Source organism: Myodes glareolus, chromosome 16, assembly GCF_982192425.1.
Source record: "Myodes glareolus chromosome 16, mMyoGla1.1, whole genome shotgun sequence".
NCBI classification, from domain to species: Eukaryota; Metazoa; Chordata; class Mammalia; order Rodentia; family Cricetidae; genus Myodes; species Myodes glareolus.
This window is the reverse complement of record NC_142041.1, coordinates 38,376,403-38,448,491: the sequence shown is the minus strand read 5'-3', so window position 1 is coordinate 38,448,491 and position 72,089 is coordinate 38,376,403. Positions and strand designations below refer to the sequence as shown.

General features: G+C 42.3%; 1 pseudogene; it reads right to left on the bottom strand.

Moving 5' to 3' along the window:
• Positions 1-27,263: 27,263 nt before the first annotated feature.
• LOC148119567 (cell division cycle-associated protein 3 pseudogene) lies at positions 27,264-65,412 on the bottom strand (annotated as a pseudogene).
• Between the last annotated feature and the right edge of the window lie 6,677 nt (positions 65,413-72,089).

The window sequence follows — 72,089 nt, the reverse complement described above, 5'->3', positions numbered from 1 at the left end:
CAGGTGCGAGCTCAAGACTGAGTACTGGTAAGGCATTTTCAGTTGCAAGCTTGCTTTTCTACTAGAGATTTTCTAATTTGCACAAAATATACCATAAAATAAGAACTCTTGGGGCTGGCATGGGGTAACTCAATGAGTAAAGTGCTTGCCCTTTAATTCCAAGGATCTGAGTTTGATCCCTAGAGCCCATATAAATAAATTTGAGCGGGGTGTCACCCTTGTAATCTCAGTGCTGGGGATGCAGACAGGTAGATTCCTGGCTCCAGGTCAGAAAAACACCTTGTTTTTCTTTGTTTGTTGTTTAAAAAGATGGATGGCACCCGAGGAACACCGCTTGAGGCTGAAGTTGTCCTGTTGCTTCTGCACACATGCATATCCGTGTGTGCACCTATACATGTGTGCACCTCCCCCCCCAACAAACAACCCTCCCCATTCATTCATGTTCCCTTCAAACACAACGGCAGAACCAGAAAGACTTGATTTTCAGTTCCAGGATGCACATGGCGGTGTCCTGAGGCTCCATCTCCTGCCATGTCTGGGTGAAGGTTTAGGATCTGCGGAAACAGAGGCGAGGAAAGCAGTTAAAGCACATGTCCTCCAACTGTGACTCAGTGGGACTTAGAGGTCCACAGCCTCTGAGCCCACTTCAGACCCATAGGATCAGCAACACAGAAGTTTCATTTAGCCATTTTGAAGCTGGCGATGAGGAACACTGAGACAGATGGAGCTATTCTTGGCAAATGTTGGTCCAGCAAAATTGTAACTCCTTCATTCACTGTTTTGGGTGAGATTCTTTTCATAGCTTCTCGACAACACCTGGACATTTTGAAGACTAGAGGTCTTCCTAGTGATGTGTGGGGACCCACAGAAGTAGGTCCACTCCACCTTGACCGGAGGTCAGAGACCTTAAGCCTGCTCTTGCTCTTTCAATGTTATTGACAAGAAGTGACTTAAGGAGAGGCTACAAACAAGAGATCCTGACCGAGGGTTTGGTTATTTGGTATTTGGGATATTACAACGACCCATAGAGGTAGATTCACTTCACTTTGACCATAGGTCAGAAAATTCAAGCCTGTTCATGCTCATTCGAGAATATGATAGGAGGTTTGACCCAGGGAGTGGCTGCCTACGGAATGCTTGGTCTAAGATGTGGTTGTTAGATGTCCTGCCTAAACAACAGAATACTTAATTAAAGGATATATTTGCTTGATATTTCAAGTATTAAATCAAGTAATTGTTTTGCTTGTTCTTGGTGCAGGAGAATTGTCTGGAGTCTGCCAATCATGTTTTAAATAAACACTGATTGGCCAGGCAGGAAGTATAGGCAGGAAAATCAGACAGGAAGTGGAAGTGATGAAATGAGAACAGGAGAATTCTGGGAAGGAGGAAGTTGATTCCTTCCACTCCTGCTCAGATCACCGAAGCAGCAGGATGTGATCTGCCCCACTAAAAAAGGTACTGAGCCACATGGCTAACATGGATCAGAATAATGGGTTAATATAAGCTAAAAGAATTAATAAGTATCCTGACCTAATGGGCTAATCAGCTTTATAACTTTTAGAGATCTCTGTGTGATTTTTCTTTGGGGCTTGCCAGCTGTGGGGAACTGGGCGGGACAGAAAACACAAACAACAAGCCACCCCTTCATGTTCCAGTTCTTTGTGTCATGTTAAAGCAGTCTTTTGCTTTCTTACACCCTTTTTCAATTGGGGTATATGAGCATATGGAAAATAAACGTGGGCATATTAAGTATTCATTATTCACTGGATAGCTCCCCTACCGGTTCTATCCAATGTCTCTGTATTTTTTTTCATATATCTGTTCTTCCTACCTAGTTTTTCTGATCCACACGCTCCTATCCTGGGACATGTAAGCCCCGTCAAGGCTGGACTTCAGCAGCAATTAAAGAATGCATTCATGCTTTGTTCTCTTATCAGCATAGACTGTATGCTGCTTAATTTCAGAACAGGTATGTAGGGACACTGCCTAGGTAACAGGGCCAGAGATGAGGTCAAGGTAAACACTTGCTTCCCATCTCTTATCTCTCAGGCACTGGCTGCAGTTCACTAGCTGAAGGAGGTGGAGATAAGTGGCTAGGACCCCTAAAACACCTAAAGGTAGATTCAGAGAACATTCCCACAAACGGTGTCCTTGTAATTAGTATTTTAAGCATGGAACTTCTTTTTTTTAAAACTTGTTTTTATTGAGCTATATATTTTTCTCCACCTTCCCTCCCTTTTTCTACTGTCCCCTTCTACTCTCTCCCAAGGTCCCCACACTTCCAATTTACTCAGGAGATATTGTCTTTTTCTACTTCCCATATAGATTAGATCCATGTATGTCTCTTTTAGGGTCCTCTTTGTTGTCTAGGTTATCTGGGATTGTGAATTGCTGACTGGTTTTTCTTTGTTTTATGCCTAAAAGCCACTTATGAGTGAGTATTTGTGATATTTGTCTTTATGGGTCTGGGTTACATCACCCAATAAGATGTTTTCTAGATCTGTCCATTTGTGAGCAAATTTCAAGATGGCATTATTTTTTTTCCACTGAACATCCTTTGAGTATATACCCAAAAGTGGTATTGCTGGGTCTTGAGGAAGGTTGTTTCCTAATTTTCCGAGAAATTGCCATGCTGATATCCAAAGTGGCTGTACCAGTTTTCACTCCCACCAGCAATGGAGGAGAATTCCCTTTACCCCATATCCTCTCCAGCATAAGTTGTCATGAGTGTTTTGATCTTGGCCATTCTTACAGGTGTAAGGTGAAATCTCAGAGTTGTTTTGCTTTGCATTTCTCAGAGAAATCGCTAAGGATGTTGACCATCAAAAACCTCAATATAAAACCAACCACACTGAACTTATAGAAACAAGGAAGTACACTTGAACACATTGGCATAGGAGACTGCTTCCTCAATATAACCCCAGTGGCACAGGCACTAAGAGAAACAATAAATGGGACCATCTGATTGAAAAGCTTCTGTAAAGTAAAGGACATGGTCAACAAGACAAAACGACAGCCTACAGAATGGGAAAAGATCTTCATGAACCCCACATGGAGTTCAAAATATACAAAGAATGCAAAAAATTTGTCATTAAAAGAACAAATAATCCAATTAAAAAAATGGGGTACAGACCTAAACAGAGAACTCTCAACAGAGGAATCTAAAATGACTGAAAGACACTTAAGGAACTTTTAAAAGTAGATGTAATGTAGTCTTTGTCTTTCTGAGCTAACACCCTATCTTGCACATTAACAGTGATATAAAAATGAAGATTACATGGGACTGGAGAGATGGCTCAGAGGGGAAGACTGATACTGCAGAGGACCAGAGTTCAATGTCCAACTCCCATGTTCAGTGGCTTGAAACCATCTGTAACTCCAGTTCCAAGGGATCCGATGCCTTCTTCTGGTCCCATTTGGCACCTGCACTCGTGGGCACATAACTGCAACAGGCAGACTTACAGATACACACACACACACATACACACACATACACACACACACACACACACACACAGAAATAAAATATTTGAAAATTTAGGATTACAAATACTTTCAAGTTCTGAAGATAGACACTTAAAAGAAATCCCACACTAGGTCAGAACTGAGAATAATAGATGGTTATTATTAGGGGTAGACTCACAAATCAACATCCTCTGCTGAAATGGAGAACAACAACTGAATCCCACAGCAGGGAAAGAGAGGCCAGATGCTGTAGTGATGAGGCGAGCAGGCCTACTTTTCGTCCCACCTGGCTCCTGCAAGGCTCCCGCACGGCTCCCACACGGCTAGCTTTACACCCAAAATAACAACACACAAATTATATTCATTTAAACACTGGCTGGCCCATTAGCTCTAGCCTCTTACTGGCTAACTCTCACATCTTGATTAACCCATTTCTATTAATGTGTGTAGCACCATGAGGCTTACTGGGAAGATTCTAACCTACGTCCATCTTGGGCTGGAGCTTCATGGTGACTGCCTGCCTCTGTTTTCTTTCTCCCACAATTCTGTCTGTTTTCCCCACCTACCTATGTTCTGACCTATCAGGCCAAGCAGTTTTCTTTATTAATTAACCAATGAAAGCAACAGATAGATAGAAGACCCTCCCACATCAGGATGCATGCTTTACACTAGCATAAATAGTATAATAGGCCACACCCCAGTAGACGGTTAATTTAAAGCCAATTGGCTGTAGGATTTCCTGCAGAACAGTTCACTTATATTTTTGTATTTTCCCCTAAAATCAAGAATTATATGCATATATATACATATGTTTTTTTCACTAGAAAATATCCATATGAAGGCTATGAATAGCCATGGGGTAGATCTCTTGAGTGCTTTATTTTAGGGTCTGCATGCTTTGAATATCTTTAATTTAAGCCAAATATCAATAAGATGATATAGTCACATGTATGTGCTGGAAGAAGGACTCAGAGATAAAACAAAATACTACATTTTTTTCCTATTTCAACAAATTTGAGCTGTTCTGGTGTTTTTATTAGGCTACCTAGAAGTAACTTTCAGTTAGGTGCACCCAAAAATCAGTTTATGGTCTTTTTAACAATTCAGAATCTGATCACATGTCCACACTATCAATTCAGTGATCTTGAGTGAATCAAGAATGAAAAAGACATATTTTCAAACACCATCCAGCCGCATGTACAGGTGGGCAAAGAGCCATACACTGAGAAAAATAGAGGGGTCATCCACTGGGAGTAACCTACCAGTGATCACACTCTTCAAAAAATTGTCACTACTTACTGTGTATAAAAAATAGCACTTCCTTCCTTCTGATAAATATTACCCATTGCCTGTATAAACTATAATTTTTACTGTATTCTGTTACTGATTCCTAGATTTTCTCCAGTTTGGGGTCCTTCTGAATAATAATAGGTGGCTGTAAGTGCTCAGCCACCTATGGGACATCTCCATCATTTCCTCCTCTCCAAGACTCAGGGAGTATCTAGAAAGAGGAAGCAAAAAAAATGTAAGATCCAGAGGATGAGGAGGAGTGAAACGCTACTCTTTAGACAAGGTTGTGAGGAAATCTTGTTGAGGGTCCTGGTGAAGACTGAAGGGGAAAGTGAGGAGTGAATGTGAGTAAGATATGTTGCATGGATGTATGAAAATTTCAAAGGCTAAACATTTTTTAAATGAATTAAAAGCTGTGGAGTTTTTTTTATATATATACAATTTGTTGTGTGGGCATCTGCTCTCATTTTTTCTTGGGTAAATCACATAGAAGAATGGAATTACAGGGTAAATATTTTTGTTTAAAATTTCTCTTATGTGTCCGTTTTGTTTATTTTGCTTACTCTGGGTTTAATTAATTATCCTCTTATTTGCAATAGCACCACTTGATTAAAGTTTTTCTGCAGAGAAGAGCTGCGGTCTAATTTTCTTTTTTATCTTATTTGGTGTTTAACTTGTTAGACTCTGGCAGTAGTTCAGATCCATCGCGACTGCTTTTGCAATATTGTCTCTATTTCTGGGCTCGGGAACTTGTCCTAGCTTATCTGAAATGGAAGAAAATTATGCTCTGTTCAGAAGCAGGGGACTAGAAGCAGGAAGAGTCAAGATCATCTGCCTATGAACTGGGCAGAAAGCAGAGTTAGCATAGGGAGATACACACAGAGGAGGTGGAAAAGCTTTTGAGTAATTGCCAAAGTGTGACTGTTGAGGCCAGAACTCACTTCAAAGTTATCAAGGACTTCCCATGTTTTGGATTACAAACAAGTTCTATTACTGTGGTTTCTTTTGAAACTCTAACAGATAAGATCTCTAGGGCTTTCAGTATTTCTCATGAGAAGAGAACAGACATAGGATTTTCCTCTTTGTATCCAGTAGCTTGCTATGCTTGAGTGTTTATATTGGAGTTCTTCCAGGTCAGGATGTTCAGAAACTGTTTCCTCTTCTGAAACCAAGCAAGCAAGCAGTCAGCCAGCCATCTATGTTACTTTCTTTCCTAAGTTTTCATGCAAAGTAGTTGGTCTACTTCATCTTGAAAGCATCCTTTGTGTTCGAATGAGGACTCACGTGCTTAAAACCATCAGAATTTCATATTGATTCAAGTAAAAAGAGGTACATAGAGAATATATAAGCCCATGTTATTAAGCTCATGGGAACTGAATTAAGCAATGGAAAGCCCCTCTAGTTTCTCATACTAGGGTGACCTTCAATCATAGAATTATTTTCACTGCTATCTCATAATTGTAATTTTGCTACTGCTACGAATTGCAAGGTAAATATCTGTTATCCAGATGGTCTTATGTGGCCCCTGTGAAAGGGTTGTTTGACGCCCCCCCCCCCCCACCAAAGAGGTTGTGACCCATAGGTTGAGAACCACTGCCCTAGGGGCTCAGACTTCTGTTATTGACTATAGTCCACTCTGATTCTCTCCATGGGATTTTCTGTCTCACTGTCTTTAATTCCCCTTAATTTTGTCTCTATTGTACAGTACAGTATTTTTTTCAACTGTACTGCCATTCTCCCAGTTTGTCCTTCAGTGTCCTCTTAAGAGGTCAGCCTGGTGACATATAGTTTGTCTTGACAGTCGTGGTGGTCTCAGCTCTGCATGGCCTTTCAGCTTTTTCTGTCACCATCTATGCATAAAAAAGCTCTAGTCTTCAAGAAAGAGAGAATCCACTCAATGACAGATTATTGTATTTAAAGACCCAGGGGAAGCTGTCTGTTTTTTCCTCCAATACTACAGCCTGCATGGGAACGGTCATATAGCTTTAATATGGCCACCCTCACCTTCCCTTTCAAGGAGGGAACATATGGGCAAGTTAAAGAGAAGTTAGACGTGGGAGGCAATTGAGTGACGGACCACTATAAATGGATTTCTGCTTACTAGATCAGGCAGATAGACTGGAAGTAGCGAAGGAAGAGCGGAACTTCAGTCATTTGGAAAAGATAGCTTTCCTTCAAGTCTAATGAAAATAGTCAAGATTGCCAACGGCCTGCTAGCTTATTTGATTTAAAGCAGCTACATTTAATAATTTTGGGACTCGATGTGAGAATCAACAGAGAGGAGCCATTTTAGAGGATAGTAAGTCAAGACCCGTTGTAACATTTAAAAATGTGCCTGAATCTGGCTAGCTGAAGAGTCACTCCTGTCTTTCAGCCCGATGTTTTAAAACCTAACTGAAGTCATGGACTTGAGGCCTATATTTTGACTGGCTTAATATGCCATAATATTCGGATTTAATGAAAATCAGCCAACAACTTTGACTTACGTTGTCTTTAACTCATCAGGGTATAAATGGGCTTCTAGGTAATTTTTAATCTATATGTAAATTAGCTGTGTCTATAGCAGCTGTAGTACGAATTTGAGGATGTGGAGGAAAGATTGGATGCAAGCAATATTTGAAAATCATGTCAACAAGGAAGAGCCTGTGCATGTGATACATGACTTTCAATGAATTTGGATGTAGTATATATTGAGATACCTTTGATGAAATTATTGTCATTGAAAATCATCTGGGGCCAATAATTCATGAAGCAAAATGTGGAATAGAGAAGGAAAGATAAGATTTTACTGCAGATTGTTTTTTTTTTTGTAATTTTATTAAATTATAAAAAGTTTCCATTTACGCCCCTCCTCCCAACGCCCTCCCACTCCCCCCCTCCCTCTCCTCCTCCCTCTTTGTCCCCTAGGGAAGTCAGGGTCTCCTGCCCTGTGGGAAGTCCAAGTTCCTCCCCCCTCACTCCAGGTCCAGGAAGGTGAGCATCCAAACAGACTGGATCCCAAAAATCCAGTATATGCAGAGGAAACCAGTCCCAGTGTCATTGTCAATGGCTTCTCGGAAAGACTGCAGGCCAGCCACATTCAGAAAATCCGGCCACATTCAGAGAATCTGGTTGGATCACATGCTCGTTCAGTCACGGTCCATCTGGCCTTGGTAAACTCTCATTAGATCCGACCCCTTGTATCAGTGGGTGATAGTATCCCTCGCAGTCCTTCGTCATTTTCTTCCTCCTTTTGCTCCTCGTTTGGATCTTGGGGGGCTCAGTTCGGTGCTCCAACGCGGGCCTCCATCTGTATCGTCATCCAACGCCAGATGAGGGATCTATGGTGATAAGCAAAATATTCATCAGTATGGTCACGGGCCAAGGCCGGTTCAGGCACCCCCTCCTCTGTCCAGAGAACAATCTGGGGATCTCTCCTTGGACCTGGGATCCCATATATAATCAAGTTTCCTGTAAACTCTAATATGACTCCCTTAGTTGAAATATATTCTTCCCTGATCCCACATTCATCCTTCCTCCCTTCCCCCCATCCCGGTCAACCGAGCTTTCTCCATTCCTCCCCTACTCCCTTCTCTCTAACCCTCTCCCCTTCCATCAACCCTCCCACCACCCCCCATGCACCCAAGGTTACCTGGGACTCTTGACTATTTCCTACCTCCTGGCGGATAGGTAAATAATCTTCATCAGGTTCGTCTTCTTATTTAGCTTCTCTAGGATCACGAATAATAGGCTCAAAGACCTTTAATTATGGTTAGAATCCACTTATGAGTGAATACATACCGTGTTCCTCTTTTTGGGTCTGGCTTACCTCACTCAGTAAAGCGTTTTCTATGTCCATCCATTTGCATGCAAAATTCAAGATGTCATTATTTTTTACCGCTGAGTAAAACTCTAATGTGTATATGCTCCACACCTTTTTTAACCATTCTTCTATTGAGGGGCACCTAGGCTGTTTCTAGGTTCTGGCTATTACAAATAGTGCTGCTATGAACATAGTTGAACAAACGCTTTTGTAGTATGTTTGGGCATCTCTAGGGTATATTCCCAAGAGAGGAATTGCTGGGTCCTGAGGGAGGTTGACTCCCAGTTTCCTGAGAAACCTCCACACTGATTTCCAAAGTGGCTGCACAAGTTTGCATTCCCACCAACAATGGATGAGTGTTCCCCTCATTCCACATCCCCTCCAGCATAGGTTATCATTGGTGTTTTTAACTTTAGCTATTCTGACAGGTGTACCAAAACAATCTTATACAATAAAGGAACTTCTGGAGGCATTACTATCCCTGACTTCAAACTCTATTACAGAGCTACAGTATTGAAAACAGCTTGGTATTGGCATAAGAACAGAGAAGTCGACCTATGGAATCGAATAGAAGACCCAGATACTAACCCTCAAACCTACGAACACCTAATTTTTGACAAGGGAGCTAAAGGTATACAATGGAAGAAGGAAAGCGTCTTTAACAAATGGTGCTGGCATAACTGGATGTCAACCTGTAGAAGAATGAAAATAGATCCATATCTATCACCATGCACAAAACTCAAGTCCAAATGGATTAAAGACATCAACATCAATCTGTCCACTTTGAACCTGATAGAAGAGAAAGTGGGAAGTAGTCTACAAGATATAGGCACAGGAGGCCACTTCCTAAGTAGGACCCCAGCAGCACAGACAATAAGAGAAACAATGAATAAATGGGACCTGCTGAAACTGAGAAGCTTCTGTAAAGCAAAGGACACTGTCAGTAAGACAAAAAGGCTGCCTTCTGACTGGGAGAAGATCTTCACCAACCCCTCATCAGACAAAGGTCTGATCTCCAGAATATACAAAGAACTCAAGAAACTAGACACTAAAACTCTAATTAACCCAATTAAAAAATGGGGTACTGATCTGAACAGAGAATTCACAACAGATGAACTTCGAATGGCCAGAAGACACTTAAGGTCATGCTCAACCTCCTTAGCGATCAGGGAAATGCAAATTTACTGCAGATTGTTAAGCTGTATTAAAGATCACACAGTTTTCCACTGGCGAGCTTCCGTTTGGCATGTTTTATGTCAAAGTTGATCATTTTTTTTTTTTACTGGATTCATTTTCTACCCAGGTAGTAAAGCAATTTAACATGATTAAAACTCTTGTTTGTTATACAAAAAAAATGGTGTGCTTTATGTACTATTTAAATCTAATCTCATAAGTAAATAACTTGTGTTGTATTTCATTTATGGTTATAGTTCAACTACTAAAGTGTCAAGAAAATCCTACTTTTAAATTTTTAATTATAAAGACAGCCGTGTGTGTGTGTGTGTGTGTGTGTGTGTGTGTGTGAGCTTTTACTTCTTCCAGTCACTTGTAGCAGGAGGAAATGCTCTGGAGGATAATAATAGAAACCACAGGCTTCAGATTTCATGATGAAGTTCCATGTTAGTCTTCCATTGTAGCGTTCTGTCCTTTGGGACAGGAGGGGAAGCATGGAGAGGTGGAACATGAGTTAGATTTGTATTTTCCTTTATCTGGTAGTCCAAAAAGTGGCTGCTCACAACTGAAGTAGATTCTAAGTAGAGCCTGGGACATACCACCCTGATAATTACAAGTTGATTTAACTCAGTATGCTGCGAGTTTATTTCCAGAGGGAACCCAGTCTGTTTGTCAATGATTTGGACTGTTGCTGTTAGAACTGATTGAAAAAACAAGTCACCATTCTTAAGATCAGTCTTAGGTGCCTATGGGAATAAAGGAGTTCTATGCTTAACCACCTTACCACTTGAACTGTCTAGAGAAATATCTCGACAGATATATCTAGCAGCCTGGTCCTTTAAATAGCAACTCAAAAAATTTAAATATTTTGACTTTATTTCTGCTTGTATGCTTCCCATGGGATTTAACTGCAGAGCTGGATGGTTCTCACTAGGAAGAAACTCTCATGCAATTGCATTCATGCTGGGAAATCATTTTATTGCATAAGAAAATAAATGTGCCAGAACCAATGAGCTGTGTCTGTGCATGGGTTGTAATTTGCCGACACTGATGTCAAAGGAGGGCCGAGATCTGTGACAACAGTTGGCAATTGCTCTATTGGACAATTCTGTGGCAGCAGAACAATATGTCATGCACATTCTTCTATCACGTTACACAAATGTAAATTCCGTTTTTACACATCCACACACATAATATTAGTCATGTTAAAGACTACATAATACCCCTCACGGCAAAATAAGAAAATAAGAGTTAATTTTAGCAGTGAATCTGCCTTCATTGTTTTCTGATATTTTCTTAACAATAAGACACACGTATTTTCTGTTAACTTGTGCATTATTTTAAAGTACTCAGTCTTTCACAGTGAGAACATTTTTGTGTGCACCGAGCTGATTTTCTGTCTTCTGAACAGGCAGGCCCTTTGGCAGTTTTTCCTCACAATAGTAACTCTTTGGACATTTTGGACAGTCATGTTCTCTTACAGATTATTTATGCACCGGGCCTCTCAAGAAACCATGGTGCTGGCGCTGGGAAGGACTTGGCCCTCATGAGCTTTGTCTACAGTGGTTTGTTCCTTGTTATATTTCACTTGGCAAAGGAGACTTTGCAGATGTAGTCAAGGACAGGGCCTTAGGAGAAGAGAGTGACCGGATTATCTCCATGGGTAGAGTCCAATCGCAAGAGCACTGAGAATCACAGAGGTTTCTAAGTAACTGGGACGAGGCAGAAATGAGAAAATCAGATGAGAATCTGTCATGAGAGAGGCTCCTTGGTTACTAGGGAGGACCACAGGGAAAGCAGGAGAAAGAATGCATGCAGCTGGGAGCAAATACCTACCTATCCCCTTTATAGTAGCAAAGGATCAGGGATCTCATCTCTATAATTCCATGAAACTAAATTCCCCCAACAACCCAGATGAACTTACAAGCTGGTTTTTCTGTAAGAACATTGGAAAACAGCGCACCTGCTCAGAACGTGGCCTGACACGGGAGCGCCTAAGTAGAGTGTGTATTCCAGCACACCTGGGCTGGAGACATTAGGTAGGAACTGTGGATGGCTTTATGGCACTAAATTTGATAAAGCAGTAACAGGAAACTAATGCAGCATCCACCTTCGAGAGGTCCCTCCGTAGAAATCTGGAATCTCCACTGGTCAGATTGTTTGCCTCCCTGAACTTGTACCTCACTTTTAAATCTTGCTGATTCTTAGCCCGTCTTAGGACATCTTATCCCACCACATAACTGTAATTATATTATTGTATAATTATTCCCATTAATAGCTTATAACTCCGATACCTATACAATTTCAATTGCATCCCATAGCACTCTTTAATTTCTATGATGTGTCCAACATAAATCTAACAAGGCTGTAAGGATAGTTGGAGAACTCATTTATCTGACCCAAGTATCATATCTTTGGAAAAAGACTGAATAATATCACAATCTATTTTTAAAAATATGCTAACCATCTCCTTCCCACTCTCATACTTTTTGCTGGCAGTTTCTTTCCCCCTAAGTAATTGATTTTGGGGGGAGTCTCAAATTTAGACTTGGAAAGCTTGAATTTGTCATAAGAACCCATAATGCTGAGCTACTTCAGGGCTGTTATTAGCAAACTCGAGCACTACTTGCTCAGTAGAGAATCGCCTCTCCTTGGTCCACTTTAGCTCAGAGAGCAAATTGACTCATTTGTTTACTCAGAAATTTGCTCATGGAGTTAGATGGGGAGAATATGAATTCACAGCAGAGTTAACTATGGCTTTGCAAGCCCTCTGCATTAACTCCAAGTTATTGCAAGAAGTGTGCTACGTCTGTTATTTTTGTCTTGTTTGCCAATTTGCAAAAATACCCAGCGGTTTAATAATGGTGACTTTGCATTCAGAAATAAACAAGCAGGACAGTCAATTATGTTTACGTACCCATAAATCAAAATTATTTTCCACATTTGTGCTTGTGAAAAGGAAAAATGATCCAGGCAATATTTGTGAAAGTTTTCCCATACTGTTAGTGTTGGTTGGTTCGCTGGCAGGAATTGCTACCCATGTAGTCCATCTACCTTGGAGCCACAGAACTGGGTTTGAACAAATCCATCTCTTAAAGGCTGTGTTGAGTGAGTTATTTAAATTATTCATATCTGTGAAGTACCATGTGTACGTAATTCAAATGACCATCAAAAAGGATGTTCTCATCAAGGTGATTTAGTTTTGAATTTTTTTTCTTGAGATGGGATCTCCCTATGTAGTCCTAGCCGTCTCTGTGACCCAGACTCACAGAGATATACCTGTCTCTGCCTCCTGAGTGCAGGGATCAAAGGCTGATTATGCATTTCTAAATTTATGACAGACCCCAATTGCGGTAAAGACATATGAACATTACTTTTACTTAGTTTTTTTTGTGGGAAATCAGGACAAAGACAAAATGAAGAAGAAAATTGAAATCACGTGTTGACTGGAGTAATCCAGTTTTAGAAATATTGAGATAGGTGTGTGTGTGTCTGTCTGTCTGTCTCTGTTGGAACTCGGGAGTCACAGTACTGTCCTTTGCTAATAACGTCAGCATATGATATTAGTAAACATACTCAGGAGAGCTTTTGTTTGTTTGTTTGTTTATTTGTTTATGTATTTATTTAATATTTATTGAATTGAGAGCAAGATCTCGTGTAGTCTAGGTTAGCCATGCACTTGCTCTGTAGCCAAGAATGACCCTGCCTTCTGAATCTTCCCGCCTCTACCTTCCAAGTACTGGAGACATATGCCCCTACTCCCAATTTATTCAATGCACTGAGGATCAAGTCCAGGTAATCATGCATGCTAAGGAGGCATGCTATTAAACGAGCTACAACTGCAACGTTTAACTCCTTTAAAAGTAGTTTGCCGGGACTGGAGGGAAGCTCAGTGGTTAGGAGTAACCATTGCTCTTGTAGAAGGCTTGGGTTCTGATCCCAGCACTTACAGGGCAGCTCAGGACCATCTGCCACTCCAGGCCCAGCGGCTTTAATGCCTTCTTCTGGCCTCCAAAGGCACAAGGCGCACACAGTGTGTACAGGTATTCAGGCAAATGCTCATATACACAGATAAAATGTTTGAATAAAAGATAGTTCTGTGTATATAGTGCATTCTGCGTAAAAGGCTAAACTGTCCAACACCTTAGGCTATTTCTTCCACTAGCATGGTTAGGTTTTTTTTTTTTTTCTTCCTTTCAAAAGCATAAGGACAATAAAATGAATTAGGCAAGAAAAGAGACACATGGGAGAGACTGACGTGGCCGGAGGACTCACAGGGAGCCCTCCTAGACGCACCCTCGGAATAATTAGCGGATCAATGTCACACACGCATTTGCCCTTGGAGCCAAATTATTTCGAAAGATGCTTGCATGGAATTTAAAGCTGTTTTGTTTCTGAGGCGCTGTGATGTGTTATTGTCCAAACCGTTCTCAGCCTTGCCTCCCGAGTCACTTTTCAGCATCTGAGACGAGACTTGGAAGTTGCGTGTGTTGTGTTTACTGTGGTGAAAGGGCACAGCAGGACAGGTCTGTCCAGAAAGAGAATTATGATTTCACAGGTTTGGAGGATCCCTGAGAGGGAGCTGTCTTCCTGAATAGAGTACTAATACTTTTCTTTTAAACTTAAATTATAGAAAAAAAATCAGTTTGTTATAACTCACCGTCTCTGTTTTCGGCTTATACCAGTCCTGCCAGAAGCCAAATGGAAATCTGTTCTTCCTCTGAGTGGAGGCCATCATGTTTATCATTTATGGTTTTTTTTTAAAGAGTTCCATTGTTTCTTGAATAGTAGTTTGTCAGAAAAAGCATATCACAGTGTGCTTAAAAATAATTTAAAACCAGAATCATCTTAAGTGAATTTATCTTATCTCATGGGGGAGGCATGTCAAGTAATCTGCAGCAAATAAATAATAGGAACTTTCCAATAAGTTAAGACAAGATCTGACCAGAAGTGTTAAACTGGGACTCAGTCAAAATCATAAAACTCAGAATTTGCCCTCAGTCCTTAAAATCACCTGAGAGCTCCGAGTTCTCTACCTTCTCAACACGGAACAAAGCAACACAACAAACCAACCAACCCAAGAGAATCCAACCAAACAAGCCAAACCCCAAACCCAAATGAAACAAATAAAATACATTAAAAATAAATTCCTTCCTTCTTTGTCATCTGCGCCTTCCTTTCCCTCCTCTGCAGCCCCTGCCCAGCCTCCTACCTCGGGCTCCTCATCCTCCCGGGTGAGACCTCACACACCCCTGCACCCCTGCCGGCTTCCCTGTTTCTGTCATTGTCCCTGCTAATTGTGATACAATTCTGTCTAAACAATGGGTCTGAAGCACATCAGCCATGTTGTTGCTCTGACTGAAAGCTGTGTTGGCTTCCATGGATTAGAATGAAGTTCAAGTTTAGGTTTACACACCAAGGCTCATTGATTGGCCTTTAACCATTTCCATTTTTATAAACTTACCTTCATGACCCCACAGCCTTCATGACCTACTAGAAACATCCTGCTTAACCAGGATTCACCAGGCTGTTTTATTCTCCCGTTGTCTACTCTGCTTTGACTATCTCTTACCAATGCTGGTTAGTTATTTTCAACCTGGCACAAGCTAGAGTCATTCAGGAGGAAAAATCTCAACTGAGAAAATGCTTCCATCAGATTGCCTTGTAGGTAAGTCTATGGGGGCATTTTCTTGATTAATGATTGATGGGGGGGCATCCATATTGGTTGGCACCATTCCTGGGCAAGTGACACTGGCTTAAATAAGAAAAGTAGCGAGCTGGTGGTGGCTTGCACCTTTAATGCAGCTCTCCGGGGGCAAGCCAAGGGGAGCAAGCCAGTGGGAAGTATTCTTCCAGTTCCTCTATGGGCTCTGCTTCAATGCGTGCCCCCATGTTCCTACTTGAAGATCCTACACTGACTTCTCTTTGTGATGGACTATATAAGAGTAAAGATGAAACAAACCTTTTTCTCTCTGAGTTGCTTTTGATACGGTGTTTATCACAGCAATAGAAAGCAAACAGGGACACTCAGTTTCCTTATAGATTGCGCTGAAGGCTGAATATCTGCCTCAGAATTGACTCCCCCATGTGGGGTTTTTCTTATATTCTGTAGAAATTTTGGCGATGTTTGACATATTTTGTTTATCCACATGATCAGTTTTCAACAACAGACAGAATCCGAGATTAAGAGTCTATGTTATCTTGCTTGGAGCAATATTGCCTGGAGCATACATTGCGCCTAAGCCTTATCTGTGGATAGGCGGAGGGAGTGGAAAGCTTGGCGAGCTGGCAGAATGTTGGCAAGCCACATGGCCTCTTAGAGTCAAGCTCATTAAGTTGTAAATGGTGATAACGTTTGTAATTCTTTCCACTGCAGAGAACAAAAACCTGTATACCGAACCACTAGTGGCAGCCTTAGGTACCGTTCTTCTGTGGCTGTCTTTCCTGTTGTCATTCCTCACCTTCTCAGCCCTCCTTCTGATAGTTTCCAAACATGTTCCCCAACATTTTCAGCCCCCCCCACCACACACCTGCACACATGGTCTTTGTGCTTGCTGATTCCTCTGAGGGAGGCAAGCCCCAGACTGTGCACTGTGTGTGGTTGCCTGCTTCTTCTCATCCAAGGCCACCTTCTCGGAGGCCCAGGCTGACTCCTGTTGTGCCTGCTGTGTTCATATGTGCATATATATTAGAAGTCAAACAGATGTGCATATATATTTCCCTTTTGCATTCCAGGCGTGCCTCTAGCTAAGTTTCTGTGTCTCCTCTCTCATGAGTGCAGGTATGTGCTGCTATGTTCAGCCTATGTAGTGACCCCAGGGCCTCGGTGCACATTAGGCAAGTGCTCTCCCAAGATTCCTAGGTCCCAATTGCCTTTTTATATGGTAGAGTCCTTTGTTCTTTTTGTTCTGTGACTCCGTGTTTTATGTTTTGGTTCTTGGTGTAGTCATCCCATCCCTTACTGACAGTTTTGTTTTTCACAATTTCTGCTGCCTTCAGTCAAATGTGGTTAAAGCATACTAAATAGAAGACATAAAAAAGAAACAATTCATAAATTTTAAGTAGTTTCTAGTACAGTAGACATATTGTTATATTATATATATTTATATAATACAGTAGAAGTATTGTTACAATTGTCCCATTTTACTGTTAGTTCCTGTTAATTTTTATTTTGTGTGTGTTTGTCTGCTTGTGTATCTGTGCACCATGTGTATGCAGTGCCTGTAGAGGCCAGAAGAGGGCAGCAGTCTCCTGGAACTAGAGTTACAAAGAGTTGAAAGCCTCTATGTGGGTGCTGGGAACAAAACCAGATCCCCTGCGAGAGAGTAGGTGCTCTCAACCACAGGACCATTTCATCAGCCCCAACTCTTATTAGTTTCTTACTGTACTTAATTATTAAATTTATAAATTAAGTTTTTTGTCATAGGTATGTGTTGGGTATGTATGTAGGTGTTTGAAAAACACCCTAGAAGTGTTTGCATTTTTCTCTTGGAAAAGAGTAAACTACAAACTCTCATTACTTATTTGTAATGTTTGTTTTGGTTTTATTTCTCACTGATGCCAACACTAGAGGATTGAGTTCACATTGGCCATACATATTATTTATTCCTAGGGCTTAACACATTAAAACATGGTATTTGAAGGTTGGTGTATGGTTCTGATTAAAAGAAAAGGATGGATCACATCAATTTTTTTTCTAAGACAAGAAAAGTTCTTCACAAAGTGCATAATATCCATTTGCTTTGGGGAGGCCTAAAGGATGTGCCCAAGGTTAGGTATGGTTAGTAAAACAGAGAAGAAGCACTAACATACAATGCTGCCTGAGTCAGAGCCGGTCCCATCTGTGCGAGATATGGACACACACACACACACACACACACACACACACACACACGCACGCACGCATGCACACACACTTGGTCCAGTCTAGTGTCTCAGTTTTCTAACCCACTTTCTTGTCTGTTTAATGGAAGAAGTGTGTTCTTAAAATGTCTTCTTTACTTAAAATAGTTCTGGAATTCATTTAACAACTGTTTTCAGAGTGTATGAATGGGTTTGGTGAGATAGTTCAGCTGGGAAAGTGCCTTCTTTGCAAGCACGGGAGCCTGAACCTAGGTTCTTATGAGAGTCAGGCATGGCAGCGGTGCATATCTGTGATCTCAGTGCTAGAGGTTGGGGCAGCAAAGACATATGGACACTTGGATCTTTTCCAGCCAGCCTAGACCGATGTATGATTTCCATGCTTAGTGAAATCCTATATCAACAAAAATAAGATGGAGAGTGATTGAGGGAGACAGACAGTGCACCTTCTGACCTTCACACATACATGTGTGCATGCGCATTTGCACTTAGTACTAGTGGCTGGACTCTGTACTGGGCATTTCCAGGTTCCTGGAGTCTCATTCAAGCATGAAACAAAGAATCCCACAGGTTTCAAAATAGCTTTACTCACAATGAAGCAATAGAACAAATTAAAAAAGAATACACTGTTAATTGACAGTAGATCACATGAGGAATGGCACTTTAGGGCCCTAGGCTATTAATAAAAGTTTGTTTCTATCACATCTAAAGGAAGGAGGAAGTGATTAGTAAGAGGTATCTATTGAGTAGTTCTCTATTTTGATTAATAGACTAATTTATTTACTAATAGACTAATTTCTTTACAGTTCATGTCTCCTCCCATAATGCACCTAATTCTAATCATATGCATGACCAATTACACATACACATAAGGCAATGAGTGGAAAACCATTTCTAAAACTTCTTTTTGAGCACACAACCTTACTGTGTGTGTGCACATAACCATGCAGGATGGATCGGTTTTCTGATGCTCATACCTGCAAATATGACTAAATAATCTGTCTAGATCTGATGGCTGTTGAAGGGAGAAGAAACTTATTTCAGTTTTCAGCGTGGAATGTGCATGCATCTTGATACAAGGGATTTCTAGGCTGCTAGCAGTTTGCTAAATGTATTGATCGGAGAGAGATATGCGTGTATAGTATGCGTAGGTAAGAGCTCTAGGTTGCTGAGTCCACTGTTAAGAGACGCATAGTCCAAATGAAGGGGAGTCAGTCCTATGCTTCTAACATATTCTCTAGGCTTGCTAACTTACACCTGTACACATAAGTGCACATAGTCAAAGGAACATATCAAGCACACATACACCAGGTTTAAATATTTTCAAAATCTAAGATACTTTATAGCCACATCTTATAAGTTGTTACAAAATGACATTTTTTAGTCTGATCCTTCAGAGTTGACGCTAAATAGCTCTCAGTGATTTCAAGTATAAAATAATTTTCATCTCCTAAAAGATGAAAATGTGGGGATTTTGAGGATATGGCCTAGGGATGGTAACAGTTCTACAGATGGTCCCTCTCCCCAACATAAAAGTTTGAGCAATTGCAACATAACTGAATGCCTGGTTCTCCAGCAGATAGGGCTGAGGCAGAGCCAATCCCACTGGTCTCTCCCTGGGGCTGAGCAGGATAGGAAATAGCAACGACCCAGACTCCCCACTACCCCCTGGTGAGTCTGTTGAAACAGGATCTTGCTTTATTGCATCAGACAGGAATTATATAGGGCTGAGATGGGGTGAGGTGGAGTAAGGAATAAGGGCCAGTAACATCCTGCCACTAGGTGGCTGGGCAGAGCAGGTTTAGGCCGGGCTGTGCTGAGTCACTCATATACAAAAGTTATGGCCAGAGACAGGTCACCAAGCTCGAGTTAGGCTCAGAAAGTTACACTCGGCCTCCCGCTTGGGCCTCAGGAGGCCCAACAACTGAAAATATTGAATCTTTGTCCAAGGACATACTGTGATGGTTTGGTTAAGTACTGTGTATACTTGCTTCATTTTTACTTTTCGAGAAGTTGAAGTCCCTAGGAAATAACCAGTTGTGCCTCCAATAGCAAGTCAGTGCTATCTCAGAACGAGACTTTGCTCTGCCTAACCCTCATCCTTCTTACCCTATGAATGAGACTGTCTCTGTACCTCGTCCTATCCTCTCTTTCTGTCTTCGAAGACTTCATGACAGCGAAGGGTGTGTCACAGAGAGATTCCCACTGCGTTGAAGTCAGAAGACCTGGTTAGGAATCTGGGTAACTGACCAAGTGAGGCAATGATTTTGAAAGCATGTGTCCAGGGTGTGCACATGTGCTTCCTTCTGGCCTCAAATACTGATTTTGAAGCTTAAATATTCAAGATACAGCTAGATGTACTGAACTTTACATACACAGTGTATAATATAATGAGAACAAAATACACACTGGAATAAGTCAATCTTTAAGTAATCCTAAACAGCAAATCTCATAATCCTTAATAAAACAGTGTAAAGACTGAAGCATCTAGCCCTTAATTATCCTGTCAGGTCGTGAGATAAAGGCAGGTAATTTTAGAACGCTCAACAGCTACACTTTAAACCAAATATTGCATTTAGTCAGTGTGATAATCTTTTAGGTTTTCTACAGCGGTGTTTATTTTTCTCTATATAGAAATGTTTAGTTCGTCACATTTTTAGGACAAATTAGTCATCCTTCCTACCCCAGTTTTTATTTCTTTTCATTTACCAATAATCACCTGCATTCTATCACAATGCACACACATGCATATGTTTATGTGAGTTGCTTGTAGCCTAACGCGATGGACACACTTAAATATATGTATTTGGGCACTCATGTATCCTCTCTTACCCCCAGCATATGCAAATTAAGTCAAGTAGACGTAATGAGTCACCTCTTGCCGTGAAATGTAGGTTTTAGGGGAACCATCTTTGTCCTGTTTTTTTTTCCTCATCTGAGGAAACTATGGAGGAACGCATTAGCATTCTCAAATGCACTGGCCTCACACATTCCCTTTCTTGCACAGGTCCTTGTCACCTTGCCAAGGGTTTCTAATATCTGCATGTCAAACTCAGATTACAAGGCCCCTGGGCTGGATTCATACTGGCCTCTCGGCTTTTTACGTAGCCTTGTCACTAGCTTGATGTTAAAGCAAATAATGCCTGGCCTTTGTTCTGAAGACTGAGGAAATGGGACCACAACAAACCATGCTGAGAATAAAACCAGGCTCTGTTGTAATGATTAGGTCAGAGGCAGGTAGGTGCAATTATTTCTTTACGGAACAAAGGCACATGGAGAGTGGCTGGCTCTGCAATGGGAGGGCAAGGCTCATGAGGGCTGGGATGTCCAATCTGCGAGCCTGCAGCCTGTCAACGCCCACATACGACCTCTCAAGCAATTTTCCCCTCTATGCCTTTCTTTCCCTTTGTTTTTAAAAAGCAGTATTAAATTGGTTACACCGTTTCTCCCTTCACAGACTTCTTTCTTTGCTTAAAGGCAAGGACAGGAAATTAAGCCCTATCGGAGGATTTAATGTTCAAAATCACCTTGCATAATTGGCTTAAAGGGTTGAGGCATGCTTTTCTCTCCATCTCTTAGTCTTAATGCTGTTTCCCCTCAGAGGGTACGCCTGTCAATAATTGATGGTGCTTTCTTGGGTAAATAATATTTGGAATCGGGTTTGCTGTCAGGCTGCTTTTAAAGCCGTGCTGCTGGGCCAGCTGAATAGAAAACGCTAAATGTTTGAGGGAGTCATGCAAGCTCTCAAGTGCTAGCGGCGTGAACTGGACTTAAGGAAACAAATGGAATTTGTGCCCTCTGAGAACATGGGAACACATTTGGTTTCTCACAGAAGTATATAGATTTGGGAAGGATGTTTCTAGAAGGAAGTATCGTGTTTCTGGATGTGGGCACGTGGGGCATCTGGATCCTGATAGACTCACCTGGCACACATGCCTGGCCTTCAACCACGGATAAGGAAACTGAAGCTCAGGAAAGTTGGCTACAATGATTATGGTCTTGAAATTGGTTAGAGTTGGATTATTAAGTTGTGGGCATTCCATTCTACCTACAGTCAGACATTTCTTTCTTTTTAATAAATTTTTTATTTTTTTAAACTTTATGTGAATTGGTGTGAAGGTAATCAGATTCCCCTGGAACTGGGGTTACAGACAGTTGCAAACTGCCATGTGGGTGCTGGGAATTGAACCCCGGTCCTCTGGAGGAACAGGCAGTGTCTTTAACCTCTAAGCCATCTCCCCAGCCCCCTGTCAGACATTTCTACAGCCTGATTTCACTCTGAGTACTGCGGGGTTCTGCCCGTGGTGTCTGATCACTGACTTCTAGGTTTCTCCTGTGTTCCAGTCACTATGGTTCTACTTTTGTCCGTTTTGTAGAGAGGGCTTTAAGTGTGGGATTTTAATAGACAGTTCTGCTGCGAAGAGAACTGGGAAAACCATATCTGAGTAAGAATAAAGATTTGCATTATAAAAGAGGAATATTAGCACATGCGAGAACACAGCTGATACGTAGAAAGGGAGCCTGGGCTGAGAGATACTTTTCTCCTTTCTTTGCTCCCAAAGATATAGTCAAAGACAATTCTAGAACAATCCCACTGGAATTGAGATTCAGCATCTTAGGTTTTCATTTTGCTCAGTCATTAGCCTATACTGTGCTATTATTTCCTTTCCCTCAGTTTCAACATCTGTGGGCTGGCCACTTTCTTCCCCCTGATTCTTGTTGTGATGACCCAAAGATAAGTGAGACTGAAAAGTAAAATAATGCTAACTTATAGTGTATTGCCATTATTGCACTTTCTAGTTTTTAGAAAGTTAGAGGATCATCAGTAATTGATCTGAACACCACAGTTACGACTTCAAAGGCAAAGCAATAAGAGTTTAGGATGTTTTAACATGGGGCAGATGGGAATGTAAAATGCATAAAACCATTTCTAAAGGCTCATTCAGAACAATTACTTTAGAGATAATGGTTTATTAAGTTCATAATATCTGCCCTTGAGTTTTAATTCTGTTGCTCATTTTTAAGCTTCCAAGTGAAAGATGTAATATAAATCACTTTGCCTCCTTCCCTCACCCCCACTTTTAATGGTTAGGGCAAATATATTCTGAGTTTAAAGCGATGAAATAGCTGAGACCAGTTTATTACTCACACAGAGGGAGATGGATCCCGAAGGTCTGCCTGCCGCGCTGCCTGCCGCACTGCCTGCCTTCTTCTTCTTTCTGCTTCTTCTTTGCCTTCTACAACTCGTTATTAAATATGAAGTCAATATACTGCCAGCTCCAATGACTCTCAGTAGAGCATCCCGATCAGCAGAAGGTCCGCCTTCCCCTTACTGATAGCGCTGTGAACACTATGGACCCTGAAGGATGGACAACCATTGTTCCTCAGGAAGCCTAGAGAGCATTCTTGACGAATACTGAGTTCTCTATAGCTGGGGCGAGTTCAGCTCCGCATGCTGCGTGTTTCTAAGAAGGTCATTTCAACCCACTTGCAGCTTGCTTGTTTTCTTGGACCCTGTTGGAACAAAGTTCTCCCTGTGATGAAATTTTTCTTTATTAACCTCACATAGACCTCAGATCGTCAGACGCCCTCCTCCCTGATTCCCCTTCCTCTCTTTCTATTCTTTCTGTTTTCCCTCTTATCCTCTACTTTTATTCCATTTCGACCACTTCTTCTTGTTCTTGCCCCTTTAAGAAATCCAAGAACTGTAGACCAAAGAGCTAAATTAATTTGAGGCGATGTGGGGAAATGTAAAGGGAAGGTTTGAGAAGACAAACTGAGAATCAATAGAGCAATATAGGAATCCTCCCCTAGTTCTCGTGGAATCCTCTTCTGATTTTCCACGATACCTTCACATTTGATTTTCAATTACTTCTGGCCCGAGATAAGAAGCAAATGGTTTCTAAGGCGTGCCGTCTGGGGCAAGCTCTGCTCACAGACAAGATTGCAATAGAGAATGCTGGTCTGCACGGGGCAACTAATGCTTCCGGGCACAACCGCATCTATTTCTTAAGAATCCCATTTTTAGAGGGATGCTTCAGCCAGCATCCTGCCCTGCCGCAGAGGCCAGATCTACAGAACACTTAGGGGTAAAGATTTGTTTACCTAGAATTAAAATGAGAATTAAATTACAGAGAAAGACTGAACTGAAAATTGCAGGTGGTAATTTTGTCAGCCTACTCTTTTTTCCAGCCAGCTACCTAATCACATCCACTTTTCCCTGTTGGGCTGTTTTCCTTTCTTGAATCCAGGTAGTGGGCGCACACCACTGCGGCAGGTCCTGACCAGCAGGAATGCTTCAGAGGGAGTTACCTGCTGGCAGTCAGCAGAGGTAAACAAAGCCCCAGTCTCTGGAGCCAGACCTCCCTGGTTACAACTCAGGTTCTGCACTTAATTTTTATGTGAGCTTGGGCAAGTGGCTCATTTCAACTCTCCTTTTAACATTGAAAACAGGACAAACACAGTTACCTTTGTTACCCTGTTTTTTGTGAGCTTTCAAAGAGGTGACTGCTAGTTCTGTCTTCCTCATGAGATAGATCACTTTGAAAGGGTGGAATCACTTCAAGAAGACCAGACTTATTATTCCGTTCTCCCTGACTGAATCTATGAGGCATGTCCTGAAGCCAATAAGGTGAATTAGAGCACTGAACAATGTCACCATTTTTCTTGACTTCTTTGCAGTTAAACAATTCTGTCTTGGTGATGGTCTTAGCTTGCATCTCCGTGGTAACCAAGGGCAGTAGTCTGTATGTTTGGGGAGTCCCTTAGATAGCCTTATCCAATAGCACAAAAGAAGGCTTCTTGTGTCTGGTATGGGGTTTTTAATTGGTGATCTTCGGCTTTTGGAGGGAGTGCCATAGCCCCAGATGAAAACAAAGTTCATTATATACATAAATTGTGTATATTGTAGTTTTTTTCATTGATTCTTTGGGAATTTCACATCATGAACTCCAATCCCACACACCTTCCAGTCCCTCCATATTTACCCCTCACCCTTGTAGTGTCCTCCCTGAAGGAAAATTTAAAAAAGACATAATAAAGATAATAACAATAATATAACAAAACCAAACAAACAAAAAAGTAAGCAAGCAAGCAAGCAAACAAACAAACAAATTCCACTTTGTCCATCTTTCCCTTCATTCATCTTAGTATTGGGAGCTGCTGTGTATCAAGCAAAACCTTTTTATTCAAACATCTTTACTTGTAAATGTTCATTGTATAATATATTTCTGGTCAGGTTCAAGGCCTCTGACTTCTAGTACACCATCAATACTGGACCCTCACTGAAACTCCTCTTGGGTATCCTGCTGTTGCCGTGAGTCAGAGACCCTGCAGAATCAGTCACTTCACACACTCCAGCAGGTCATAGATAGTGGAGATGGTGGGGAGCACCAACTTAAAGCCCTGGATGTATGCCTGGGTGACAACTGAGTTGGTCATTCCTCAGGTATGGGGTGGAGTCAGCTTTCCTGTGGCAGGCCATGGAGTCCATTATCCCAGGGCCCGTGTAGAGTGGAATCAGCTCTGGCCATTGAGGTGTGTGACCAGCTCAGCGTGGCTTTGTACTTCATTATTTGATTTAAACTGTATTTCAACACATGGGTCTCATGGGTCCCTATGGTAACCCAGGCAATGAACATCAACACAGACCACGGACCCCAGACATGGCCAGCAGCAGCAGCTAGGGCCTGGATGTCACCTTAGCCCATGGTGGCAGTTCAGGCCTCTCAGGTCAGCATGGGGCCAGCATCAACTTGGTCTCCAAACTCCAACATGGCCCCAGGTGGCCGTCCAGACCCTAGGCAGTCACATGGCCCCCGGTGGCAACAGAAGCCATGGACCTCAACACAGACCCTGGCTGTGGCAAGATCACGGACCCAGTTACAGCTCCTAGCCATCTCTCAGTCTGACATCAGTATGGCCCTTAGTGGAAGTGTAGGTCACTCGGATCTTTATGGCAGGTCACCCGGATCTTTATGGCCCTCGGCAGTAACCTAATCGTAGGTCACCAACATGGCCCCAGGTGTCAGTCCAGATCCCAGACACCGACATTGCCTTTGGTGGTAACTGGGCATCAGTTACCCTTCCTAAGGTGAGACAGTGGACCTAGACATGGCCCTCAGCCACAGCTCAAGTCCAGACACCTTCATGGCTCTGGATGGTGACCCAGGTCACTCAGATTGGGATAGTCTTTGCAGTGGCAAGGTCCTCAGGCACCAGGATGACCAGATGTGGCTGCCCAGACCCTGGCATCTTCATGGCCTTCAGTGGTAACAGGAGCTATGAACATCAACACAGACAGTGTTGGCACAACACAGACATGGCCCTTGGCAGCAGCCTAGGACTGGAGGTCACTGTGGCCTCAGGTGGCAAGCAGGCGTTCCACATCAGACCATTCCTCACTGCCTTTGCCTCTTCAGATCTGCCTCTCTCCACAGGACACCAACTTCTCTGCCTCCCCCTTCTATTCCTCACCGTGTATGTGCTCACTGTAATGTTGGCAAGCAGGCCTGTGGTCCCTTTCCTCCCCCAATCTTCAATAGTCAATAGTCAATAGAAATTCCTTAAGGCACTTCAGCCATTCATGTTGTTATTTTGCCTCCCTCCTTCCTTCTCCTACAAAGGCACCCCCTTTCCTTTTTCCTCTGTCATATCACCTGCATCCCGCTATTCTTCCCACCTCATTCTGTGTTTACCTCCCTCCCCTCCCCTCCCTAAGGAGCCTCCCCTTTCCCATTTCCCCTTCTAAGTCTAAGTAAGAATGCGAGAGCAGCAGAGACACACGGCGGGGGTGGGCCCTTGGAGAGCTCCGGATGTGTTTCGAGCAAGCCTCATCCTAAATCACAAAACTATTCATAGAGCCCCACGGGATGACTGCGGACTTCCCAAAATCAAGAGCAAATGATGGGGAAATATGTGTTTCTAAGGTACTTAAATTTTACCGTATTCTCAAAGAAATTCTTGGTCTCAAAAGAGGTTTAAAATCATATTGGCTCACGCCTTTAATACACGACTTGGCCTCCCCCCCCAACTCTTTCTCTCTTTCTCATCTTTTAGGTGGACCTTTGTTTGTTTTAGGCCTGCCTGGTCTGCATAAGGAGCATGTCTCAAATAAATAAATTCCCTGTAAAGACAAAAACCCAGCAACAACAAAAAGAAATTACCTTGACACCGACCTTAGAGCCAATTATGGGTAGAATTTATATTCCCATATAAGTGCTCTTAGATTTCATTCAAGTTGTCTGACTCATTCCCTAAACATACATTTAACAAATGTACTTATCCTAGCTGAATTCCTCTTACCAATTTCACATAGTTCAAGACTGTTTTATTTTTTTTCTTCCAAACCGTTTATTGTGGCTCTCAACCTGTGGTTGCAACCCCTTTGTCAAACTTCTATCTCTAAAAATATTTGCATTATGACTCATAATAGTATCAAAAGTATAGTTATGAGGTAGCAACGGAAATCACTTTATGGTTGAGGGTCACCATGACAGGAGGAACTATATTAAAGGGTCACAGCATTAGGAAGGTTGAGAACCCCTGGTTTAAAGCATTATTTAAATTAACTTCCTTTATTATACAAGAAACACGCAAAAGGCAAAGGCAGTTCAATAATGTCCAAGTACTAGAGTTGGTAGCCTGGGAGGAATCAAAGAAAACAAGGTTTTCTTTAGTGCCCTTGGGGAAGAAGCGGTGATGAACACAGAGTATCAGCAGGCTCTGGACCAATCCAATGTAGACCTAGCTCTCCATCAAAGTTATGGTTTTCCTTGTCACGGTCCTGGCTTTGTTCCCACGCTCTTCCTCCAGTTTTTGGAAATCTCCCAGTTTCAAGATGGTTCTTTTCTTTAACTCCCTCACATTTTCACTTGGGAACATGGCTACTTACCCTGTCGTATCAAGATCCTAGGAAAGTGGTCATCCAACAGGGAGGTGAAATGGACCTTCCTAGTACCTTGCTGTTTGCATTCTGTCTATGGTACTTAGAACCTGAAGACTGGAGCATCTTGGGGTCTCTCCAGGGCTGGTTTGAGTTCTTGCTGGCCACTAGGGTTACTGTGGACAATTTTGCTTCCTTCTTGTCTAGAGGGGAGCTCAGTGTGGTTCCAAGGTACCAATTGATCCTCAAGGGATAACGGAATACCCCAAAGCGGTTCCTGGGACAGAGAAAGCTCTGGGGAAAAATTAAATTGGGAAACTTTCGTGTCAAGTACTTTGCTCAGTTGTTTCATGAGAGGACTCTGAGGATCTGTCGGTTCTCCTGGTCTTCATAGGTGTCAGTGCAGTGCAGAGTAGGGGAGCTGAGATCTGAGTTCCGTGTTTGTTTAGGACCACTCAGCTGTTCTGCTGGTAGGGTCTTGTGATGGAGGGCTCTCCATCTGGGTCACAGTAGGCTGGGGGCCTGCACTTGGTGAATGAGGACCCACCACATGGGGCAGAGGTAGAGCTGGAATGAATTGGGTGCTCCCCACTAGTGGTAGAGAGCAGTCCCAGCGTGCCCTGCCTCTGCCTCTGGGTGCACATTAGCTCGAGGAAAAACTCCAAGATTGCTTCTTGCTCCTCTGTCATTTACTGTGTTTACTACTTCTTCAAATAAGTTGATTAAACATCTCTCTTGAACTTGTATCTAAATTATTGCCTAAAGCAAGGCTTGACCCAGGGAGGTAACAGTTTACAGTGGTTTTGAAGCCTGTGCCATACTTTTATATGTTTGTCTCCTCAGGTTCTCAGTTTCCCTTGGGCTGGACAAAGGCAATGCCCCATGTGTTGGTAACAGACAGTCTGCCGCTATTAATCGGCGGTAGCCTTGGTGAATCTCTGATCCTTTCTGGGATGCCATATCCTGGGCTTTACCCATTAGGCTTTGGTTCACAGAAGGACATTTGTCCTCAGCATGGCATGGTGTATTCTGGTGTCTCAATGTCTTTTTTTGGGTGTTTCATGTAGTTACCAAAGGCCCTAACTCAGAAAGATTTCTTCTCTGAACTCCTTGAAGCATGTCTATCTCCCTCCAAAGAGTAATGTTTCCTGAGACATGGGGTTTCAGAGATTGGATGTATCCCAATTTCTGTTTTTGTCATTTTAGTAGTCTATAACCTTGGTAGCGCATACCTTTAGTCCCAGCACTTGGAAGGCAGAGGCAGGCAGATAGCTGAGTTCTAGGCCAGTCTGGTGTGCACAGTGAGTTTCAGAATAATAAGAACTATGCAGAGAAACTCTGTGTCAAAAAACAATAAACAAAACAAAATCTTTTCAAGGTTCTAGAATCTTATACTGGCTTAGTCTGAACTGCCCTTCTTTGTGTGATGTAAACTACATGCCAGAAACTACATATGAAGAAATTCACCCTAACAGAACAAGCGTGTCTCCAACTGTAGACCTTTTAACCTCACCTTCTGTTTATTGTCCTGTCTTACATTACTTAGTCACCCAGACCTTCTTTCAGTAAACAATTACCTTAAAAAACTCTTTTAAAAATAGTTATTTCACTTTTTGAAGCTTAAATTTTATTTTGTGCGTATGGGTATTTTTCTTGTGTGCATGTCTGTGAATCACTTATATGGCTGGTGCCCTCAAAGGCCAGAAGAGTGATATGGGAGTCCCCTCTGTGTGCTGTGATTACCATTACTGAATAAGGAAACTGCCTTGGCCTGTTGATACAACAGAACTTAGGTAGATGGAGGCAGGGAGAACAAAACTGAATGCTGGGAGAAAGGAGGCAGAGTCAGAGAGAAGCCATATGCCCCTCCAGAGACAGATGCCGGAACTTTACCTGGTAAGCCTCAGTCACATGTTGATACACAGATTAATGGAGATGGGAGAGTTAGCCAATAAGAAGCTAGAACTAAGCAGTGATTTAAATAATACAGTTTCTGTGTGATTATTTTGGGGCTGAGCAGCCTGGAACCAACTAGCGGCCTCCTCCAACAGAAGAGGGTGCTGAATCCCCTGAAACTGGATTTACAAGTGGTTATGAACCTCCATGTGGGGCTAGGAATCAAACCTTGGTCCTATAAAAGGAAAGTAAGTGCGCTTAACAGCTGAGCCATTGCTCCAGCTTGGAAAAGATCTTTTCAAAAGATCTGAGAATGCGAGTCAGTGGTAGACCATTTGCTTAGGTTGCGAAGAACCCTGGGTTTTAACTTCAGCATTGAAAAGAGGTGGTGTAGAGGGGAAAAATTAAACTCCTTTAAGATCCGGACTGCCTCTAGTCATGGTTATAAAGCGGGCTCAAGGCCAACCTGGGCTACATGGGATTTTATCACAGGCAACTAACAAGCAAAATTATTTTTATTCCCAATCTCTGAAGGAAAATTCTCAACAGCTTTTGCTTTTTCTGCAAGCTTGGCTAATTTATTTCTTCCCCTGTGGTGGTGGTTTATATCTTTGTATTATTTTTAATATTTCACATCTCCTACTAACATTCTTGTCTTCTCTGGATTTGATTCTATACCCCTAATGTATAGTTTTTGTTTTAATTGATTGTATTCCTCATCAAAATCTCCATTTACTGACTGCTGCTTGGTTCTTTCCACCGACTCTTACTACTCCACCGATTTTGAAAACATTTTGAGCCATTTTTTTTTTCAGTCCCATAAGAATCATGTTTTTGTCATTACTTAGAAACTATGTGAACTTGGCTTATGTTTCCCTTTAACTTTTAATAGCTGTCAGTGTCAACCCTACTTCACAAGCCAGCGGTGCTGGAGTGGCTCCATAGCAACCGCCAATTTGCTTATCCCTTTCTGTGCTGGATGACACTTGGCACGTTGGCCTTTGTGCGAGAGGATTATAGGGAAGATGTTTTAAATGCTACTGTTTCTATGTCTATTTTTCAAAAGTTTTCATTATAGGGTGAAACAAAAGACAGAGGCTTCTGCTGTCCTCACTAGCTCCACATTTGGTGGCCTTGCCTGCTATAACCACACAGCTGTGAGGCTGGAGATGAATGCCGTGAAACATGTAGAATTCGCAGGGCACTTACCCTGAGAGAAATGAAGATAAGACTAGTGAACTTTGAACATTCTCAACCATCCCTAACATTTCCTTGAATTTCTACAACCAAAGGCATTTTAATTTCTCCTAGGTTTCAAAGAAATGTCTCATGTCCTTTGCCATCCTCATCCCTGGGGTCAGTGTTCTGGCCATGCATTGACTCTCCTTCTTCTCCTTCTTCTCCTTCTTCTCCTTCTCCTTCTTCTTCTTCTTGATTTTCATTGAGCTTTATATTTTTCCTACTCCCCTCCTGCCTCTCCCTTCCCCTTCAACCTTCTCCCAAGGTCCCTGTGCGCATTGGCTCTTCTTTATGAGCAGAATCCTAGATGTGACAAACAGGATGGCTGGCTTCAGGTCCCCAATTCACCTTGTGTATGTCTACTCTTTGCCTTGACTCTGAGTTTGCTTCATGAGCTGTAAACAGATGTGATAGAGGCACAACCTTGAAAGCTGCACATGTGGCCGAGTGTATTAGTACTGTATTAACAGTGGAGACACTGTTCCCATGAGGGGATCAACAGGTGCCTGTCTCGGAATGCCACACCACTTGAAGCCAGTCTAAATATCCAGCAGCAAGGTGACCCCAGTTATGGAAAGAAACCCTGCAAAAATTTGTTGACACCCAGCTCACCTCAAACAAACAATTAAACACATAAATGGGATGCCTCTGGCATTTAGATACTGACTGTAATTGTGGCAACAAAAAATAGGAATACTAGATATCATCAGCATTGAGCTCTTGGTTTATGAACAGTAGCCTCCGAGACGGCCTGGAAAGTACCACTATAGGAGAAACTGAAGGCTCATATTTAACAGTGGTTGGGGAAGGATAACAAAAATGCTATTAAGTATGTTTTGAAATAGAGATTCTTCAGCATAAAGAGCTCTCTCTCTCTCTCTCTCTCTCTCTCTCTCTGTGTGTGTGTGTGTGTGTGTGTGTGTGCTGTGTATGTGCGTGTGTTGTGGAGTAGCATTAGTTACTTTTCTGTTGCTGTGATAAAACACCGTGACCAAGGTGAATTATAAAAGCTTATTTGGGCTATGGTTTAAGAGGGACAAGAGTCCTTCATCACGGATGTGGTAGTTTGAATGTTATTGACCCCCATAATCTCATGGCACTATTAGGAGGTATGGCTTTGTTGGAATGGGTATGATTTTGTTGGAAGAAGTGTGGGGGATAAACTTTGAGGTTTCCTATACACAGGATAGCATGCAGCATCTCAGTTGACTTCCTGTTGCCTGAAAGATGTAGAACTCTCAGCTACTACTCCAGTACCACGTCTGCCGGTGTGCCACCATGCTCCCCACCATAATGATAATGGACTGACCCTCTAAGACTGTAAGTTGCCACCTCAGTGAAATGTTTTTCTTCACAATAGTTGCTTGGATCATTGTGTCTCTTCACAACAATAGAAACCCTGATGAAGACAGTGGGGAAGGCATAGCAGCAAGCCCCACTCGTGGTAGCTGGAGAAGGAAGCTGAGAGCCCACACCCTCAACTGCAAGCACAACAGAGGCAGTAAATTGGAAGTGACTTCGGGTCTTTAATCTCAGAGCCCTTCCCAGTGGTGTACTTTTCCCAGCAAAGTCACACCTTCCAAGCCACCCCAATCAGCACTACCAGCTGGAAACCAAGTATTCAAGTATCTGAGCCAATGGGTGATATTTTCATTCAAACTGGTATAGTATTCACCTCTCAAACCACATCACTGGGTAAAGAAACTGACTGAGGCACTGTGGTTTGCTGGGGTAGAAGGTAGCACTTATTTTTTTTTTTTAAAGTCTAAACTGGAATGCTTTTTTTTTTGGTTGGGAAAGGTCAAAACAAAGTCTCACTATGTAGTCCTGGCTCTTATGGAATAATCCTAATGTACACTGTGTAAATTACACTGTGATTGGCTTGATAAAGAAGATGACTGGCCAACAGCTGGACAGGAAAAGCTTAGGAGGGAGAACTAAACACTAAGGACACTGGGAAGAAAAATGAAGTCAAAAAAATCACCCGTGAGACACAGGAAGGAAACAGGAGGTGCAAGAGGAAAGAGAGGTAAGGTCATGTAGCAGAATATAGATTATTATAAATGGCTTAATTTAAGTTGTAAGAGTTAGCTAGTAACAAGCCTAAGCTACTGGCCGAGCATTTATAATTAATAATAAGCTTCTGTGTGGTTATTTGGGAGCTACTGCCAAAACACAGAAAAACTCCACCTGCAACTGGCTGCTCTGGAACTCATTTTGTAGATCAGAATAGCCTTGAATTCACTGACGTCTGCCTCTCTCTTCCTGCCAAGTGCTGAATTAGAGGCCTGAGACACCACACCGGGCTGGAATGCTTTATTTCCTTCCTTGATTTTCAGCAATATCAAAAAAATGATTGTGTAGCTCACAGCTTTTACACAAGCTCTTAGCAGGTCCATATTTTTCATACCAGTTCTCTGTTCTATAAATTGATAAGGTAAGCATGCTTGACTTCTCTGTGCAGCCTCCATAGACCCAGACATACGGACTACAAAATAAGAAGGAAATCTATGGACAGCAGCTGAAAGACAACAGGAAATATTGAAACTCAGCTGCCTCTACTGACTTCTATTTATTTAAAATTATTTTATTTACCATTTTGTGTGTGTGCATATAAGTGCAGGTAGGTATACATGTATCATGGTGTATGTGGGAAGGTCAGGGGCCAATTTTAAGGAGTATTTCTTTCCTTCCACTGTGGGTTCCAGGGATTTAATTCAGGTTGTGAGGCTCATGTGGTAAGTGATTTTACACACTGACCCATCCTGCCAGCCACCTAGTGACTTTCAGTCCTACAACTCTGCTCAATTGTGTCAGAAGACCTGTGGGGCTGACATTCCACGCTAAGGCTACCAGAAGTCAGGCAAACAAAAGGCAAAGCCTGATTTCTAAGGGGGAAGGATTCTTCATTCCATGTTTTCCATGCTCCTTCTTCTCTATATCCTCCCATTCACCAGATAAAGATTCTCCCTTTGAGCTTCCCACAGGGCAGGAAACCCTGACTGCCCTGGGGGACGGAGGGGAAGGAGGGGGGGAGTGGGGGGAGTGGGAGGGTGTTGGGAGGGGGGGCGGAAATGGAAACTTTTATAATTTAATAAAATTTACTAAAAAAAAAAAAAGATTCTCCCTTTGCAGAAAGAAAAGTTGGAAACTAATGAATCAGACAATGACTTTTGCTCTTGACCCGCTTTGAACCAAATTCCAAGAGAGGAGCTAGTATGGTGTCAGAAACTGGCTCTGCTCTGTTTCTGGAACTCTGGAGCATTAGACTTCTCCTTTTCCTTGAACTTGGTTATACAGGTTTATATAGTCTGTGACTTTCTTTAGCAGGAAAGCGTGAATGAGAGCACTGGGAATTGTTTCTGTACTGGATATCTAATTGAAGGCAAAAAGGTCTCATTCAAACAGTGGCTATCATGGAAAGTTCCCTGGAATTGTAATAGATTTTCTGTGAATGTAGAATGAATTATGTTGCTCTTTAAGATTATAGCACCTACCCTATCTGGGATATATTTCTCATGTGGATGATTGGAAGGCCTCAGCATTGTTAACAAAGATTCTCATACGTTTCAGCTCAGAGCCAGTCAAGCTGGAGGATCCCAGTGCCTCAAGGACACAGAGGGTAGCAACTAAATCTTCATGTCCCACAAAGGAGGCATATTTCAGTGGACAGAGACATGATAAGGGGTGTGACTGTCAGTGATGATCCAGGCCATACAGTCCAAGACTAGGTAGATGGGGTGAGGGATGCAGCAGGTCCGTAGAGGCCACAGCTGTGAGGACCAGGTGTTCTAATTGCCTATATCAATGGAGATCTGTTCTCAACCACTGAAACACTCCTTCACTGTAGTTCCGTAATCACTGGAGTTTGGCTTAATCCCAGGGAGGAAGGAAAAGTCCATGAGCAGACACCACACACTAATGAAATAAACAAGAACTTATTGGAATGATTAAGCTTACTTGGATGTGGCCAGATCAGTTTCCTATCAGGACACACGAAAGGCTTAAGACAGGAATTAGCTTCAATTTTAAAGGAAAAGCTCTGCATCTGCAACAATATATCGGGTGTCTTGAGTGCCAGCCTCAGCAGCCCCTCAGGGCTCAGGACGTCTACTGCAAGTGAAAATCTGGCTCTTAAGATCTAAGGGTAAAATGAAAAAATAAAATGAAAAGAACAGGCAAGTTACCTACCCCCTGCATGTTCTTTATTCTTTGGGTGAAGAAACAGAGAGAAGGAGCGATCTCTGTCAGCTATTTAGTTCTTACAGACACAGTTAAAAAAATTCCATGGACAAAAACAATGATATCAACATGCATTTCAGAATCACAAAAACTCAAACAAACAAACAAACAAACAAACAAGCAAAAAAAGCAGGCAGGACCTGACAGCGCTCCAGGAACAGGTGACAGGACCCAGGAAGGGCCAGCATCCAAGGGGAAATACTTGACATTCCAAACCATTAGATAAGAACCCTGAACTCACCCACTCCCCTCACCCCAATCTTTATGATCATAACCAGCTTTGGAAGACACCCAGACTCATTTGTCAGTAGGACTGGGCACACTGTCTTCCTATCTTTTTGAAATTCCTACGTGGTCTATTATCCATTGTCACAATTGTGGCAATTGTGGGGGGATTGACTTTTTGTAGATTTGACTATTAGAACAAAGAATGAACAGTGCTATCCCTCTAAGGCCCCATGGAAGGTCGTTCTGTTGCCTGGACAGACAAAACGTAACAGAAGTTACATTTTGAGAATGAATCCATTTTTAAAGGAAAAAGTATCATGACTGCACATGGTTTTAACAGATTTGGTGGTGACTGTCGAAAAGACAAGTGTTCCTAAAGCTCTGGAATCAGGTCTCCATAAGCTGAACACTTGTGGGTCTGTCTAGGATCTGTCAGCTGTACATTTATATAGGTAGAGGCTGCTCATTTGTTTCCCAACTGTTTAGAAATGAATAATCCCACAAAACAAGACTGTTTGGCCAATAGTTTAGGTGTATTCATACCCATCTCTTATATCTTAAATTAACCCATTCCTATTAATCCATGTATTGTTGTGAGGCTGTGACTTACCGGAAAGGCTCCAGCAACAGTGTCTTTCTCCTTTGGTGTCTCCCTGACCCCACCTACTCTCTCTCTCTCTGTTCTGATTTCCTGCCTGGCTTTACTCTGCTAAGCCATTGACCAAAATAGCTTTATTCATTAACCAATAAAAGCAACACATATACAGAAGGACATCCCACATAATCTCCCCTTTTCTGTCTAAATAAAATGGAAGGTTTTAACTTCAACATAGTAAAATTACATATAACAAAACAGATATCAAGCAAGAATTACACTTACAATATTTAGTCTATTTGTATCTGGAAAGTTTTATATCTAATTTTTCTTTTATCATAACTAAGGAAAATGTTAACTATAACTATCTATCTTCCACTCTTTAAAGACCCCAGAAGGATAAAATACTGCCTAAGTAAATAGAAGTGCATTGTAAGCAGCTTCCAAAGTTCTAGAATTGAGAGAGACATCTTACTTCCTGGACAGTCACCCAAAGTTCTTCTGTAGTGTTGGGGCATCCATCTTCTGCCTACAGGCCCATAGTATCTAGAGGATTTCTTCATAAATCAGGAAATTTGAAAGACTGCTTCACCTATCTTGACAGTTTGTCAGTCACCTTCTTCTGTATCCTGCAGAATGTCTGGCAGCTTCTTCTGAGAAGCAGGAACCTGAAGACTTTCTCATCTTTTGAAATGTTCAGCAGTCAGTTTTCTGTGGATCCTGCATGTCCAGTTCATACAGCATACCATCAAACAGTCTGGGCAAGAGCAGTTTCTTGTCCAAATGGCTGACCTTGTCACATTGAAGGCAAATTCCATAACAAGTTTCTTCATTAACCATAAAAGCAACACATATACGGAAGGACATCTCACATCACATTTCCTGTATAATACTTGTGGCTCCAACAAATATAAGCTTGTGGGCATGGAAATGATACAAGGTTCATTTTCATAAGCAATTGGAACAGAAGTTTTAGAAAGTGGGACAAGTAGTTTCATATAGAAACACAAAGTCATGCTATTGTATAGCCATTTGGCTGTTGCTGATGTGGGATTACTATATTCTTTCTGTCATAATTCTGCTGGGGAATCTGGACCTTACCATTACCATTTCTACCTAGCTGCTTCTGTGCTTGGACTCTTAGGCCCTCCTTACTGTAGTTGTGGACAGGAGCGTCTTCAGCCAAGTGATGGCTACCTCAGAGACTAAATCTTGCCATCAAGTTACTTTGACAAATGACCAAAAATGTCCAATGAATACTTATGTTCAGTGGCCCATACCATTTGGCATTGATGTTGGCTATAACTGATTGTTTTGTTGGGTAAAAACTTCCTTATTGATTTAGAGTCCTTGGAAATAAAAGCACTTGCAATATGTACTCAGGATTGTTCTGCCCACCAAGGGGGCAGAACAATGTAGCCATTCATGCCATCAAATACATGCTCACGATATTGCTCATCAGAAAAATCAAATTAGAAAACAAAATAAAAAACTGGGCCATATTGGCACACACCTTTATTCCCAGCACCCTGAAGGCAGAGGCAGGAGGATCTCTCTGAGTTCGAGGTCAGCCTGGTCTGCAGAGCTAATTCCAGGACAGTCAAAGCTATGAAAAGAAACCCTGTTTCAAACCACCAAAAATAATAAAATTAATTCACAAATATTCTTAGATTAGATGGTTAAAATATTTTTTTATTTTTTAAAATTTATTTTATTTTTTATTTAACCAGGGTCGGGAAGATGACTTACAGTGTAAAACTTTTGCCCTGTGAGTTTGAGGACTTGGTTATCGATCCCCAGCACCCACATAAAAGTTAGACACAATACCTGCATCTATAATCTCAATCCTCTTGTCTAGATTCAGAAGAGAGAGACAGGAGAATCCCTAGATGCCCTTAGGCCAGATAGTCTGGTATACAGAGTGACAAACAACAAGAGACCATATTTTAAACAAGGTGGAAGGTGCGGACCCACATCTGTGGGGAGCACAGTAGTGTGTGAGCACCTGCACTCAAAGACACAACACCCCTTACACACACACGCACACACACACACACACACACACACACACAGAGTTTTCAAATTTCTTTTCAAGTTTGGAGAATGTGGGAAGGAAAGAAAGCTAGCATGCCTATCGTATTGTAAATATATCTGGGAAGAGATGAAATGTCCCCAACTTTCCTAAGCATACTACCAAGGACCTTCATTAAATCTATTTAACAATTCCTTGAGAAATGTTAAAGCATACTTGACATATGAGAAAATTGTGATGCAGACAACGTCTTCTGTCCTCGTGCTAATGCTGGTTGGCTGTGCTTAGAAATCAGGAAGCGGATAACGACTTCTCCAATATTACATAACCGGTAAGATAATAGAGCTGTTCTTGCTTTTTAAAACTATTAACTCACAGTTTTATCCACTTTAACAGCTATCTTTATAGGCTTTCTAACATCTTGTTGGTTAGTTTGGATTCCTTCCTCGTTCTTAGTGGTGTTCCAGATGGATAAAACATAGATTTAGATTGAATTACCAAAGGGTAGGGATGTTAGGAATACAAAAATCCTCATGTAGGTTTGAGTCAGCCAGTGCTTGCCAGTTTTGACTGCACAATAGAATTAAGGAGGCAGCTTATCAATCATATTTATAATTGAATCCCACCTCTGTTAAATCAAATAAGCATCCTGGAAGAGTAGAGTCTGGGCACTGTTCTTTAAAACAAAGTGATCATAGGTGATTTTGCCAGGTAAGCAGGACTGAGTACCTCTGGCTGAGGCTAACATTTTGACACACTCAGAATCGGTTTGTAACAGGAGAAGGCAATTAGCACAGGTGCTAAGTTAATGCACTAAGTACCTTATCAAAGCAGGCTATCACCAGCAGGTGGTAAAAGAAAGAACACTCATCAGCCATCAGGAAGGGCCACGGGGACCTGCGCGCAGTTCAGGATGCTGATCCGGGACTTGAGAAATGAATGAATTCTTAGCTGTGTAACTGGCGCTGAAATCTCATATTGCTTCCGATGTTAAAAATGAGAAGAGGGAAAATAAATGATGAGACTCTGTGGGGACTGATGCTCTGAGGTTTCCCGATGCCTTAATATTTGTGAAAGAGTCTTTGATCGAGAAAGAGATTTCTGCATATCAATGGAACTGCCGCCAGAGGAAGTCCTGTGTATCAGGGATGGAAACCCTGTGTATCAGGGATGGAAACCCTGTGTATCAGGGGTGGAAGCCCTGCGTATCAGGGGTGGAAATAGAAGGAAGTTAATCCCACCCAACAGGAATTTACGTTTTATCCTAGAAGACAGACTATATCCAGAGGGGCCTTAGCAAAAAGTGACTGAATCTACGATGTATGTGTCCTAGTTGTGATAAACACCAGAAGAATGTCCGAAGGAAAGGGGTTTAGCTTGAACTTCTGGGTCATACTTTACAAGTGAGGGAAGGACTCCAAGCAAGAACTGAAGCAGAAGGCACGGAGGAGCATTGCTTACTCCTCATGGCTTGCTCAGTCTGCTTTCTTATACAACTCAAGACCGGGCCCACAGTGAGCTAGCCCTTCCACATCCATCAATAAGCCAGAAAATGTCTTCGGGGTTTGGACACCTGTTATTCTCTAGACCATAGCAGCCTTGTGCCTGCTTCTAACCTTCTGAAATCTGGTCACCCTCAGGTCACAAATACCCACACCTCAACTCCTACTCCCACCTGGGGGAAAAGGTGTAAGATCTATAGAGTGGCATAAGACCTTCCTGTTCCAGATGCTTCTCTGTGTTTGCCTTAGCTGTTAGGAATGGGGACTCAGAGAGGCTCCACACGGAGCCTGCTGAATCAGAACCCACATTTTAACAGGGTCTCTGGTGCTGTAGATATTAATATTCGAGAAGCGATTTTACGTTCTAGGAGCCTCATGGTTCGGCTATATATTTCTCTTTGGGTCATTTTGTGTTCCAGAAATAACAAAACTACCCCAGAGGACCCTTCTCCACACAGTTGCCCTGACAGTGCCAGTTTCTTTTTTGAAGAGCTCTCTTTGGAGTAACCCATTTAGTGATGGCTTTCCTTGTGACCTCCTAGACAGTTAATCCTACCATTTTCTGAGGACTGCCATTCTATGTGGAAAGCTCGAGACCTAAATTACTTGCTTGTCCCTACAGAAACATCCACCAGAACTTAAGTGCCCAGAAGAGAGGCCTGTGTTTCTCACGCCAGGATTTCTGGTGTGGTGAACAGGGCTAGTCACTTGACCCCAAACACTCTTAATTTATTGCTTAGCCTTTGGTCCCATAATTCTTCTTCTTTACATGCATAGTTCTGGATATTCATGACTGAAGAGTCTCTTAAACTGATCCAGCCTGAAGGTAAAGTTTATTATTATTTACCCTCATTAAGAACTCATAGGTAGCCGTCCAAGCACTCTGGAGGCTGAAGTAGGATGACTGTAGTGAGTTCAAGGCCAGCCCGAGCTACTTACCAAGACCCTATTTCAAAATCAAAGAAACAAGCTGAAACAAAACAACAAAAACACACCCTTAGACCAACAGTGCTAACAGCAATTAGCCAGTAGCTACTCATATTTCCAAGTGTAATAGTTTATAAATTAGTCTATAGTGTCATTTAAAGCACACCTTTCTAAACTGCGCTTGAATCTTAACTGTCATTAGTTCTTGCAGTGTGGCATTTGATGGCACCAGGAAGATGAGAAATGACAAGTCTAGAAGCAGCTGTTGGAGCTGGAGAGACGGCTCAGGGTTCAACAGCACTGACTCCTCTTCCAGAAGACCCAGGTTCTACTCTAAACACCCGTATGGTGTTTCTTAACTGTCTTTAACTTCGGTTCCAGGGGATTGGATGCCCTCTTCTGGCCTCTCTGGTCATCAGATACACAAATTGTACATAAGTGTATGTGCAGGTCAGACACCTTTACACATAAAATTAAAAAATAAAAGACTGTGTCTTCATAGTCTTTTAGGAGTGGCAACTGTTCGTTTCCACATCACTCCCGGGTGCTGAAGGCTTTCATTGTGGAAAACTCCAGTTTTTCAAACTACTACATGTCTATGGAAAACATTTGTAGTGGGTATAGCCCCGAAAGGATTTACAGTGATCTTTGGATTATTCTGCTGTGTTTGTTTTAGCTGCCGATGCACCTGTTGAAGGTACTCCTCCCAGCTCTTGCTCAGTTCACACATTATTAAGCTATGCTTCCGGTTTTTCTTCTCTTTTATTCTTATGATCTGAATTTTTCTAAAATAGACTTACTGGGCTTAGGAAGTAAAGAGAATGCCCAACTAAATATAACTTTCTGATTAACCCAAATCATTTGTTCATAACACCACATGGGACATATGCTAAGATGTGAGTAGATTTAACTGAGAATCCGGGGTGTGTGTGTGTTTAAAATCTGGCAGTTCCTTTGAAAGCTTAGTCTTTGAAGAACTCAACCCTTTATTGTCTATGAAGTAACAAGTAGACAAGTTACCAACTTGAAAGAGAAAGGGAAAAAACCATTCCATGGAGAAACATTCGTTTGCTAAAATTTTGTGGTATCATCCAGGCAGAATAACTATGTTGCATGTACATAAAATACTCATAACCAAGCAAAGGGAAAATCCTTTGTGGTGTTATAGACAATTGTCCACTTGTCATAGGCATTTTTTCCTTTTTCTATTGCCAGGATTTAAATATTTTTATTGTTTCAGTTATTTTTCTGGGTAGGGTATTAAATTCATTCTTTGACCATTTGATATGTGTATAGTCTTTATTCTGATTAGTTTCGCCCTTCACCCTATCCTAGCGCCCTTGCATCTCTGTTAGCCCCAGTTCCCTATAAGCTTCCTTTTCCACACTGATATCCTTTTGTGTTGTGAGCCACTGTTCCAGGGCCATCTGTGTGAGCATGGGTTTGGAGCCGTACATTAGAACCTAATGGCTTTATCACTGGTACACAACTTAAGATAATGGTTATTCCTCCCCACAATTCATCAGTAGCCAGTGGTTTAGTAGGGAGGTAGGAAAAGGTAGCTCCCTTACCCCTCCCTATTGGTTGCTGACATGCCTAGGTTTAATTTTATTTTTTTTAAATGACCAGAGAAGACCCAAAATGTCACAGGGACCTCAGCAAGACCTAGCCCCTTGAAGTAGTTTCCTTCCTTCCTTCCTCTCTCCCTCCCTCCTTCCCTCCTTTCTTTCTCTCTCTCTCTCTCTCTCTCTCTCTCTCTCTCTCTCTCTCTCCCTTCCTCCTTTCCCCTCTCTTCCTCCCTTTTCCCTCCCTCCCTCTTTCTTTTGGTCTTTCTTTCTTTCTTTCTATAATTTTAATTTCATTGAAAATAGTTTTTTCATGCAACATATTCTAATCACAGTCTCCCTTCCTTCGAGTCTTCCCAGATCCTCTCCACCTCGCTACCCACTCAAAACTGCTTGCTTTGCTTCTCCTCTCATTAGAAAGCAAATAGGCAACAAACAAACTGGAATAGGACAAATCAAACAAACCAAAGGGAAAAAAAAGAGCTGAGGAAAAAGCACACGGAATACGTACAGACACAAACAGTAATGTTCATTTTAATGAGGCTAGGAGGCAGGAGAGAATAGCAATTTAAGATATGACAAGCAGATAAGAGTTATGAAGAACCCAGTCCTCACCGTGTAAATTGATAACATGACTGCTTCATGGTATGGGTAAAGGTTTTTATTGTAGACATTTGAGAACACCTAGAGGCTTCTGGAAAAGTCCAGAGCAGGGAGAGAAAGCAGTAGACTGAATGTGACCAGCAGACTGGGCCTGGCCATGAGAAAAGCAGAGGCACAGCAGCCAGAGAGAGGAAGGGAAAAGGAGAGAGAGAGAGAGAGAGAGAGAGAGAGAGAGAGAGAGAGAGAAACAGAGTGAGCATAACTGGAAATGGCAGGGTTATAAGGAGAATGACTAGCTAGGGGAAGGAGAGCCCTGACTTGGGGAAGATTAGGGAAAGGGGGAGGTAAGAACAGCTAGGAAGCTACTTCAGACTTTGAAAAATGTGTTACAAATATTTGTGATTCTGAGGGAGCCTGGAGGCCAGAATACACTTAGGATGCTAATAGATACCACAGACAGCCATTTTTCCCTTCTGCCGTTTGGACTTGGGTGAAATGGACTATCCTTCACATCTGACACTGACTTCATTCCTAACTCCCACCACTTGCAGATTGGGTATGCCACTTTTGAGTGGCAGGTTTTCTTCATTTGTAAATTGAGATGACTGTGTTACTAATTAAGGATTGTAAAATGAGTCTTAAATGAGATACTATATTTCCCACCCAGATAGTAACAATTCAGTAAAAGGTTATCTACAAAACAACTCCTGCTGGGACTCAGTGGCTGTCTCTAGTGAACAGAGCATCTTTCAGAAAGTCTTGACTTTGGGACATTGGACTACAAGGCCTATGGAAAAGAGCCGGGGGTAAGGCGAATGCAGGACCCTGAATATATATCTCCTCAGTGCTGCCCAGGGGATGTAGACAAGACCGTCTTTCTTAGCCAGTTGATTGTTATTGACTTGAGATATATAAAGCAAACACGCTAGAGCAAATCCCAGAATCCTGAAATTCCAGTGAATAAGAACCCTCTGGAAAAGAAGTCTTTAAAAAGATGCATACAGAATCCTTCCTGAGTTGAGTGTTGTTTTACTGTAGAAAAACTTTTGCTGTATAAGAAGCATCGGAGAAGAGGGTAGCAGAGATGATGAGTGTTGGCCTGAAGGCTTCGGATTGTGCCACTCTTTTCCAAGTAAATGGAACGAAAGGCATTTGTATCAGTTTAAGAAAATGTCTTATGAATTTTATCTGTAGCTGAGACTATAGTAAAACAACCAAATCAGACCTCTCTATGGGTAGAAAAAAAAACTTTACTGGGGATTAAACTGCCAAGACTATTTCTTGGGGATGAAGAGGGGGGGCAGAGGGAAACAAGATGGTAGGAAAGCAAGCAGATTTTATATTATATTCAGCAGGGTGGGGTCTTTGAGTGGATAAAGGACGTATGGATTAACCAGGAACTAGATGCCCTTGCTGGAGGCAGTTGACCTTCGGGGACAGATTAAATGGTGTCCAAGTAAACACCACTTTAAGAGATTCCTGAGGAGTGAAGAAATTAGGTTTCTGCTTACCCAATAACAACCCTCTGTTTGCCAGTCAGAGTCTTCCTATTCAGGACATAGTCACTAGCACTGGCATACTGGGTACTTTGGACCTAACATTATGCTTTCTAAACCACTCCTTTGAACAATCTTAAAATCAAGGCAACAAGTACTATTTTATTTAAATTTAAGGTTTTTTTGTAAGCACATAAGCAATTCCTAGTAGTTATAGAAAGAGATGCAACGAAGATAAATACAATAGGAAAAAAAAAATCCAAAGATGAATATATGTCCTATACATGGAGGGAACCACGGAAATATTTTGTTCTGGACGTGGAGTACTTTAAATAACTAGCACATATATTTGTTATGCCTGGAAGTTATCATACATTTTTCATTTAATTTTATCACTTACTGTGTTTTTAAAACACAGCTTACCTCACACCTACACAAATGTTATTAATGCAAAAGAATATGATAACTCAAGATATTCTGAAGAACTCTCAAGTAGGTCTTTATTATACTGATAAATCTGATCCTCATGTATTAAACAATATGCTTACTATTAGCATATTAGCAAGTAGTGAAAGTAGTGAAATATTCACAAACAGGATGCCAAGTGCACATGATTCTGTAATAATAAAACAATGAGAGGAACTATCATTACTTAATTTGGGGTTAAATTTTAAAATCCTGACTCACTCAGTATTTTATTCTGATCAGTCACTTGAGTGCCATTGAGGACATTGTAGGCAGTTAGTCTTCTGGTTTAACCTGTCAAGGCGTGTGCCCATACTGAGTCCTCAGAGTAATAGGAGTAGTAGATAGGAATGTATAAGCAAATCGATGTTTAAATTGTGAAGGATAGAGGATATAACTCAGTGACAGAATACCTGTCTGATTGTATACTGTGGTTGGAAAGTATTAGTCTGGTTTTGACTTGGAATAATAGTGAAAAGTAGAGATTAGTGATCAGAGTATTCTTGGACACAATGCAGAAATGAGGAGAGTTGTATTTGTTGCTTGATATTCTAATTCTTATGGGAAACCAAGAAGAAGGTTTTATTATCTCCTATATCAGATTCAGAGAAGGTAGGTAAAAAATTTTTTATACCATGCAAATTTTTATGTTACCATAAAATCTACCTCTGGTGTGGGAGAGCATGTTCAGGTTTTGAACTAGGGCTGGGGAGATGGCTCAGAGCTTGGTGTGCAATTATGAGGACCCGAGTTTGTAGCTCCAGGATCCATGTAAAGGGCTGCGTATGGCAGTGCATATTTGCTTTAGAGGGGAGGTAGGGAGGAGGGAGTCCCTGACCTGCCAGTCTAGCCAATCAATGCGCTCTAGATATAGTGAAAGACCTTCTCTCAAAAAGTAAGGTGGAGAAGTGATGTGGGAGTCCCCTCTGTGTTTTGCTTGTATTGGTTAATGAATAAAGAAACTGCCTTGGCCTGATAGGGCAGAACTTAGGTAGGTGGAAAAGACAAAACTAAATTTTGGGAGGAAGAAAGCAGAGTCAGAGAGATGCCATGGATCCGCTGGAGACAGACGCTGGGAATTTTACCTGGTAAGTCAGTGCCACATGGCGATACACAGATTAACAAAAACGGGTTAAATTCAGATGTAAGAATTAGCCAATAAGAAACTAGAGCTAATGGGCCAAGCAGTGATTTAATGAGCACAGTTTCTGTGTGGTCATTTCGGGGCTAAACTAGCTGGGTGGCTGGGACAAACAAGCAGCCCATCTCCTTGCATCAGAGAAGTGATTGAGGAAGGCACCCAACGTTGACCTCTGGCCTCCACATATACACATGTGAGCATGCACACTTAAATACACGAGCACCCAGGATATACTACACACATAAAAAAATTTAAAAAATTGACCTTATGATTGATGTCATCACTGTTTGCCTGTCTAGGGCATTTCTAGCCATTTTTATTGGTAATCATGTAGGAGTGATCCCTGGGGATAAAGTAGCTGATGTTCACAATTTAATAGTGATGATTTCCGTTTAGCTTTTCTTTTCAGACTTATTTATTTTCCAGTAACACAATTGAGGTAGCTTTTTTTTTTTTTTAAACAAGGCAGAGTACTGTGGACATTAAGACAGATTTTGGAGGAGATTTTCTTATCTGGAGAGGTCTTGGAAATGGTGCCACGGTACTGGAAGACAGTGCCTCCTCTTTGCCTAGAGCTAGAGGCACTGAAGGAGCCACTGATACTCATTTTGGCCAGCACTCCAACCCCTATGGAGAAGTCACCTGTGTGGTAGAGATAATGGTGAGCCCTCTGCTCTTCTGAGGAATATCATGTTAGGGTTTTAGGAGCTCAGACCCGTAGCATTGATGCATTCATCGGCTTGGCTCACACCTTAGGACGGGAGAGCTGAGGGCTACCACAAACACCATTTAAACCTTTTATTAGTCAAGTGCAGGGGCAATGGTATTTGACAAGAGAAGACTCTGAGAACTGAGAGACCATTTGCTTGATGCAGTAGGCAGCACAATTTAAGACAGGCTGGCAGGATTCACTATGTCACAGTGATTGTGCTTCCAGAGAAGCTAGGTGTTAAAAGGAGAGAATTCCATCCAAGGTCACCTTTAAGTAGACAGTATAGATCTTTAAATACAAGTTACTTTTCTTCCCAGTTGGAGGCTAGACGTGATTGCTAAGGTGACTCCCATTTATAAGAAAGTGGGGTAAAAGGTCCTGGCAGCTATTGTTCTTGGTAATCAGTTCCTTCTCCCCTGTTCTGAAATCACTTTCAAGGCAGTGCGCAAACAGGTTTGCGGTATTTTTATGGCTTATTCCTTAACCGTGCCTCCCCACTCTAAATTTTCCTCAGTGTATTTTAGATTACCAACAGGGATTAATTTATTGCTTCTATTAGGCAAAGATACAAAATTAGAGAATGGATGGAAGTGGGTGTTTTTCTTACGGAACCAAGAAGATATAGCAAACCCAGTCTGCTGGGTTTCAACTTTTATGTCTGTCACTTTGCAGTTGGCAAGGTTCAACTCTACATTTTTTGGGGGGGGGCGGTGCTATCTAATTCTGCTATTCAATCAAGTGCCCGGTACATCCATAAAAACAGTGAACACTTTCTAATTACCAGCTCATTAAAATGTTGTTGTTTGCGTACTGTACACCAGGCTTCATGTCCTATGCATAACCCGTGCTCCATGTTTCCATGGGTGAGTCAGTTATCAAGCATGAAGTCATTGTGGAACAAACATTTATAGAAAAAGTCAGAACCAAACAGAGCAAAGTGGATGTTTGATTTCTTAAACCAACGTTTAGTAAATTTCTCAGAAGGAAAAGATTAATTTTCTCAAAAGAAAAATGATAAACTTCACAGAGACAATTTATGCATGTTTCTAGAAAGATCTGCCATTTGAAAGCTGTCATGTATGGCGGAAATATCATCTTTCACTTCATTGAGACATCAGGGCGGATAGACATTTTTACAGCCAGTGATTGTTAATCTTAATTTCTCAAGCGCCACAAAGAGCTGAAAAGATTTTGTAGTTTCTGTAATAAAACCCCATAATCCTGAGCTGAGTAGCTCTGTCTTGGGTGCTCACAATGGCGGCCCTTTTTTCCATATGCCAATGTGAATTGTTAAAAGAAAGGGGGGATGTGTAGAGAAAGGCAAGGGAGACATGCCAAAGGACAGTAACATTTAACAGTAGGACAGAAAACACACATCAATTCAGAAAGTATATAAATATGTCAATAATATAAATATACAAAATGTGTAGCTATGTTTGTACATGTATAAGGTCACGGTGGTGTTTGTAGGCATGTATTTGTTGGTACATTTGTACAAATATGGATGTGGACACACCCAAATATGCATTTGTCTGTCCACCAGAGCTAAGAACAAGTGTTTTTCCGAGTTATTTTCCACTTCTATATTTTTGGAGGCAGGGTCTCCCACTGTGTCTGGGGCTCACCAATATGAGCTGGAGTGACCAGTAAGCTTCAAGGATCTAGGCACCTCTGACTCCTCAGTGCTGGAGTTACAGATGCCTCACATGATGATCAGGTTTTCCATGGGTGCTGGGGATCCAAAGCCAGGTCCTCATCATTACACAGATGTGGGGATCCACACGTGTTTGAGATCCGCCATTACAAGATGGCGCTGAGAAGCGTGGTAAACAAGATAAACAATTCTATTTTTGGCGCGAGTCTTGCCTTAGTTTGCCTAGCAACAGCTTTACACCAATCCTAGCCTGACTAGTGTCCTGTTAGAGGGAAACGTCTTTGCAGCCTGCATATAAGCCGCCACTCCTCCCAGCTCGGGGCCCCTCACTTCCAGCTCTCCCTCAACCAAACAGTGCTTCATTAAAGCGTGATCAGAGAAGAATCCTCGTGTCGGTGGTCTTTCTTCCCCTGCTGGTCAGGGGCGCGCCACAGCTGGTGCTGAAACCAGGGACTGAGCATCTAGCAGACACTTGTGAGGGGCCGAAGAGGATTCAGAACTCTACACGCGAAGCGGACGACGTCGGTAAGTCCTCTCAGGTATGTTGGTCGCTGGAATTGACCCGCTGTGGTTTGTTCTGTTTGTTATTTTGCTAACCCTTGTGGTCTATTTTTGTTGTTTTTGGCTGCGGTGTGATGAACCTGGAAAAGAGTGTCTTTGTTGGGTGTATAAATCGAAAGTAAGTCCGCTGTAGATAAAGCGGCTTTTGACTGATGCCAAAAATCTCGTAAATAAGTGGGCAGTATGGGCCACAGTCATAGTACTGAGTCAGGAGTCTGTGACTTCACCAGTCCAATACAGAGTTTGTTGAAACAAAGGGGTTTAAAGATTTCTACGAGTACGATTCAGGCCATCGTCAAGGACATAGATAAGACTGCACCGTGGTTTGCCATCTCTGGCGATCTCACCCTCAACTGTTGGGAGAAACTAGGCAGAGATCTAGAGAAAAATGATCAATTAGGCAGAGGAACACTCCCCTTGTGGAGATTGGTACATTCGTGCCTTAAGAAAGGAAAAAATATAAAAGTAATTAAGCAAGGACGCAGGGTACTATCAGAGCACCAGGACAGTTTATCAGAAGCAAAATCAAAAGGAGAGGATCAAAACATGCACAAAAATAAAAAAAAAAAAAAAAGAAAAAAGGCTAGCCAGAAGGAAGAAAAGGAGAGGGAAGAAAAGAACCCTCATAAAGAAACAAAAAAGGATAATATTAAAAAAAAGCCTCCAGCATCCTTATATCTGGTGCTGGAAAAATTTGCCTCCCTCGAGATAACAGAGTCAGAGGAGGAGGATGAATTAACTGAACAAGAAGAGGAGGATTTGGAGGAGGCAGCTACAAGTTATGAGGAGGAGAGGTATGATCCGCCAGTAAGGGGCAGACGAGCCAAATTAGGAACGGGGCCAATGGCGCCTTCGGCTCCGTATTCTGAGCCGGCTCCACCCCCTTATTGCCCTCCTCAGAATAAATACCATTTTATTGGTGGGAGAACCTGGTCCCGCCTTGCAGCTGCTTTTCCAGTATTTCAAGATCCTCAAACAAATACCAGATATCATGAGCCCATTCCTTATAAGCAGCTCAAAGATTTGGTAAAAACATCAAAGACATATGGAGCAAATGCCAGCTATACACTCACACTCTTAAGCAGGTTAGCCAATCAGGCTATGACTCCTTCGGATTGGTGGAAAGTGACAGCTTCCCCCAGAGAAAGGATTTCTCTTGCATTCTTTACACTTAATTTTTAATTCAAAATATTGCTGAAAAAACAGCAACAGACAGACATGCTCTGTTTAAAAGCAATTCCATCTAATTCTAAGGCCTGCTTTAATGGCACAGGCAAACAAGATTTGCTCTTTGGAACAGAGACATGCAGGTCTCTAAGTTCAAAACCAGCCTACTTCCAGTACTGATTGTGCTAAATATTTACACTGAGATTTTTAATACTCTTAGATATTAATTTGGGAGGAGAGTTTTGTTTATGTTTTTCTAGAAATGCTGACATACATCTGGGTGCCAGCAAGACCGACAAAAAAAAAATAAAAAAGAAAGATGACCCAGTGGATGCTGAGTGTCCTGCTGTGGAAGATTCATGTGGAGGCAGCAGAGATGACCTTCAACCTCTTATCTCTTACTCTATTTTGCCTTTTCCTTCCTTAGGAATGGGTGGGAACAGAGATGTTCTTGGCATGCTGTGTCTAGGTGGAAGTTTTTTATGTTATGACTATGAGCTGTGTAGACAGAACTACTCATATGTGTATTACCCCCTATCCTGCTACCCTTAATGATTCTAAAGCTGTATCAGCCTTATTAAGTGAAAATTGGTCCCAAGAACTTAAACAGCTTCAAGCTAATTTTACGCTTAAGATACACATGCTTAACCAGACAAAAGTAGAAGTTGTTACATTGGGACAGTTTTCTGATTGGTTAGTGGCTACATTCACCTATTTTAAAGAGTGGGTTGGAGTTGGCATGTTTGGCATGATAATTTTTACAGGTCTGATACTTGTCTTGTTCCTGCTCTGTAGGATGCTGCGTGTTAAAAAACGGGAGAAGGTTGCAATTGCTCGAGCTTTGGCAGCTTTGGAAGCCGGCCAGTCCCCCCAAGCATGGGTCAGTATTTTTCAAGACCTCTAATCCAGTGCCCTTATACCTGGAGGCCTTGTTGCCATTACACCCAAAGGGACTGGATGACCGGTTGGCACCGGTCAGAGGCTACCACGGGTAGCTTACACCTGAGAGTACACTGATCAGATCCTATCAGGGGGATATGATGCTGAGCATATAGGTCGCCCTCAAAGTTACCCTATCCCTAAAAAAGGAGTGGCAATATTTTTCAGGGCAACATCCACTATCCCCAGCTATGACCGGTACATTTTTATACGATTTAAAACAAAAGGGGAAAGTGTGGGGATCCACACGTGTTTGAGATCCGCCATTACAAGATGGCGCTGAGAAGCGTGGTAAACAAGATAAACAATTCTATTTTTGGCGCGAGTCTTGCCTTAGTTTGCCTAGCAACAGCTTTACACCAATCCTAGCCTGACTAGTGTCCTGTTAGAGGGAAACGTCTTTTCAGCCTGCATATAAGCCGCCACTCCTCCCAGCTCGGGGCCCCTCACTTCCAGCTCTCTCTCAACCAAACAGTGCTTCATTAAAGCGTGATCAGAGAAGAATCCTCGTGTCGGTGGTCTTTCTTCCCCTGCTGGTCAGGGGCGCGCCACACACAGAAGTCACTTTCCCTACTGAGCCATCCTCCAAACCCCGTGTGAGTCTTACTGGTGATATTTGGAATTCTCTGAAAGGAGCACAGTGATGGAATGTTAGTTATGCGGGATTAATGTAGTGATCAATACAAACTAAAGTTGTGTGAAAACAGGGTCAGCGAGTTCTCATTTGATGTCAAATGAAGCAAAGCTGTGTTCTAAAAATGCAAACAAGAAACATTAGCAAGTATCCTAGCACATATAACTTTGTGAACAGTATGACAGACACAGCACATAATAATGTTATCATAGTCATTGATAACATTGACTTTAGGATGCTGTGGTGGTTTGAGAGTGGTTTCTATCAGCTCATGTGCTTGAACACTTGGTCTCTAGTTGGTGGAACTATTTGAGAAGGATCAGGAGATGTCACCTTGTTGGAGGAGGTGTGCCACTGAAGGTAGGCTTTGAGGTACCAAAGATCCTTTTCGTTCCCCTGTGTTCTTTCTATTTTTTGCTTGTAGTTTGTGATGATGTGGGCTCTCCACTGTTCCTGCTGCCATGCCTTTACTCTACAATTGTGGACTCTAAACTTGTGGAACTGGATTCCCAATTAAATGTTTTCTTTTATAAGTTGCCTTGATCATGGTGTCTTATTACAGCAAAGGAAAAGTAACTATGACAGGAGTTGGTACCAGGAAGTGGGCGCTTGCTGTGCTAGATAGAATCATCTGTGGGATTGGCTGAATGCTGTAAACAGAATTTAACAGGCTAGTCCAGTAGGAGTTTGAAAGAGAGTGGTACCGAGAGCTACATAGGCTAAGGAGGCCCAGCTCAAGCATTTTTTTCAAAGGGGAACAGTATTAACAACTGAGTTAGAGACTGATCTTATGATAAGTTGTTACAAAATATGTCTTCTTTCTTTTCCCCTATCCTAACAACTTGCCTGAAGCTAAATTGAAGAATTTTGGACTAACTTCTTTAGAGAAGAAGTTTTCATAACAAACTAATATTGACACTGTCCCCATGGTCCTGACTATTTACTTTACATTGAAAAAGAGCAAGTGAGGCAAAAAGAAATAAAACATAAAGTTTGAAGAGAAGGAGAATGCTAGGAAATTCAATGTCTGAGCAAAGGGTTGTGTTAACAGAGCTAGGAGTTTAAGCAGAGGACTGATCTAAAGAGAGGGTCTTTCTGTTCTGCTTTAGAATAAAGGGAGGGGTACCATTAGGGCAAGACTCCGGGCAAAGCTTCCAATCTGAGAAAGGAAAGGGTCAAAGGAATCTTTTGCTTCTAAAAATGCAACAACAAGTTGAAACAGCTGCAAATGTGATTGAAGGGTGCCAGGGCTTCCCCCAAGTTGGTGGCCAAACTTGGAAGTGTTGTCCATGTGGCATTGGCTTCACACAAGTAAAAAGGCTATGAAGTCTTCCGTTGTGGTTTTGGAGAGTCATAGAGGTCAGGCATAAGGCAGGGAAGGCCCAGAATGGTGCACAGTTGTGGAAGTGAAGCCTGGAGTGTGTTCTAGAACATGCCAGAGCTGTGTGCCATCTGCAAGGAGAGCTTCACATAGGGAGTGGAACCAGCTCAAGAGAGATGAATGAAAGCTGGAAGGGAGTGAAGAACCAAAGTTCCTCCATTTTGTCCTCTGCCTCCATCTTGTGTCTTGTGTAAGCTATTTTCTATAAAACATCCCAGTTCTCAGAAATGGATAGGGGCAAAAGTAACAGGGTAGCCATCTGGAGAGTACAGATAACCGCAAAATGTCCCCATCTGAAAGTCAGCTGATAAGAAAATTTGACAAGCAACAGGCAAGGTTCAAAAACAAAATTTCTGAAAAAGCCCTAGACATGAGCCAATTAGGATTGAACCTGTCCCCCCCCCCCCCACACACCCTGCTAATGTAACTTTTCTGGTCTTTGCCTTTAAATAATGCCCTCTAGAAGGGCAGGGTACCTCCTCTTGTGACTGGTGCAGCACTGGCTTTGACGAGCTTCCTGATGGCTTGTATTGTGCACACAATAAACTTTGCTTTTGCATTTTGGTGAGTCGGTCTCCCTGGTGGTCTTTAGGGGATGCCATGGACTGGGCATAACAGGGAGAATTATCTAAGCCCTTTAAAGTAGGAGTTTGCCAGCTGACTTTTGTCTTATTTGAGTTCCCTTACTGTGCTCTGATTCTTCCCTTTCAGGATGGTAGTGCATATTTTGTATCACCTTATGTTGGATGTAATTTGGTTTTTATTTTATAAAATAAAATAAAAAGATTATCCTAAAAGAGATTGTTTTGGGTGTCAGAAGAGATTTTGAACTTTAAATTTTTAAACAGTGTTGAGACCAAAAGACTATGGGGACTTTTGAAGTTGGACTAAATGGCATTTAAATTATCATATGGCTGTTTGTAGAGGGCAGGGAGTGGAATGTGATTGTTTGAATGAGAATGGCCCTGGTTGGCCAACATATTTGGATTCTTGGTACCAAGGTGGTGGAAATATTTGGGAAAAGTTGGGAGATAAGGCCTCATTGAAGGAGGTGTGCCACTGGGCTTGGGCTGTGAAGTCTTAAAAGTCCCAGGCTATTCTCAGTGTGCTTTCTGTGCCTCCCACTTGCAGGTTTAGATATAAGCTCTCTGTTGTCCTTGCTGCCATGCCTTCACTTTGACATCATAGACTCTAATCCTGTGGAACTGTAAGCCCAATTAAATGCTTTTTTGTAAGTCTCCTTGGTCATGGTGTTTTATTACAGCAACAGAAAAGCAACTAATGCAGATGGAGAGACATTAACTTTTTTTTTAAATGTATGTGGGAATTTTGCCTGTGTGCAGATCTGGGTACCACATGCAGTACCTGTAGAGACCAGAAGAGCGTGCTCTGGGTATGAAGTTATAGGTGGTTGTGAGCCATCATGTGGGTGCTGGGAATTGAACCAGGGTCTTCTGTAAGAGCAATAAGGACTTTAAACCACTAAACTATCTTTCTAGCCCTAAAACATTGACTTCTTAAAGGCGATTTTCAACCATGATCATAGTTTAACTATGAAAATATCAACTTGGTTATTAAAAAAAATTAAGTTGGCATTTAGTGAAGATGGCTTCTGGCAAACAGATCTTCTTCAAGACTGTAGCAGCAAGGCAAAAGAGAATTTGTCTGTTTAGTATCGTATATTACTGGCCTAGATTTTGAAGAATGCCCTAGTTCTATACAAGTGCACATATCTGTGCCTATCTGATTTTCATTTGTAGTATGGAAGTGTTGTTTTACATTTATTTTTATTTTCTTTCATGAGTGTTTTGTTTACATGTATGTATATGTTCTATATGCTTTCTTGACACCCACTGAGGTGAGAAGGAGGCATCAGATCCCCTGAGACTGGTGTTATGGACAGCCGTGAGCCTTTCTGATAGTGCTGGGCACTGACTTCAGGTTCTCTGAAAGAGCAACAAGTGCTCTCAACCACCAAGCCAGCTATCAAGTCCCAGAAGTGGAATTTGAGGGGCTGAGGTGGGTCTACTTGTGTCTGGTTCACATTCACAGTTTGGCTCCAAGGCCTTGTCATTGGGAAGGCAACTTAAGGGGAAGGCAGACAGAGTTAATAGAAGCCCCATAGTGCTGAGGGACAGAGAAAGCTCCGTGGGTTCTCTAAACTGGCTGACGGTGATTTTAGATGAAGTAGCTGGGAACCAACACTTTCAACTAGGTCATCAGTCAGCACTCTGTTTCAGGGACAAACGTCTTACAAGTTATCATTTCTTGAAAGGGCAGGCCGAGTTCTTATAGAAATGATATACAACTTTCTCTTTATGCTTTCAGATCAAAATTGACCCTTTGATTCTAAATGTCCCAACACTCTAAGCTTTCCACTTCTTTCTTGACAGAACAGATTCAAAGCTCCTCCTCTGAGTAAAGCTCCCAGGGCCTTTGGTTTGGATCACTTCGAGACAAGTTTCAGTATTAGTTTTATTCACGTAGTTCCAAAGGAGGCTGAATGTGGAGTTCATTCACATGCTGGGACCCGAAAAATATTTGGTACATGAAGTAAGCCAGTCACGTGTGGTTTCCTTCAGTGTCCATAGCCACAGCAGTATCTTGTGTTTCTTCATCCACCTTGTGTCTGAAGTGTCTGGGAGGCTTTGACACATGGGTGGGGTGAGGTGGGGTGAGGTGGGGTGAGGTGGGGTGAGATGGGTTGGATGGGGTAGGGTCAGGTGGGTGTCATACTCTAATGCTCCCCTCCACCTCAGAGGAAAGCAGGAAATATTATTTGCTTACTCTTTTGACTTTCTGTTTTGGATCTTTCTCTTCCTATTAAATTTCTGTTCATTGTGTGGCCTTCAGATGGGATTCAAGTGCCTGTCCTTCTTTCCCCAGAGGTGACATTGGCTCGGTTTTATTTCTAAAGCTAAGGGCATCTCAAATACTTCCTTAAGTCACCTTAGCCCAATTTAAGGCTTTCTTGTCCTTATAGCTTTTATAGTTCAGCAGCATATGTCTTGCCTAGCCATCAAATCTAATATGAGCAGACAGTCTTGTCTCTCGGATGGTTCCTGTGTAATCGTCCTGTAACTGTGTGTCATCCAACACTGCACCTTTTGTCAGGTTAGGAAAGTGAAATTCATGAGCTTAAAAAGAGAGGACATCCTCCGGAGACCCGCAGCCATGCCAGACTTATGCTTTCTTCTGAAAACTCCTGCAGAGGAAGTACCTTGCTTGTGGGGGCCACACAGCATGTAAGTTGACCCTTTCTGAGATGCTCTGTGACCCTGGTCCATCTGCCCCTGCTATGGAGTGTTTTCCTGTGCTGAACATTGGCCTTTGGATGAACTTGCTGAACACTGCACTGGCTGCTACCACTGTAGACTGTGACTGTCACATCATCGCTTCCTGACCTTGTTGCATTGGTCTCCTGCTTGGATGCCACAGTGCAGTCCTGATAAGTGGGAATTTAAGGGAGAAAAATCAAAAGGAGAAAACTCAGCATGGAAATCACAGCACAGTACAATGACGATTTGGAGATCAACTCTCTGTTGGAAACAAGGCTTTTCACATATTAGAAAAAAAAGATTTCAGGCTAGAGTACCATTTCTTGCTAGGGTATCACAACTCTGAATTAAGATTCAAGCCAAATAATCGTGTCTAAATTCTGTTAATGTGTCCTCTGGGAGGACATGCCAGCACTTTAAGCTTGTTAATAAGTTTTGACTTGTAACTTACAGTCGGTTTATAGGATTATTTGAATAATCAAGAAGATAATGGTGATACAAGTTGTATCAGCCACAGTATGGCTGACACTTCCAAGTTCCAGGGCCACGCATGTGTGGACAAGCCCTCAGGCATGAGCCATGTGTGGCATGGTTGCATCACCTATGTATGATGCAGCTGTGTGAGTCCTCACATGCATGAGTGAGCTCTGTCATCTGCGTATGACATAACCACATCATCCCCCTGTGCGCATGTGCTAGGCAGCCCTTAAAAGCTGGGCGCGCCATCTTCAGCTCTCTCTCTCTCTCTGTCTGCACACCAACCTTCACCAGGCTTGTACACCCCCCCCATAAACTTCTAAGTGGGTTTGTTGTGTGTTCTGTGTTTCCTTTTCAGTTGCACCAGGTAATTTCATTGCTGCTGTGAGACTCGGGAGGCTCTCCTGCCCCTCTCCTAGGGTCAGGATCCAGAACTGGGTACTTTTCCCACAACAACCACGTGTTCCATCTGCCTGAGCATGACCTCTACACACACCATCAGGCTTCAGTTGGTGAGTTTCCCCATTCTGATCAGTATAACCATTTCTCCAAACCCGAGAAATTGACCATTGAACTTGTGGCAATTTTTAGTGTTTTTAGAAATGGGAGGGGCAGCCCCCCAACCATAGCCTTCATGGCTACGGTTGAGCCCTGCGCTGACACTCATCTCTGGATTGCTTTCCTTAGCTAAAAACGTGATTGTACAACCCAGGGTTGCACCCCCCCACCCCGCTCCCGCCTCAGATTTTTCTTTCTTTTTTCTTTCTTTTTCTTCTCTTTTGGACCACTCGTCAGTGGTTCCCACCATGAGAGATCACTTGGTCTCTAGCCTCTCTGGCTTCCCAGTTACCAGGACTGGAGCCAGTCAGGCCTTAACGCCCCACCTGTAGATAGAGGATGTTCATCTACAAGCCCTGCAGTGTTTGCCACCATCACACCTTGCCTATAAAGGGGAGACGACCCCCTATCAGCCTTGTGGTGTCACCGTTTTCTCTGGTTTTCATGGTTTCAGCTATGGGTAGCAAGCCATCCAAGACCATCACTCTAGCCTCTCCACTGGGATGCCTTTTAGAGGCTCTGAAACCCCAGGCCTTAATGCCCTACTTACAGATTCCCATACTTGTCCATCTTTGTTAAAAAAAAATGACCTTGTTACAATGTAGATAACAATTGAAAGTTGCCCCCTAATGACACCTTTGATCCCAATATTCTATGGGAGATTTCTAACTACTGTCAGCACACAGGAAAATGGAAGGAGTTTCCTTATATCCAAACCATTTGCTATCTAAGCTTTAAGCCTAAGCCCTCTGTCCTTGCAAGTTGTTCACCTGCTCACATGTTCCTGGCTATGCTCTCTGAGCCAGAAGAACACTCTACTTCTTTTCTGGACCCAGCTAATGAACCCCCACCTTTTTGACCTCAGTGGGCAGCTACTCCTTCTCCTTCTTATAATCTCACCTTTCATGATATCTGTCTGATCCTGTCTAATAACCTACTTCCTGAAGATAGCAGGCGAGTTTGGGAGCAGGCCAGATTACATGCAGATGAGGTTCACCAAACTCATGCAACACACCCTGGGGAGAGAGGCAGTCCCTGAGCAGGAACCACATTGGGATTATAATGCCCTAGGTGGAATTTTAACTAGGGACTGGTTTTTGACTTGCCTTCTGGCAGGTCTTTGTAAGGCTGCCCTCAAGCTAGTAAACTATAATAAGCTTTTAGAGGTCATTCAAGATACAAAGAACTCTCACTGTTCCTCCCTAAGTCCAAACTCATACAGTATGTAGATGATATTTTACTTTGCAGTCCATCCTTGGAGATCAGCAAAACTGATACCTCCGCTCTTTTAAATTTCCTGTCCAAAAAGGGCTATAGAGTCTCACCTTCTAAGGTCCAACTATCTGCCTCTCAGGTCATTTACTTAGGATTAACTATTACCCCAACCCAAAAAGCTATTACGCTAGACAGAAAGAAGCTAATTCAGTCCCTTGCAGTTCCTTCTACAAAAGAAGAGGTTTTATCATTCCTAGGAATAGCTGGCTTCCTGTATTCCTGGATCCCCTCTTTTTCTCTCCTCATCCGTCCGTTATACAAGACAGCCCTCAGCTCTCTGCGCGAGCCCCTTCTCCATCCCAGCAAGTTATTCATATCCAGGATAAGTTACCCTTATCCAGGCCCCAGCTCTTCATCTCTCAGATTTAAATTGTCCCTTTTCCCTCTATGTAATAGAGAAGGAAGGATATGCTCTTGGGGTTCTAAGACATCAGCTGGGACCTTCCTTTGTACCTGTAGTGTACCTGTCAAAGAAGATGGACCTTTCCACTCAGGGCTGGGCATCCTGCATATGTACTTTAGCAGCTGCTGAGCTTATTATACGTGAGTCAAAGAAACCAACCTTTGGGTCACCCACCACTGTCTTCTCCCACCACAATCTGTCCCATTTCTTAACTTACAAAGGATTACAAACCTGACCCCTTTCCTGAGTTTTTTTCCCTCCAGATGGCATTAGTAGAAGATGCCATACTCACTTTCCAATCCTGCCCACTCCTTAATATCTCAAATCTCCTACCTCAACCTAACATTAATTATTACCTATCTCATTGCTGCATAGAAACCTTAGAGAATCTACTGCCCCACCCCTCACATGTACAGGAAGGCAAACTGTTCCAGTCTACTTATACCTGATACACAGATGGCACCTGTTTTTATGTGAAGGGACCCATAGAACAGTCTATGCCATAGTGTCAGATACTAGGGTGGTGGAGGCACAGGCACTCCCTGTCCATACCACTAATCAGCAGGTTCAATTAATAGCATACCTGTGCCTTTCAGTTAGCAAAGACACAATCTTTAAATGTTTACACAGACTCCAAATATGCCTTTCATATCCTCCTGTCCCATGCAGCTATCTGGAAGAAGCGTGGGCTTCTTATGATGAAAGAAGGATCCATAAATAACTCAGGTTACAGTATGGACCTGTTAAAAGCCTCCCATCTCCCCAAAACTATAGGAATTAGTCACTGTAGGTCTCATTAGACCAACAGTTCCATTATTTCCAATAACCAGGCTGACCAAGCAGCTAGAAAAGCAGCATCCCAGAGCCCAAACCTACCTCAATTACCTCAGGGGGTTTATACAGTACAGCCCACATTCTCTCAGACACCCCATGACACCAGGAAAATTCTGTCCTACCTACATCAGATCTTTCATCCTAATAGCATAACTCTGTTTATTTTGTCAAGGCTCACCTCCAACCCACCCCTGAGGACTTAGAGTTCTTAAAAGCTGTCACTGCCTCTTGTAAAATCTGTCAAAAGTCAGATCCCAAGACCAAGTATCATAGCTTCCCTTTTCCCATCCACCAGGCCAGGGGCTAAACTGACTGGCAGCTTGATTTTACTCATATGCCCACAGTCAGATGAGTTAACTATCTCCTGGTCTTGGTGGACACCATGTCTGGGTGGATTAAAGCGTTTCCCACCACTAACAAGAGGGCCCAGACAGTTTCCGATGTTCTCCAAGAAATTATCCACTGGTTTGGAATCCCAACCTCTCTTCAGTCAGATAATAGTCCAGAGTTTACCTCCAGATCTCTCAAACTTTATCTAAGGCTCTTAACATCCCTGGCATTTTCATATCCCATACCACCCTCAGTCTTTAGGGAAGGTAGAATGAACTAACCGTTCCTTAAAAAAAGTGTTTTTGTTAAGATGTCACAGGAGCTTCACCTCGACTGGGTAAAACTTTTGCTTCTGGCCCTTCTTAGGCTTAAGGCTCTCCCCCAAGGCCTCCTTTCCATCTTGCCCTTTGAACTCATGTATGGATGACCTCTCACCTAAAACCTCTCCCCTTCCTGATCACCTGCTTACTCCGCTGTTATCCCATCTACGCTCCCTATTATGGGATTTTACCGACTACTCATTACCTCAATCATGTACCAATTCAGGCCCACTGCTGATTAAAATAGGAGATCAGGTACTAGTCTCTCCCCCAGGCCAATGCCTGTCATCCCTTTCCCCTAAATGGCAGGGCCGCTTTAAAGTAATTCTTGTAACTCCCACAGCTGCCAAGCTTGGGGGACTTCCTCATTGGATCCACCTGTCTCACCTTAAACCTTTTACTCTTCCAGCTCAAGTTACCCCCTCGTATATGGTAACTCAAACAGGGGCCTGCTCCCTTAAGTTCCAGAGGACACCAAGATCAGCCACTTTTCTCCAGTTCAAGAAAAATAAAAGTTTCATCACCATACTCAACCCTCCTGTGCCAAAACCTCCATATACTTTCCTTCTTCCTCTTTCTCCCATCTGCTTTACCAACTTCTCTATATCTTTAATGTCATACTTAAATTTCCAGTTAACCACTCAGCTGTCACTACAGGGACCATCATTAAACTCAGAGCCGGAGGTACAAGGATTGCCAAAAGTCCAGATGGTAAGAAACAGTAACGAGTTTTCACAGCCCCAGACTCCAAAAATTCACAAATTAGACTTTAACATAACAGGTTTATCACTGACTGCAGCATTGTTTCCTGGATGTTAAGGTAATACCATGATGCTAAAGAGAACATGTGCCTTAAGATTTGCTACAGGTTAAACATTGAGGGATCTAATAATTTTCCTTTCTAATAATTTTCTTTTCTTTCTTTCTCCCCATTGTCTTCTATTTCAACACCATACCATCATAATCATAAGCTTTTAAAATGTCTAAAATTTATTTCTTTCCAAACATTTTGTCATAAGCTCCAGGGAGCCAATTGAACCTATCTAAATGGACCAGACTTGCCCAAAGTAAGTATCATTTAATTCTTCCCTTATCATTCCTGGTCTCTGGAACCCCTGAGAAATTAGCTCCTCCACTCCCGCCCCCCCCCCCCCGCAAACCTCTATCTTCCATCTTGGGACTCTCCTCACTTAATCATTGGGATCGAAAATATTTTCCAGACATAATTTTCTGCCTTTTCAGCATCTTGTGAGGTCCAAACTGCTAGCCAACCAGTTCCACAGAGCCCGGGGAAAAAAAACCCACAAAAGTAATCAGCCACCCCTGGACATTGTCAAGCATCTTAACTCCCCAATGCCCACAAAATCAGCAAAAAGCATTCTCGAGAGACCTGATGACGTCCACAAAATCAGCAGAAAGCAGTAATGAGAGACCTTATGATGCCCCTTTTCCACCCATTAAAGACCCCAAACTCCCCAAATTTTTGTCCCATTCCCACCCACTAAAGACCCCAAATGCCTCAAATTTTTATAATAAAAAAAGGGTGGAATGTAATGATTCAACCACAATATAGCTGACACCTCCAAGTTCCAGGGCCACGCATGTGTGGACAAGCCCTTAGGCGTGACCCATGTGTAGCATGGTTATGTCACCTACATATGATGTCTTTGCGTGCATGTGTGAGCTCCATCATCTGAGTATGACATAACCACGTCATACCCTGTGTACATGTGCTAGGCAGTTCTTAAAAGGTGGATGTGCCTTCTTTGCCCCCCTCCCTCCCTCTGCAAACTGATGTTCACCAGGAGTGTACACCCCCTCCCCACAATAAACTCTTAAGTGGGTTTGTTGAGTGTTCCGTGTTTCCTTCTCACTCGCACCAGATAATTTCACAAGTACTTACAATGTCATAAGCAATACATTTTATATCTGTATCTAATCTCTCAGTGCATCCTTCAATACATTTCCCCTGCTACTAGGCCTATAAAGTGGGAATTACTATCCCAGGTTTTACAAATGATAAAAACATGAAGCTCTGAGAAGTGACTTTCTTGAGCTAATACATGTAGGGACAGATGACCGAACTGCAGACTCTATGTGTCAGTCGTCATTTCAGGGAAGCAGAGGGACTATAAGCGATTTGGAGTATAAAATTAATGATGGAATTAGATTTTCCCCTGGTAGGAACTGATAAAATCTAAAGAAGCCTATTGCCTCTACATCCCTAGTGGTGGCTTGAAACTGGTGTTGCTTAGCAGTGGGAACATTTTTTAAGGACACAGAGGTATGTTACAAAATTTTGAGCTTCAGCAAGTGCCTGGAATCAGCAAGCAAGATGTGGGTTTGTTCCTACTTTACTCTTTCTCTCTTTTCCTTCCTGTCTCTGTGTTACTCTGTCTTCTTTCTCTTTGCATGGATTGTGTCTTCTCTTTCTGGGGCTTGGATTCTTTTGCCTTTTGATGGAGGAGGGTTATCTGTCTATTGTGTTATTTTCATTGGTCAATAAAGAGACTGCCTTGGCCCCTTGATAGGACAGAAAATTAGGTAGGCGGAGTAAACAGAACAAAATGCTGGGAAGAGGGCTATGAGCCAGATGCCATGGAGCCAGCCACCAGGTCAGACATGCTGAATCTTTTCCGGTAAGCCACTACCTCGTGGTGCTACCACGAGATTATTAGAAATGGGTTAATATCAAGATATGAGAGTTAGTCAGTAACTAACTCTCTAGAGATAATGGGCCAGGCAGTATTTAAATGAATGCAACTTATGTGTTATTATTTCTGGGGCTAAGCTAGCCATGCGGGAGCTGGGCAGGATGAAAAGCAGGCCTGCCCGCAGCCCCTCACAACAGCCTTTTGCCTTTTGTGTATATGGTGGGAGATGAACACTTTGGTAGATGTCAAAATGTATGGCTCTTACCAGTGAGTGACTTGGGGCTCTGGATTTGAATGTCAGATTCTAGGAGTACAGGAACACTTTGTCTCAGCTTGGATTTGGTGTCCAGTAAATTGTAACTAGAGAGGAGCAAGAGGACAGAGAGGGCAGTGACTGAGCAGACACCTCTAAGAGCACATTGTAACATATTGTGATACTATATAAAAAGTGAACTACAGTAGGAAGGGGGGGGTTGAGGGTCACTGTCATATCTTCTGGGCCTGTCCTTGCAGAAAGAACACCTTTGGATGTTAGATATTTTTTTTTGAAGTTAATTACAAACCTTTGATGTTTACTTTTGAAGCAGGGCTTTCTGAAGTTAATTGGACAAAGGACGTGCCCCCCCTTTTTTAAAGCAATGTATTCATTTCCAGCTGGGTGGGAAACAACCACAAAAGGGTTATATTGTGTCTGGATTTTCATTGTTTTCAGATAATTGTACAATTTTTGCAAGAACATAACCCAATTTCCAGTTGCTCAGTTTATTAGTAAGAAAACTGAAGATCAGAGAGATTAAGGGATTACTAAACCTCTCCTTTTTATTTAATTATATTTTAGTCGTAATCCCTCATACAAATTGTGAAGATCCCTTTGGAATGGGTTTAGAAAAGAAACAGAGAGATCAGGACTCTATTTGACAGATTGAGTTTATCTCCAGGTTTTTAGGTGAATTGAGATTAAACTAAATTATTTTTTCCCGATCTTAAAATAACTATTTTCCTCACTCCAAAGAGCACAGATTTAAGATGGCAGTCTCTTGGTTCTGAGCCTGTGATACCTCTGGTTTGAACATAAGGCGACTGTACGTAACACCTGTGCCGAAATTCTTGCAAACACTAGGGATTTGAGACCAAATGTCAGCCACAAGTTTGATATTTATTGGCTTTAGTTACTCTTTCAGATAACCTTCCCTCAACCTTAGAACACTCTGAGATTGTGATGTTTGGGTGAGTGTCAATGAAAATGCACACTGATACACAGTGATAGAAGGCAGCATTTGTACAGTCGTAGTGACTTTTTCCAGTCCTAGAATATCATACTTTTTTTTTTTGTCATGTCAGGGCTTCCTAGACCATTGATTCTGCTCCTTAATATATTATTATATTGATTTTGTTGCTTTCATCTTTATTCTTCCATTATCTTATGTGAATTTAAAGTCATTTACAAAACGTATAAAAAGAGTTTTCTTAGGTGACAGCACATTTGACTTTTAGCATAGCAATACTTTAGCAGTGTTCCTATTTTACTGCATGTTTTAGTATTTATGCACAGTTATATTCTCTTCTAATATTTCCCAAGATCACACTTTAGTAGTAGAAGCAGAACAATACGAAATGAATAATACGTGGATAGTGAGGCATTTTACATTAGGTTGCCTAAGGTAAGATATTTCTTAGCATAAGTGCACTGAAGAAATGTATACCTCATCTTATTCCACAGACTTGAAATTGCTACTACATGCAAATTTGGGAACAATGATTGTAGGTGGTAAAGGGGATGTGGCATAGAATTAGTAACATCGAGGACTGAGATAGAACATATTGATTTCATTTTTGTCAGATGTAAAAAAGGAATACTTATGCCAAAGGAATGTGTGTATACATATATATATATATACATACATACATACATACATACATACACATTCTAATTGGTTTTTGCTCCTTTTATCATAATTGTTGATCAGGACTGATAAGCATGCTAGGCAATGTATACAAGGTCATTTAACTGTGAGTTACTATAGAAACTAAGGTAAGAGATCAGGTGTTGCATCTAATATTGTAGCATACTGGACAAATGCTTGTCTGAGCTTGTTCCCCACAAGAATTCAATAAATCTCTTACTGGTTGAAATATGGAGCCTCATCTCTAATGTTGGAATAAAAATACATAGGGGAAATGTGTGCTTTGCTTGAAGATATTTGAAACAGTTTAATGACAAAGAACAGTTTTTTTTTAATTAATTTATAAAAATTTCCACTTCCGCCCCTCCTCCCAATACCCTCCCACTCCCTTCACTCCCTCTCCTCCTCCCTCTCTAGTCCTAAGAGCAGTCAGGGTTTCCTGCCCTGTGGGAAGTTCAAGTTCCTCCCCTCTCCCTCCAGGTCTAGGAAGGTGAGCATCCAAACAGACTAGGATCCCAAAAAGCCAGTACATGCAGAGGAAACAAGTCCCAGTGCCGTTATCAATGGCTTCTCAGACAGTCAGTCCCCGTGTCAGCCACATTCAGAGAATCCGGTTTGATCACATGCTCATTCAGTCCCAGTCCAGCTGGCCTTGGTGAGCTCTCATTAGATCAGTCCCCTTGTATCAGTGGGTGAACGCACCCCTCGTGGTCCTGACTTCCTTGTTCATGTTCTCCCGCCTTCTGCTCCTCATTTGGACCTTGGGGGAAAAGAACAGTTTTTAAGGGATGTAGAATTTTGGTTCTAGACTAGAGCTCCCTTGCTAATGTTTCAAAACAGATTTAAAACGGGAGAAAGTGTGTCTACGTGTGTCGCTCACTGTGTGACACGACAGGGTGACTCTTGCTCAAGTGCGTTGAACGCCATGGAGACGGAAGAGGGGAGCACGGTGTGTGTGGATGGGCCGACTGAGCGCAGGCACCCTGCTAACGCCTGCTGCAGGAGCCGGGATGCTGCTGCCCCTTTGCTTTGGAGTTCTGTGCAGCTCTGCGCCAGCATCTGTTCTCCCCTTGAACCTCTTCTGAGAGCCAGCCACACATCATCCCAGCGAAGCTATGGGTTCACTGGTCGGTTAGCAGCACTGCCGCGGTATCTCATTTCCAGCATATGGTCTGTGTGGGTAACCCTTTGATTATTTGCACAGCTGTTGGGTAATATCACGTTAAGACATTACATGCACAATTATGTTCAATTATATGAAACGAATCTATTTTACCTAATGCTTATTCCCTAGGGTTCATGCATCTTTAGTTACAGGAAGTTTAGGACAGGGTGGCAGATGCTCCAACACAGTGTTTGTCAGCTAATACGTTTAAGTGCCATGACACGCTACGTGGTTTAGACTATATCTCTATACATTTTAGTCAAATGCCTGGGTTCACGTTTGAAGTTGAAGAACAACTGTGTGTTGTTCTGTGTTCCATGCGTCTATGTCCTTCTCTGCTATGATGGCATGGCTTTAGGGCTATGAAACAAGTGATGTAAAGCCTTAACACGTTCTCTTTTGTACTCAGATTTGTTGTTTGTCCCCAAGGACACGACTTTCCCTACACCATGTTCTTGTTATATGATAGTGTCTTAGTTAGAGTTTCTATTGCTATGAAGAGACCACCATGACCACAACAACCCTAATAAAGAAAAACATTGAATGGGATGGCTTACAGTTTCATGGTGATGGAGAAGGAGCTGAGAGTTTTATATCATGATATACAGGCAACAGGAAGCAGTCTGAGGTACTGGGCTTGGCTTGAGCATATATGGGACCTCAAAGCCCACCTCCACAGTGACACACTGCCTCCAACAAGGCCACACCTATTCCAAGAAGGCCACATCTCCTAAATGGGCCCCTCCCTTTGGGGACCATTTTCTTTCAAACCACCACAGATAGCAACATCGCCGTCACATTTTCTTCACCGAGTTCCCCTGGTTCAGTGGACCTGTCTAAGGACTGACCTACTTGATACCTCAGTGGTTTTAGGAAGCTTGTAGGGGTACACCATAACATGCTATTTACATGTCCTTTGTAAAGTACTCTCGGTTCCGGTTCTCGTTAGGGGATGCAGACATTTACATTCAAACTGTACTCAGCAGTGCAGCTCTCACCAGCCCTTACCACTTACTGCCTTCTGCAAAAAAGAGGATTTCTCACTTGCAGGCTCCCTTTCTGGGAACTTGATCTCTGCTTTTAATGCTGTCTCCCCTAGACAGTCTCGCCTGTGAACCTGTGTGTCATTGACTGTAAGAGCTCTCCTTCTTACCCACCTCCGAAGACTCCCCTGGGTGCATCGTGCATCTAAAATCATTCTTTCTCCTGTCTTCAGATCTGTAAAATGCTGTCCGTCTCTCAACAGAGATCTTCCTAAGCTCGTGCTGTCACTGTAGTAGAGAATCCTAGAGATGCTCAGGCTTCTTAGAGATGAACGACCCTCAGTCGTGAGAGCCAGTCCGCTTCCCCTGAAGGTCTGTCTTTAGTCTCTCCCCATCTCCAAGGCCCTTCCTGCTGCAGCTTCAGGGGTAGAACCACTTAAAGAAAAGTTAATTCCAGCCTTCCGTCCCTCTTATAAACTATAGGACAGTGTAAAAGTTCTTCTGGTGGGGACAGGGCAATGGAGGGATGGAGAGACTGGACATTGGGAGCAAACAAATTGGAGTTATTCTTTCATGTTAATTGCCTATTTTTGGCCAAGTTTCCCCCTTTTGCTTCTTTAAATTTTAAAAGTACATACACAAATAAATATAACCCCACCCCACAGTGGTGGTTTGAAAGAAAATTGCCCCCAAAGAGGGTAGCCCTATTCGCATGTGTGGCCTTGTTGGAGGAAGTGTGTCATTGTGGGGGTGGGCTTTGAGTTCTCTCTCTCTTTTTTTTTAATTTTCTGAACCTCAGTTTTTTAACTTGTAAAACTGGTGTCCAATTTTACCTAGCAAAAGTGAAAATTGAATGAGACAGATAATCAGAAGAACTCAGGGAATGGTAGCTAGTGTTATGATAGAAATGAATTAATTAGGAGTAAGAATTTGTTTATTGATTTAATAATATATTATGCTAATCGTGATAGCTAACCTTTATTGAGCAAGGGCATGCACCTTGCTCGTTATGCTTATATGTTCTATGTACATTCTATGTTCATATTACATTCTAGAGTTTCTGTCATTATCCTACAGTTCACATACTCTGTAATAGGAAAGCCAGCCCCTAAACTCAGGAGAGGAACCCAGGGCATGAGTTCACACACAACTTTACCCCTGACTCTTGTGTTACTCTCCGCCAATGTGCTTATCCTCCATGCGAACAGTTTCCTTGCCTGCTTGTGGTGAGACAAACACATCCCATCTAAGGAGATGGTCAAGGTGAAAGGGCCCAGTACATCTTTCTCCTTCTCTGCTCTTATTCTTTGGTAGCAGCAGCCTAGAGGTTTGCAAGTCTACTGTGGGGCAATGGTCTTGCACCCTGTAAAGATTTGTCACTTGTATTGATTTAATAAAATGCTAATTGGCCAGCAGCCAGGCAGGAGGTATAGGTGGGGTGACCAGAATAGGAGAATTCTGGAAACTGGAAAGGTTCAGGCTGCAGTCCTCACCCAGACATAGAGGACCCAAGATGAGAATGCTTCACTGATAAAAGGTACCAAGCCACATGGCTAACACAGACAAGAATTATGAGTTAATTTAAGATGTAAAAGTTAGTTAATAAGAAGCCTGAGCTAATAGACTAACTCATTTATAATTAATGTAGGCCTCTGTGTGTTTCTTTGGGACTGAAGACTTCTGTAAATATGAGTTCATTGCTGTGTTGTTCACAGTACAGAATCATCTCCAACTAGAATCATTTGGGCTGCTGCCCGTTTGACTGGTCATCCTTAGGTGAGACTTACCCACATCACAAAACCCTTCCCATTGTCAATGACTATCAGCTAGGCAATGACGGTGAAAAGCTTGAGGAGAGTCCCACTCAGGGTGTTCATGATACTTTTAGCCAATTGTTGATGCCTGCCCACTTTAAAGGACTTCTTATCATCTTTGGAGACGTCAGTGGGAATTATCCTTGTAGGAGGCTGATGGTCGCCTTGAATGAACTTACATTAATTAAACAGAAGCTCAACTTTTAAATTCACCATTTTTTCTAAAGGGAGACAATTCTTACATTTTCCTTGGGGAGTGGGGAACATACCAATTTGGTTAATATTCTTCTCAAAACCTTTCTTGATTTATGTTTTATAAAATTTCCAGTTTCTTTGGGGAAGGCTCAACTTTTTCTAGGTAGGAAGACTATGCATAGTGAGAACAGGGAGAGGTACTGGATCTCAAAGAAGCTAGGGTAGCCAGAAAAGAGTGTTTCCACAGAAAGATGTTGGGGATGACGTCTTCAGGGCAATTGGACCCAGGAGAGGGATATACCTATGCCAAGTGGAGCGGAAGCACAGGCTGAATGAAAAGTCAAGTCTCAGAAGAGACAGCTCCAGAAGTGTCAGAGCTGTCTGGCCCATGATGAAAGGGGCTGGGTGTTTCTTTCCTCAAATTGGCGAAGGCAGAGAAGCATGATGCTGGTAGAGGCGGGGCCGAAAGGACGCACCGAACATAAATTCCAAGCACAATTAGCATACATCAGTGAAGGGAGGGTGGAAAGCAGAGAGGATGGAAACAAAGGGTACAGGCCTTGCTTTGAATGTTTAATCACATTTCTGAGAAAGTGTTTCTCGCACAGGTCACACAGAGATGTCCCCTGGACCTGGGCTGACAAGTTGAAGTGACCAGGGACAAGAAAATCGTCTGTTTGAAAAGTGATGGGATGGTGCACTTGGAGGTTTACGTTTTGGTGGGACGATTTCTGTCCCGGGAATTGTTAAAGAAATAATGCAGTAAAGCGACATAGCGTTATGTATGGCGTTGTTTGCGGCAGCACTGTCTGTAATGGAGATGATCTGAAAAGCACCTGAAGGGCCGATATCAGAGGAGTGATAGGGGAGTTCAGCCAATCACATTCTGTTTTTGGGGCGTGCCGCCCTCAGGCTAAAGCCTGCCTATAAACCTAGCAAGCGCGCTCCACTAGCTCTCTTTTTCGCCTGGCTCCTGCGTCTGGACAGGTCGTTTGGATTCTGGTGTAAGCTGTTGTAAGTCTTACTTCTGTTTATTAAAGCTGTATATTTTGTATCAAGATAGTCTGGGGACTTTTCATTACCAGTTGCCCTGCGGCTTCAGAGGAGCATGAGCTAAGCTAAGTTCATCAAACCAATGAACCATTCTGTAACCATGCTGAATGATAACTGGAAACTTTATTACAATAGAGGGGAACATTTGTAAAGATACTATATATTATATAATGAAGTATTTGCAATATAAAATGAAAGAAAGCTTACAAAAAAGGTATTGAAGCTTCTCTCACATTATTTATATGCACGGATTAGAAAAGGGAAAAATAGAAAGCTTTGTAGAGCTGTAAAGTAGGTAGCTCTCTCTTTTACCTGCTTTTTTTTCTTTTCTTTTCTTTTTGGTTTCTTGAGACAGGGTCTCTCTGTGTAGCTCTGGCTGTCCTAGTACATAGGCCAGGCTGAACTCAGATAGCCACTTGTCTCTGTCTCCCAAGTGCTGGGATTAAAGACGTGCACCACCACCTCCCGGCCTGTCTCTTTTACCTTTGTAGTGTTCTTTGATTTAATGCCCGAGCAACCAGAGACACTGGGGACATCTCTGAAGAGGCTGTGGTGATTCTGGGTGTGAATGAAAGCTTTTAGTGCGTTTTCTTCCTCAGTCAAGGCAACGTAAATGAGGTTTTGTTTACTGAGTTCAATAACTCTTTGCTCTTTTGAAAAAAACTGAGTTACTAGGGGAAGCACAGAAATTAAAAAAAAAAATCTTTAAAAGACGTCAAGGAATATTTGTGTTCAAATGCACTTCCAGCAAAGCAATAGTAAATCTATCTAGGTCAATGAATGATATTCCAGCAGGAAAAATTGCTGTTCTCCTTGGAGATGCCAGAGTGAATAAAGGGTCTTCTGGGTGCCATCTTTATCGGAGAATAAATTGTGCTGAGGTTTTAACCTGAATGTTTGTCCTTGAATATCTTCAAAATGCAACGAATCTGTCCCTGGTTTCATATATCAGAGATTCTTCTAGGAATTTTGCTAATTCTAGTTTTCACTATACATAGAGGGCTGAGACCAGGTATATCTCTCTGAGCTAACAGAATACACCAGCTCAGGACCCAGAGGATGAGGCCTGAGGAACCTGCCTAAGAAGAACAAGAGCAGTCAGAAACAGAAGCAGAAAGAAGAGGTAAAAGAACCTCTCTCATGGAAGAAATGAGCCCGGGACCCTGCAGGCAAGCAGGAACAGAGTGGCTTAGTTTAAGATTAGAAAGGCAAAGGGCTCAGGCCCGGCTCCTTTGTGTTCCCCTACAGCACAAATTAGGCTTGAAGTCGTCGATACTGAACCCAAGAGCGCCCGGTGTCTGCTGTTTTCAAGCTTTGTCTCCAGGGTGTCTTGTGTAGGAGGTGTCCACTTCCACACTGTTTAGCAAGGATGCAGGAGTCAGTTTATCGAGGTAATTCCTCCCTTTCACGGGCTCCTCTGTGCCCACAGACAGAGAAGAGCAGAAACTAGGGCTCCTTTAGTTTAACAGCTTCGCTTTTTAAAAGAACAACCCTCTTTCCTTCTCCCCATCCCTGTTCTACAGGGTGCTTTCTTCTCTCTCTCTCTCTCTCTCTCTCTCTCTCTCTCTCTTTATTTTCTTCTTCTTTCTTTTGTGTATTAGACAAGAAAGCCTCTCTGGTAGGGATTGGGGAGACCCAAACCAAAACTGAATACTGAATAATAAATGATAAATAATAAAACTGAACAATGGGAGCTTTTCTCTCTTGCTTTGTGGACACAGGACAGGTCTCTGATAAGCCAACTTCACCTTCTGCTTGTCTCTGGCCAGGTTTTGATGCCAACCTGACAGTCATTAGCAGGGAACAGCCTCCTTAGTTGGGTCTTCTGATTAAAAATATGATTTAGGGAAGAGCAGCAGAGGTTTACTGTCATGGTATAGGATCTGACCAGGTTTAGGACAGAATGAGATGGTGAGATCTGTACTATTCTAAAAGCATAGACTTGAGGAGCAGGTGAATGACCTTGAATAAGAAGGGATGAAAGAGGGGTTGGGGAGCAGGAGGGAGGGGGAGGCTAAGGTGAATCTCAGAAACCAGGATACTGATGTGTGTGTGTGTGTGTGTGTGTGTGTGTGTGTGTGTGTGTGTGTCTGTGTGTTGTTTTGGCACCTGTCCTGGAACTAGCTCTTGTAGACCAGGCTGGCCTCAAACTGATAGAGATCCACCTGCCTCTGCCTCCCAAGTGCTGGAATTAAGAATGCATCACCACCACCCACCTATGTTTTTTTTTAAGATTATGTTTTTCAAACGAACTCGACTACTCAAAAATTGGGCTTGTCCTGGATTTGAACCTGGGACCCCCCCCCCCCCACCCCGCAGCACCTTAGGCGAGAATCATACCCTAAACAACGAGCCACCAAGGAGACACTGATTTTTTGAGTTGAGGGAAAAATG